The sequence below is a fragment of the Sminthopsis crassicaudata genome, chromosome 3, assembly GCF_048593235.1.
Source record: "Sminthopsis crassicaudata isolate SCR6 chromosome 3, ASM4859323v1, whole genome shotgun sequence".
NCBI lineage: Eukaryota > Metazoa > Chordata > Mammalia > Dasyuromorphia > Dasyuridae > Sminthopsis > Sminthopsis crassicaudata.
Genome location: NC_133619.1, coordinates 514,559,690 through 514,631,778, shown reverse-complemented (window position 1 = coordinate 514,631,778; position 72,089 = coordinate 514,559,690). Strand labels below are relative to the sequence as shown.

The 72,089-nt window shown below is 44.1% G+C and overlaps 1 protein-coding gene across 1 annotated transcript; it reads left to right on the top strand.

The window, feature by feature from the left end:
• The first annotated feature begins 12,853 nt into the window (after positions 1–12,853).
• Positions 12,854–69,232, top strand: WNT11 (Wnt family member 11). Its single transcript, XM_074304115.1, has 6 exons — positions 12,854–13,358; positions 19,114–19,329; positions 43,702–43,937; positions 49,969–50,246; positions 57,841–58,133; positions 67,893–69,232. Exons 2-6 carry the CDS (start codon positions 19,247–19,249, stop codon positions 68,065–68,067), a joined length of 1,065 nt encoding a protein of 354 aa, XP_074160216.1. The 5' UTR covers positions 12,854–13,358; positions 19,114–19,246; the 3' UTR covers positions 68,068–69,232.
• The last annotated feature ends 2,857 nt before the right edge of the window (positions 69,233–72,089 follow it).

The window sequence follows — 72,089 nt, the reverse complement described above, 5'->3', positions numbered from 1 at the left end:
TGTGTCTGAGAGGATTCTTTCACTCATTTGGTCCTTGGCTTTGTTCTATTTTTTTTTTCTATTCTAGATGAAGGGAGTAGAATTTCACCCCAAGACTTTCAAAGCTCTGGAGAGAATAAACCACAGAAAACCTAGAGTCAGATCTAGGATAAGTTTTGCGGCTAGTGTACTATTGATGCCCCAAGGAGCCATTTTAGAAGTGATATTCAAGCCCCTAGTATGGTGGAGGGCAGCCATGTCAAATCTACACTGTGCTGAGGGACAGGTCAGTTCTCCAAGAGCCTCCACAGCTGTGGATCTAAAGGAGTTGCAGGGCAGCCTTTGCTGACACAGGTGTTTCAGACTGGGAATGAGATAAATTGGAAGCAGAAGGAAGAGGAGGGAGGTCAGACAACACAACTCCCTCTCAGGCTCCTTGTATCATCCTCTCATGTGAGGAGACCCATTCTGCAGGTCTGGGTTGGATCTCCAGCAGCCACTGTCTGGTGGCTCCCGTGTATTCCAACAACACTGTAATTGGATGGACAAATTTCATGCAAGAACTTAGTTAACATTTAAGACTGTTGCTCTAGAGATTGGTTGTAGGGGAGAGTATGCCCTGGAGGGAATGTTTCTATATTTATTCTTGAGATAGCTTACTTTTATTTTATAGTTGAAGGAACAGAGGCTCCTAGAGTCTCCAAGAACATGGAGGAATTTCTAATTTGGAAATCTAGTCCCATTTATACCCGCACAGGAATTTCTCTGCAAAGTCCTCACCAGGGCCTCTCAGAGAAGGAGAACCTCCGCTGAGATGGTTCCAAGGACTGCCACCTAGGATTCCTCAGCAGGAATCAGTGTTTGTCTTCAGAACTCAGTATCTTTCTTTGTGAAATTAAGGAGTTGATTAACATGATCCCTGAGGCTCCTTTCTCAACTCCTGAAAACCCAGTCTCTCAGTTCCAGGTTGGGTACATCTCTCCCTCAAGGTTCTAGGGGACCCTGAAGGGTCTCTGGGTTCTATTCTCTTCTCTGCCGCAGGTTCAAGCTACCACAATCTGTTTTTCCCATCCAGAGGGCCCGGTGACTAGATCCCATCTAACTATTTAACCTCAGGTGACTTTTTATTTAAAAGGATGTTTATTTCAACTGTAAAATGAGAATAATAATTCCTGAATCTGTGGTGACTTACCTCAGAGATATTTTGACCCTCCAAGGAGATTGTACATATAGTGCTCTGCCTCCTTTACAGTCAGATCAGCTGCCAAAGCAATCTTCTGACCATGCTGCCCCTCCCCTATAAACTTCCAGTGGCTCCCTATTACCTCCAAGATCCAATATAAAATTCTGTTTGGTATTCAGAGCCCTTCCAAACCTGTTCACCCCACCCGGTGTTCACCCTTGCCCTTGCTTCCAGTCTTCTTATACCTAGTCTGTCATCTATAAACACCGGCCTGCTGACTGTTCCTGGAATGAAAAATTCTACCTCCCAACCTAAGCATTTTCACCAGATGTTTCCCATATCCTAAATGTTCTCTTCCTCATTTTCACCTTGCAGCTTCCTCAAGTCCCAGCTAAAGTCCTGCCTTCCATAAGAAGCCTTTCCCCATCCTTTTCAATCCTGTGCTTTCCCTCTGTGGGTTATTTCCTTTCTATCCTGTATATAAATTGTACATTATGCCATCAGACAGCAGGGACTGATATTTTGCCTCAGTACCTGAACAGAGTAGGTGCTTTTAATACTGGGCTAACGAACCCTTCTTGTGGCGATTTCAGTTCTTCCTTCTAGTCCTGGCTCCAGTGTTAGTCAGACCCCTTCCGGAGTGAATTCCTTGATGGAAAATAGTGGACTGAGGTGCTGTTAAAAGTGGGAATCAGGCCCAGAAGAGGGGAGAGGAACCTGGCTGGCTAATCTCATGGAAGGAGCCTGGGATTGTGCCTCAGAAATCACAGGAATTTACTTTTGCAGGGGATTAAGTCTTCAGCATCTGGGGAGTGGTCTGTTGGGGCAGCTCTGTGTCCCAGATTGTGGCGATGACGGAAGTGATTGTGCTATCGATATCCAAGCAGGCCCCATCTTCCCAGGCCAGACCTCTGTCTGCTCCACGAGCTAATGCTTCCCCGTGCTGGCTTTCACCCCCAACACACACACACACACACACACACACACTCTCTCTCTCTCTCTCTCTCTCTGCCTCTCTCTCTCTTTCTCTCTCTCACTCTCCTCTCTCTCTCTCTCTCTCTCTCTCTCTCTCTCTCTCTCTCATCTCTCTCTCTCTCTCTCTCTCTCTCTCTCTCTCTCTCTCTCTCTCTCTCTCTCTCTCTCTCTCTCTCTCTCTCTCTCTCTCTTTAATTCCCCCAATCTTCTGCTCATCAACAATCCAATTGCTCCAGCCTCCTTCCATCCTTCGACCATTCAGCCCAGCCCACCCATAAGTTCATAAAATCATCAGAGTAGAGCAAAGAGTGTCAAAGCTGAGAGAGTCCTTAGAACTTGTCAGAGCTTGAAGGGTCCTTGGAACAGCAGAGTGTGTCAGAGCTGGGAGGTCCCTTAGAGAATGAAATGGCAGCTGAGAGAGGGCTCAGGACACAGAATACCAGAGCTGGGAAGCTCCTTAGAACACAGAATGTCAGAGGTAGAAGGGACTGCGGAACACAGGTCAGAGCGGGGAGGACTTTAGAACACAGAATTGCCAGAGCTGGGAAGAGCCTTAGAGAACCTTTGGTCCAACTCTTCATTTTACAGTTGAAAAAACCAAGTCCCAGAAAAATACAGTGAGATGACTTTAATAGCAGAACTCCAAGCAGATCTTTTCAGATCATTGCCCTCCTCTACACTATGCTGTCAGGACCATTCAGAAGCTCAAATGATGGCCAGAGGATGAGCTATTCCTCTCAAAGTAGGAGTGGCTAAAGGAAAGTGCCCTGAAACTCTGAGAGGTCACAGAGGGAGTTAGTCAAAGAGCCAGGTCTCCTAATTTCATTTCATGGCCCTGACACTCTTTTAAAAATTTATCCCAAAAAGGTTAAAAAGAAACCTCCCCATTACATGGGGATTCAGGGATATTGTTTTATCCTGGCTTGTCTTGCTAGGGGTAGAGGCATTTTATAGTCATTTTTCAATGAAAATCCACCATTAGGTATCTGAGCTTCCCCCCCTACTATTGTGAATCAATAATGCATAAAAAATAAGAACAATCCACTGATAGTCCCTTCAGATTCTAGTCTGAGATGGAAGGGACTTTAGAATCAAGAACAGAGAAAATTACAATTGGAAGTCACTATCCATTCTCACCCTATCATTTTACAGGCAAAGAAATTGAGAGTCTGAAAAAGGAAAACAAACAAAACATTTTCTTCCCAAGGCTACCCAATACATTGCTGAGTAAATTGGGACTAGAATCCAAATCGCCTGACTTCTCGTCTGCACTAATCATTAAATCAATCAACAAGCATTTGCATAATGTTCCAAGCACAGAGCTAAGCACTAGGAGTACAAAAAAATCAAAGTGAAAACAGTCCTTTTCCTTTAAGGAACTTTTATTCTATTGGGGGAGGGTTCTTCACCTCAGTTTAATCACACAAATTTGGATAAACTCATTATGATTCAGACAGCCAAAGTTTATCATTGCTTTTTCTGTGGAAAAATAGTTTGTTAAACAAATGGGATAATCCAGGGAAAGATAATACATGTAAAGGACTTTACAAATCTTAGAGTGATATATAAATTTGGCAATTATTGTATTATTTTATGTATATTTAACCTACTTGAGGGAGTAATTGATATAATTGTGACATTCTTATTTTGAAGGTTTCTTCAAGTGGCTCTCAAAGAGTCACGGATTGCTTGGACATATTAGCTAAGAGTTAGCTAAGAGCTAAGAGTTAGCTAAGAGACAAGTTTAGCTGGATTTGTTTAAAGGTAAGGATGCTTTCGCAAAGAGGTCAAAGATAAAGGGAAAGAACTTATGTGTACAAAAATATTTATAGCAGCTCTTTTTGTGGGAGCAAAGTACTAAAATATTGAGTGGATGCCCATTTGTTGAGGAATAGATAAACAAATTGTGGTATATGGCCATGGTGGAATACTCTTGTGTTATGAAAATGAACAGGATGGTTTCAGAAAAACCTAGAAAGACTTAAATGAACGATGCAAAGTGAAGTGAGCAGAACCAGGAGAACATTGTCCACAACAACAGTGATCAGTCATGAAAGATTTAGCTACTTTGATCAATACAAAGATCCATAACAATTCTAAAATACACATGATGAAAAACTGTCCACCTTCAGAGAAAGAACTATTGAACTCTGAGTGCAGATTGAAGTATATTATTTCAATTTATTTTTCTTGCTTGGAGAGGAGGGCAACATAGTGAATAGGGAAATAGGTTTTGCATGACTTCACATATATAATAGATGTATTGCTTGCCTTCTCAATGGATGAGAAAGGCTGGGGAAGATAATTTGGAACTCAAAATACTAAAAATGAAATTAAAAATAAAAAAGTTGCATCATAAAATAATAAAGCTTCCTTTCTTAAGGACATTCCTTGATTTTCATTTATTCAGATGGATGTATTCTCCAAGTAACAATATTAAAAGACAATTGTCATGAAACCTATGTTCTGGGCATTTTGGGGAAGGTGAGAACCAGAGATGATGTACAGAGGTGAAAAATCTAAAAACACTTAAAGTGGTTATGATTGTTTGCTCAAAGAGGACAAAAATCACTACTTTTAGTCAAGGTACAATGTGTCCATCTGTGGCTGATGATATTAATATAAGCTCAGAAGGCTCATCCACAAGTCAGGCACAAACAGTCCCTGTGAACATTTGGAGTGAAGATGTCTCTAAGTTTATGCATTTCACATTAATAATAATAATAGGACAAAACAACAAAGAGTATACGAGGCAGTGCAGAGCTGTACATTAGATCTGGAAAGAACTTAGAACATAGAGCCAGGAAAAATCTTATTAAAGAATGGGATTTTATGTGTAAAAATGTTTTGCAGCCCTTTTTGCAGTGGAAAGGAACTGGAGATTGAGTGGATGCCCATCACTTGGAGAATGCCTGGATAAGTTATGGTATATGAATGTTATGGAATATTATTGTTCTGTAAGAAACAGTAATCCTGCTGATGATGTTGTACACAGCAACACCAGGATTATGTGATGATCAATTCTGATGGATGTGGCTCCCTTCAAGGTGATTCAGGCCAGTTCTAATAGTCTTGTGATGAAGAGAACCATCTGCACCTAGAGAGAGGGGACGGTGGGTACTGAATGGAAATCACAACATCGAATTCTCCCTCTTTTTGTTGTTTTTTCCTTGCTTTTTTCTCATTTTTTTCTTTTTTATATGCTTTCTATTGTGCAGTGTGATAAATGTAGAAATATGTATAGAAGAATTGCACATGTTTAATATATATTGGATAACTTGCTGTCTAGGGAGGGGATGGGAGAAGGAGGCAGAAAAATTTGGACCACAAGATTTTGCAAGGGTGAATGTTGAAAACTATCTTTGCATATATTTTGAAAATAAAAAACTTTTCTTTTCTTTCTTTTTCTTTTTTTTTTTTTTTTTTTTTTTTTTTTTGGCTGAGGCAATTAGGATTGAGTGACTTGCCCAAGATCACACAGCCAGGAAGTATCAAGTGTCTGAGATCAGATTCTCCTGACTTCAGGGCTGGTGCTCTATCCACTTTGCCACCTTTCTGCCCCATAAAAAGCTATTAAAAAAAAAAAGAGTGCAATGCTAAAGCTTCATTATCAGTGTGCTATGGTTAAAAGAACCCTAACTTTGAAATTCAAGTTCTTGGTTTCAGATCCTCTTCATCTATGAAAGGAGAGGTTGGTGATTTCTTTGGTTCTTATATGATCTTAGAATGTTAAGGCTTAGCTCCTTTTGTAGTGGCAAGGAATGGGAAACTGAGGGGATCACTTGAGGAATGACTGGATAAGTTATGGTATATGAATGATGTAATGGAAGATTATTGTTCTATAAGAAATGATGAGCAGGCTGATTTCAGAAAAGCCTGGAAAGACCTACATGAACTGATGCTGTGTAAAGTAAGCAGAACCAAGAGAACACCATACACAACAATATCAAGATTGTGTGATAATCAACCACAATAGACTTAGCTTATCTCCATAATCCAATACACAATAGATTGGAAAATGCCATCCTCATCCAGAGAGAGAACTATGGAGACTTAATGTGGATCTAAGCAGTGTATTTTCACATTTTTTTTGCTTGCTTATTGTTTGCTTTTTCTTGTGATTTTCCTCTTTTTGATCTGATTTTTCTTGTACAACATGACAAATATGGAAATTCGGTTTTAAGGACTGGGCATGGTTAACCGATATCAAATTGCTTGAGGGAGGGAGAAAAATTTGGAACACAAAATGTTACAAAAATGAATGTTGGAAACTACTTTCGTGTGTATTTGGAAAAATAAAATACTATTGAGGGTGGGAAAGAATGTTAAGGCTAAACATAGTTTAACATGGAATATTCAGACATAGAACGTTTGAACTAGAAAAGGTAATAGCAATTTATGCTTCTATTTAGTACTAGAAGCTTACAAAGCACTTTGCTCATATCACTTTGAAGAAGGTGGTCATGAATATGTTATCCCCATTTTACTGAGGAGAAAATTGGAACTTGGAGTGGGTAAGTCACATGCCTGTGGTCCACAGTTAGTGTTAGAGCCAGTATTTGAATTTAGGCTTCCTGACTCCTCCTCTTGTGTTTTGTTTGATGGCTTTTTGTTTTCCATTAGAAATCTGCTGTGTTTATCAAACCAGTTTGGCTACTAAATACCTTTTGAATTTGAAATCTCTTACTTTGAGGGTTGGAAGGGACCTCACTGGTTATTTAGACCAATCAAACTATACTCTAACAGGGACCCAGCTACACTTTCTCCAAGTGGTTTTTTTATCCTTAGTTTTAAGACCTCCTATTAGAGGGAACTCAGTGCCTCCCAGATGAGCCCATTACCCTTTTAGACAGCCTCTTTGGAAGTTTTTTCTTACATCAAGTTGAAATCTCACTCCCTTCAGCTTCCCCCCATGGATCCCAGTTCTGCCCTCTGGAGCCAAGCAGAACTAGTATTATTGACAGGTCCTAGACTTGTGGGTCTAGTGGATACTCCAGAAATAAAGAGGAAGGAAAGCTGAGAAATTTTGAGTATAAAATATAACAAATCAAGTAATAAATAAATTGCCCACAAGTTTTTTAAAATAATACATAATTTCATATTTAACACTGAAATATCACTGTCATTACCTTATGGAACTCTTATTATGGAGAACAGTTTGGGGAAATATTTTGTCCACATTTTTCATTTTATAGGTAAGGAAACTGAAGTTTTCCAAGGTCATATAGACAGCATTTCCCCTTTATTCCTTCCCTTCCTCCATTTCTTCATTCCCTTTCTCCATCTTCTGCTCTTTCTTCCTTTCACTCTTGTCTTTTGTCTCTCTCTTTTCCTTTTTCTCTTCCTTCTTCCTTTTTACCTTCTCCTCTCATTCTTTCCTTCCTCCCTCATATTGCTCCCTCTCCTTCATGACTTCCCTTCTTGTCCCCTTGCCTCTTTCTCCTCTCTCCCTCCTTCCCTCTCCCTTCTTTTATTTTGACCTTCTTTCCTTCCCTTTTTCTTACTCTCCCTTTCCTCCATTTCTCCCTTCCTTCTAAGACAGCTATAATTTGCCCCAATAGCCATCTAAGTCAACCAAGATCTGAACAAGATTCAGAGCAATTTAGAAAAGGGCTGGTCCAGTCTCTACTATCAGAACTCCTGTAAAGGGCAACCTCATGACCTCCATTGAAGACTCACTGCTTTTTCAGATGATTATGTTAGGAAATATTACACCAAGTCTAAACCTGCCTCCTGGTCTCCCTCAGACCTCCTCTAGCTCCAAGATGGTGAGGTTGCTGAGCAATAGGTGGGAAACAGAATCCAGGGTCCCCACTGGGGCCCTTGGCCTCTCCCAGCCAGCAAAGGGTGTGTTAGCCTGGGGCTTAGGGAGGGAAGGGTGGCTAGGAAGGTTTAATGTGATTGAATGGAAATCAGGTGGTGGGAATACGGGGACAGGAAACTGCCAGCACGTCAGGGCAATCAGATAACCCAAAATCACCGGCACCGGTAATTGAGAAGGAAAATATATTAATCTCCCAAGTGAGGTGGGAGGAGCTTCCCCCTCCTGTTCTTAGAACTAGACCGGGTTTTTGAACCTTGAATGTCAGAAGTGGAATGGAGCTTAGAATACAGAATACAACTGGAAGTGACCTTAAAACACAGAATAACAGAGTTGGATGGGGCTTTAGAACATAGAATGTTAGAGTTGAAAAAGCCCTCAGAACATAGACTATCAGAACTGGGAGGGGACTTAGAACAGGGAATGTAAGAGTTTGGAGGGTCCTTAGAACCCAGAATGTTAGAGCTGGGAGGGCCTTAGAACACTGAATGTCAGAGCTGGAAGGAACCTTAGAACATAGAATATCAGAGCTCAGAGGGAACCTTAGGACACAGAATGTCAGAAATGGGAGGGCCCTTAGAACATAGAATGTCAGAGCTGGGAGAGGCCTTAGAACACTGAATGTCAAAGCTGGGAGGGAACCTTAGAACACTGAATGTCAGAGCTAGTAGGGTCCTTAGAACACAGAATGTCAGAGCTGAGAGGGAACCTTAGAATATAGAATGTCAGAGCTGGGAGGGTCTTTAGAATACAGAATGTCAGATAGGAGAGCCCTTAATATAGGGAATGGCAGAGCTGGGAAGACCTTAGCACACAATGTTGTAACTGAGAGGGGAGGGTTAGAACATAGAGTATCAGAAGTGAGAGGACCCTTAGAGACTCATGCTACATTGTAGTTAAGAAAACGAGAACCAGATTTGGGAAAATTATTTAACCAAAGTCACAGGCAGGATCAACACCAAGTATCCTTGGAACATCTGCCTGCCTAGTCTTGATGAAGGCATCCTTCCTGCATACTTTGCAACAACAATAATAATATTTCCCCATTTCTCTAATACATTACTGTTTGCAAAGCCTGTTCTTCACAACAAACCTGAGAGAGAGTGCAAAAAGAAACATGGTTGGTTAATGCTCTCTGATCTTAAGATCTTAAAGTAACTGGAAGGTGGGAGGGGAAAGGGAAGAAAATAAAGTCTCTGTCTGTCTCTCCTCATTTGACTTTGTTCTTTCCCTCTCCCTTCTGTCTGTCTCTCTGTGTATGTCTCTGTCTCTGTCTGTCTGTCTGTCTTTCCTCCTTTCCCCATGTGCTTTTATTCTTTCCCTTTCTTCCTTTTTCTCTCTCCCCTTTCACCCTCTTCTCTTTCCCCACTCCTCCCTTTCTCTTCTTCTCTTTCTCAATTTCTGCCTCTCTCTTTTCTCTTTCATTCTTCCTCTTTCCTTCTTCTCAACCATCTCTGTCTGTATCTGCCATTCTCTCTGCTTGCCTCTTTCTCTCCATGATTCTTCTTTTTCTTCTTCTGTCTGTTTGTCTCTCTCTTATACACACACATATACAAATTCCTGAGCAATAAAGTCACCCAATTTGAGGGCATAGTAGAGGAAGTCCTGAGTGAAAACTGAAAAGAAATAAAAGGCTTCTCCTAGATACTCTACTTAAATAGGAATTCTGGGACAAGCCATGGAGGATGGTTCCAATAGGTGACGTCTGAGTTGCAATAAGACTTCAGGATGAAAAGCTGGGCCATGTTTGAGGAGGTCCCAAATGCTGCCTGGATAAGTTCTCAGTGTTCACACATAACTGCTCCCTTTCAAGGCTCTTCATAGCAATCAGATAACAAGACCAGGACCTTCAAATGATAGAGAACCAGTATACTCCCTCCAAAAAGATTCTGAAATTCTGTCTAGGGTCCTAAGTTCTATGGTGCTTAGTGGCTATGTAAGGTCCTTGATGATAACTATTTTTTTCTTTTGAATTCTCAAAGCCCAACCTAGTTTTCCTTTCATTTAGTAGGTAATTAATAAATGTGTGTTCATTGAGTGGAATTCCTTCATTTTAAGTTTCGAAGATTTTATGATTAAAAAAAAATCACAAAGCTGGAGGAATATTGGAAATTGTATCATCCATGTCTCTCTGAAGATAAAGACGTCTGCTGGGGAGATAATTCTGTATTTTTTCGTCAGGGCAACAGCCCCTTTCTTTTAGTTCCACTGTGCAAGGGATAGACTCCAGTTAGCCATTTTCTAAGCTCATGATGATGGATCTGTTTTCTTCTCAGTAAAATGAAACAAATAGCACGTTCAGAATTTGTGTTTCCGGGCGATTTGAGGAAAGCCTCTACAAAGAGTCCCGGAGCTGAAATCAGGAAAGCAGTGAGTTCAAATCTGCCCTCAGACATTTATTAGGCGAGAAACTGGGCAAACACTTAAGCTGTTTCAGCCTTAGTTTCCTTATCTGAAAAATGGGAATAATAATACTATTTTTCTCCCAGTATTGTTGTGAGGATTAAGTGAATATAGTAAAATACTTTAGTAACTTCAAGGCACTATATAAATGTTAGTTATTCCAATTTACTGTCTACTACCTTTTTCCCACTAGTGCTGCTGCTACATTACGGAACCCTATTGAAATGTAAGCCATTAGTAAGCAGCCCCAGCCCAGATTCTTTCAGTTCTCTCTCCCTCTCCCTCCCCCCATCCAGGGATTAAGAAGAGGTGCGGGCTCGGACGCCGAGGACAGAAAACCCCCGAACGGTCAGTGTCGTGGACCTTTCGCCTCCGCTCTGATTTTATCCAGAACTGAAGCATAGAGGGAGCCATTGGCGCAGAGACCCGGGTCCTCTGGGGGAGCTGGTGGATTCTCATTTTAAAATTTCGTTGGGATTTCGTTCTGAGCAAACATAACCTGCAGCTCCAAGCCCCTTTCCGTGCCAAAGGCAGTGGCATCCTGGATCAGCGGAATGCAGGACATCTCTTGATTTTCGTTAATCGCTTCATTTCTTTGGGGTTTTCGGGTTTCATAGATTTAATGCTCCCAAGGGACCTCAGAGGCTATCTGATCCACCCCTCCCCCATTTAACAGAGGAGAAGGCTAATGATTTACCGGGAGGCACAGAGATTGCAAGTCACAGAAGCAAGACTTGAATCCAGTTCTTCGGGTTTTTTTTTAAACGTCTCAGAGAGGCAGATTTGACCCCAGGTCTCTCTGACTGCTCCTGACCTCCGACCACGGACACTACCCACCGAGGAAATTGTGCGGTTCTTCTCAGCCTTATGTTCTCCCTTATATTCTGCCACCCAGCTATACCGGACCGCTTGCTGTTCTCACCCAGCCCTCCTTCTTCCGACTCCGTGACTTTGCAGCAATCGTTCCCCTTACCTGTATTGCTCACCATCTCCACCCTCACCTCCTTATTTCCCTAGCTTACTTTAAGGCTCAGTTCCAAGCCCACTTTCTTGGGGGAGTGGTAGGCTTTCCTGGTGCCCTTCCCCACCCCTTCCTCCCAAAGCACTATCTATAGACTCTGGAATTTTCTTGTATATACATCATTATTGCACGAAATCGCTCTCCGTTACAATATGAGCTTCCAAGGTCAGGAACCTTTTTTTTTTTTTTTTTTTTTTTTTTTTTTTAATATTTTTTTTTAAGTTTGTCTTTCCTCGTATTCTTAGAATTTAGGAAAGGATCCTGACAAATAAAAAGAACTTAATAAATGTTTATTGACAGAGAAAGGATCCTGGTTTTGACAATAACGAAAAGCATGGTCCTGGGCAAACTATTGACCATACCCCTCTGTAAAACAGGGAGACGATAATCATTCGGCTCCCCACCTCAGCATATTGTTGTGAGGAAAACTTTCTGCGTGATCTTGGATAAGTCACTTTTCTTTTTCCTTGCCCTTAGCACCCCCTTTCTCACCCTGCGGGATTTGGGCTGTGTGGTCTAAATGGTCCCTTCCAGCTTTAAAATGTTCTGATTCCGTGAAAAATTAAAGCGATCTCTGAATATTATTGAGATTTCTGCTAATTATTGCCGCTCCTCTCCCTCCACACACACACACACACACACACACAGACACAGACACACACACAGACACACACACACACACAGACACACACACACACAGACACACACACACAGACACACACACAGACAGACACACACACAGACAGACACACACAGACAGACACACACAGACACACACACAGACACAGACACACACACAGACACACACACAGACACACACACACACACAGACACACACACACACACAGACACACACACACAAACACACACACACACAGACACACACAGACACACACACACAGACACACACACACACAGACACACACACACAGACACACACACAGACAGACACACACAGACAGACACACACAGACACACACACAGACACACACACACACACACAGACACACACACAGACACACACACACAGACACACACACAGACACACACACACAGTCACACACACAGACACACACACAGACACACACACAGACACACACACACAGACACACACACAGACAGACACACACACAGAGACACACACACAGACAGACACACACAGACAGACACACACACAGACACAGACACACACAGACACAGACACACACAGACACAGACACACACACAGACACACACAGAGACACACACACACAGACACACACACACAGACACAGACACAGACACACACAGACAGACACACACACAGACACAGACACACACAGACACAGACACACACAGACACACACAGAGACACACACACAGACACACACACAGAGACACACACACACAGACACAGACACACACACACACACATACACACACTCACGCACACACACTCACGCACACCTCACCTATCTCCCCAGAGGCTTCCCTTAGGGATCAAACAGGCTGGAGCCCAGTCCGGGCCGGGAAGCCCGGGGCCCGCTTTGTTATGCTAATCCACTCTGACATCACCCGGCCGATCAAAGCTGCCAGGGCTTCTTATAAGCAGGTTCGTCGACGCTGTTGGGAAGCAGAGGCTGCAGGAGCAGGGCCAGGACGAGTGGGCGCGCAGTTTGGGGAGAGCGGCGACGAGCCCAGGCTGGGAGTAGGCGCAGCTGTGGTGACCCGCGCCCCCACTCCCACCCCTCTCCACCTCCGGCTAGCTCGCCGTTGGTTTCTAGAGTCGGACAGAGCGGTAATTCCCGCTACCTGAACCAAAGCTTCCTACTGCCCGCTCCCTTCCGCGCCCTGGGAGATGTCTACACCATAGGCTGGAGGCTCGGGCAGCGATAAGGAGACTTTTTGCCTCTGCCCTTGGAGGGGCGCTGCGGCAGAGGCGGGGGACAGCAGCCGTACTGTCTCGGGGCACAGAGCCGCTAACTCTGGGGACAAAGGTAAGCAGGAGTACTGAACTGAGGGGCTTGGGGGGCGCTTTGGAGGTTGCGTGAGTTCTGGAGTCTAGGGAGTCTGCTCCCAGGTCTGAAGTCTGTCTGGCCGGCATTTGAAAGTGCTATTTGTCCTTCTTCACAGTCCCCCTTCACCTACTGTGTGACCCTGCACCCCTTCTCCCAGCCGCCGGAACAGTAACGGCACCTCCCGGTCACTTACAAGGGGGAGACCCAGGCTGGGAAGGGGGTGACAACGGGGAGGAGAACCAGGCAGCTGGAGCTCCACGTACTGCGCCTCTGCCCCCTCCCCCCGAGCTCCTCCCAGCCCCATCGGTCGCAGGATCCGAGGGATGAGCTCACGCCAGAGCGATCCCGGGGGTGGGGGTGCGGTACTAGCCCGAAAAGTGCCAGCGCGCGCTGAGAAGTGGGCAGAGTCCTGTCCTGGTAACTCCCCAAACCCCTTCCTTCTCCCATCCCCTTTGAAAAGCTCCCCAACGCGAGCTAAGGGGAAAGGGAAGGAGCCCCTGTGGGGATGATACCAACCCATTGCTAAGACGCTTCAAAATAAGGGTCTGGAAGAAATGGAGAGGGAAGCTAACGGAGGAGGAGGAGGAGGTTGGGGAGAGTTTGTTTACAGACCTGATCTCTTAGCCCGGAGGAAGAGCTCGCGCCCGAAAACGAAAGGAGATCCAGGGAGGTCATAGAATTAGAGAAGTAGAAGCTCTTAGACCATGGATTAGATGTGGAACGAAAGATTCCTTAGAATGAAAGCCAGAGCTAGAAGGACCCTTAGAATGTTGAACGGCAAGATCTGGAAAGGACTGAAGAACACCGAAAGTCGGAGCTGTCAGAGACCTAGGACCAGCTAGATCACGTCAGAGCGAAGGGCCTTGGGACAGAATATTAGAGCTGGTTGGGAGGTTAGCTCATAGAATTTAAGGACGCTAAGGGGCTTCCAGTGTCAGTTTGGAAGACATTAGAACCGAGAAAGAATTGGAACGAATCTTAGAACACTGAATATGAGAGTAGAAAGGAATTGTAGAGATAGATGATCTAGTCCCTTTCGGAATGGTGATGGAGCATTCGAGTCTAGGGTCACAGAAGCCCCCTTCAAATTCTGACTTTGGACACGTAACTGCCTCCCTGAGCCTCAGTTTCCTCGTCCGTCAAGTGGAGGAGGGTGACTGGCTGCTCTTGAAGGGCCTTCTAAGCCTTTAGTCCAAGTCTTCATGATTCCTGATTTTACAGATGGGGAAGCAGATACATAGAAAGGGAAAGGGAACTGTTCCAAACTGCACGCAGGAAGGTCGGTGCCAAACGCGGACTCCAACCCGGACTTCCCTGCCGCCAGGCGCGGGAGGCTTTCGGTCTGCCCTCACGCACTAGTCTCTCCCGGGTCTCCCCCTGGGAGGTGGCGCTATGTGGGCGGTGGGCATTGGGAGCCGCCGAAGGGCGCCGCTGACTCAGTCCCAGCCAGGCTGCGACGCCGGGTCCCTCCTCCCCGAAAGTGTCCCGAAGGAGCGGGTCCGGGAGAGGAGCTGCCCAGGGGCCTCCCCTCCTCTCCACGAGGAGCCGGCTCTCTCCTCAGAGTACCGAGAACCTCCTGCCTTTTAATCCTTGGCCCGGAACGATGCTAAATTAAAAAGAGGTGGAAAACTAAAAACCTCTCCAGATCTCGCAGAGGCTTTTCCAGGCGGCCAACGGTTTCGGAGCCGCGGTAGGCGAGGGCAAAAGTTCTCTCTCGAGTTTGTACAAGATGCCTGCATGTGAGTGGAGGCCGGTCTTTGCAGAGGCGGCTCCCTTGGGAGCCGGACTGTGCGCAGAGCGCCCTGATTGAAGGTTGGGATAGTTAGCGCAGGAGTCTCGAGCCGCCACTGTGTGCTGAGGGCAGCGCCGTTTCCAGACCGCCTTAGGAGGGAATAGGGACCCCAGGTGCTCCGGTCTTCCTCCTTGCTCCTTCTTTGGCCTCGTCTCCCCTTCGAGCTGCACCTCTCTCCCCGAGGCTCCTGCAGCTTTCCGCTTCTCTGCCCCAAACTCAGACACCAGACCCTCGGAGCGGGGAGGGCCTTATCTCGTTAAAGTCTAGTGTCTTACAGAAGAGGGCATTGAGACGGCACTCGCCCAAGGTCACTAGTCGGTAGCAGGTCTGCCACCAGACCTGGGGTCTGCGGTCCCGGGGAGTTCCAGAAAGCCCTGTCGCCTCCCACTAACTACCAGAGTTCCCCTGTGGCTTGCTCTTTCCTAGTAGCAAAGGCTGGATCTTCTCACCGCGGGAGACGGAGGAAAAGATACTGGCAGGCGCCTGGGAGTGAGGGGCGAGAGCGGGCTGCGGAGGAGGAGGGAGGAATGGTGGGACAGGCCAGGGAGTCAGCGCTTTCCTTCTCTCCGGCGCAGAGGCATGGGGTTAAAAGTTGGCAGATCCCTCCCTCCCACCGTCATCCCAGCAGGGCCAAAGTAAGTGACGGGGTTGGTTGTGTGTGTAAAGAGAAAGAAAGGCTAATTCGATGGGAGAAGGCAGATAAGAGAAGCTCGGAAATAGCTTTGCCAGTCCCCCCCCCCCTTTTCTCCCCCGCAGGCAAGAGCCAAACCTTTCAAGTGCAGAGCTAGCTGAAGGGTCTTGGCTGCTGATAAAAGGGACAGAAATAACCCGAGGCCTGGGGGCACACTCCGAGAGGGCGAGATCCCAGGGAACACCTCCTTCACACTGGGGAGAAAGGGAACTCGCCTGGTCTCTACAAGAGCACTGGACATATCCTGTAGCTTTGATTCGAATCCTCTCTGCTAATTACTATCAGTGACTGCGGCGAAACTCCTTCCTTGCCCTCTCTGAGTCTTTCTAAAATAAGGGGAATAATCCCTGTCCGGCAGAACAGGCCTTTGTGAGATCCAGGGAGTTGGAGTGTGGAGAGAGAGAGAGAGAGAGAGAGAGAGAGAGAGAGAGAGAGAGAGAGAGAGAGAGAGAGAGAGAGAGAGAGAGAGAGAGAGAGAGAGAGAGAGAGAGAGAGAGAGAGAGAGAGAGAGAGAGAACACAAGAGAGAGAGACAGAGAGAGACAGAGAGAAACACAGAGAGAGAGACACACACACAGAGAGACAGAGACACAGAGAGAGACACAGAGAGAGAGACACACACACACAGAGACAGAGACACAGAGAGAGACACAGAGAGAGAGACACACACACACACACAGAGACAGAGAGAGAGAGAGAGAGAGAGAGAGAGAGAGAGAGAGAGAGAGAGAGAGCGCCCTATTTATAAAGGATGCTATTGTGCTGTAATAGGAACCCCTCCCCCCTTGGAAAGAGCACTGAATTTGGAGTCAGAAACCCTGAGTTCCAATCCTAGCTCGTTCACTGATTTCATGGTGTATCTTGGGCACGTTATTTTCTTCTCTAAACATCAGCATCCTCAGTTTGTAAAAAATAAGGGCTTTTGACTGATTCCTCCAACTCTAAAATTCTGGGGTCTGGATGAGACTAGAATAGAGAGAATTCTAGTGCACACCTCCTAGATAGGCTTGGCTCCTGAGGATGGATGCTATTTAGTTGGGGGCAGAAATGGGCTCCGAAGTCGGGAGACCTTCATTCTAGCACTCTATTCTGCCCCTGCCCTGCTGGATATCCTAGAGCTGAGACGCTGTTCTTCCTTCTCCTTCTCTTTATAAACAAACAAAACAAAAAACCAAGGAGGCTGGACTAGATTTTGTTTCTGATACCGCTTCCAGATCCATCATTCTTTCTAGCTCCCAAAATTGGGTTTGTCGTCCCTTCCCCAGAATCAAGCCCACCCTGTGTGATACCGTTTTCCATCAAGGATTGAAAGAGAACTTCCTAATAATTTTACTTAGACTGCACGATGGAGCGTGGGGGCGGCGGAGAGAACATAAATCTCCAGTCAGAACAGTCAGAACTCCTGTGCTCACCTCTCAGCTCTGCTCCATCATTAGCTTTTTGACCTTGGTCACTTCTGGACCTTAGTCTCCACCCGGGTGCGATGAAGGGATTGAGTTATGTTCTCTAAGCTCTTTTACAATTCTGATAGTCCATGCTTGATCTCTCACTCTTATAATTTACTATGGAGGAAGTTCAGATGGGGGAGTAGAAGAAATTTGTATTTATGAAGTGCCTGCTGAGGAACGGGCACCGTCCTGGGCGTGGGGGACCAGGAGACACAAACAAAACAGTCCCCGCGCAGATTCTTCCCAACCAAACCCGTAAATGCCCACCCCACCTCACACGCCCCTCCCCACCGGGACACACAAACGCCTTGAAAATCTACGAACTCCAGATCTGCCACACCCTGACCCCCGGGACAAAAGACTCCTGGGTCTGGATTGACCTCGCGTTGCAGTGTCGGCCCAGGTGTGGGTAAATGTGGAAGAGGCTGCCAGGCAGAGTTAATGAGGTGTGAAGGAAAGCATAGAGGGAGCCTGTATCAGCGGAGCAAGGGCACCGCCATTAGTCCACAGATGGATGCGCGTTTCATTTCTCCTTGAAAATTGTCATGGGGGGAGGAAGAGAAAAGAGGGATTAGCAGAAGATTTAGCTTGAGCTGGGTGAATTCGAGGTTTGTTTCTTTGCTATTTCGTCTACGTTCCCCTCTAGAGAGGAGGAGATGCGTGAATGTCGGTATACACAGCTTGTCCCTTTCTCCCCCTGACACGTGGACAAATAAATGCCCCTTTAAAGCATCCTCCTCTTCCTTTATCCAGTGGTGGCAGCAGCCCCGTGGGGGTGGGTAGGACTTGGGGGCATCATTCTCCATTAGATTTTTAGGGAGCCGAGACTCAGAACTAGTTGTGTGACCTTGAAAAAGTGTCTTCCTCTTCCTTAGTCTCACTTTTCTCCTTGATACAACGCGGGGATTGGGCTAACTAATCTCTCAGGTCCTTTTCTAACATCCCATGTTCTATGGCTCCTTTGATTTCTAACATACTGTTCTAAGATCCTTTCCAGCTCCAAATCCTATGATCTCATGTTCATGTCATCGTGTGCACAGTAAGTGATGGAATGGAGGTTAGAGTGAGTCAGTAGTCTCCCTCCCTCTCCGTCTTCCATAGGTTCAGTCATAGAATTTCAGCACTAAAAGGGACTTGAGAGATCAGGTCTAGTCTTCTCATTTTGTGGGAGAGAAAACAGACCCAGAAGACAATTTCTTCCTCAAGAGCACAGAGCAAGGGCATATTAGAGTTAGAATTCGAACCCACGTCTCTGGATTTCTAATGCAACAGTTTTCTCCCTATAGCACAGCTTCTCTTGCCTTTTATTTCTCTCACCCTTCCCTTCCTTTTTTCCTTTTTCTTCTCCTTTCACTGTTCTTTTCTTCCCCCCTCTCTTCTCTCTCCTCTCCCCCTTTTCTTCTCCCTTCTCCCCCTTTCTCTCTCCCTTTTCCCTGCCTCCCTCCCACATCTACACACACTTAGACACACACACACACACACACACACACACACACACACACACACACACTCGTACATAGAACGTTGTAAAAAACTGGATCGGTGAGGAAGGTTCACCATATGGAGAGTTAAATAGAAACACGCAATCAGTCGTATAATGCAAGACATAATTCAACCCATACGTGCACTGTCTTTGTTGGCTATAAAGGTTCTATCAGAAGTGGGGGGTTGCGGGGGGAGAAGACACACACCCCGCCGAGCCCTCCCCGTTCCCAATTCGCAGGCCCCTCCTTTGCGATTTGAATAACACACCCCCCTAGCCCCAAGCCCCGTTTTTAACACGGCTCTGATCTCTGCCTGCTAGGTTTTCTCGCGGACCAAAAAGGAGCTGCTTCAGAGCGGAGTATCCGAGCCGGAGGAAGGACCTCTGGGGAAAGCCTCCCTCTCTCCCTCCGGGGAGGAGTGCTTGACCCCGGGAGTACTGGGGGCCGTGGAAAATGAAGGCGAAGGTGCAGTTTCTCTGGACCGTTTTCCTGTCTCTGATTTTGCAGACCGGGCTTGGCTACGCGATTAAATGGCTGTGAGTATTCTTCAGCTTCCAATGGCCTGCCGGGCTTGGACAAACAGCAGTGCCTGGGGGTCGGCTAGGGAGGAAATATTTAATAGGAGCTAAGGAGGACGTGGTTAACTTATAGCTGTGACTGGGCGATCTCCATCACGCTTCACTTCGCCCTGCCACAGACTTCAGGCTCTTATTTACCTATTTAATTTTTTTAAACTTGATTAGAAAGAAAATAGAAGGAAATAGATATTTTATGTGTAGTGGGTTAAGAACTGGAGGCAGAATCAGCAAACAGGTACTAGCTTTTCTGCTAACTTGATTGCGTGATCTTGAACAAATCCTGTCCCATGGGCCTTAGTTTTCTGTATCTGTAAAAGGGAGCTAGACTATGTGACGGTTAAAGTCCCTGCGTCTGTGACATTCCATATTCTATATCTTAAAGGTTTTTCCAGTTCTGACATTCAGTTGTGCTGTGACTCTGTAATTTGAGTTTGGATCCTGGATCTGCCCCTGACTTACTGGAAAATGTCTTCCCCGCACTGAGCCTTAGCCTTTTCCTGTCTCCCTCAAGTCTCTTTCTAGGATGAAATGAAATAATAGCAGAGAGAATGTAACCCCCAAAATGCTATAAAAATTTAAGTTCTGCTTAACTTTGGGGGGTCACCTCATCGTGGTTCATCAGCGGCTAGGGAGATCAGGATTCCAGTCCCAGATCCACCCGGTGACCTTGGACAGAGGTAGTCATTTGATTGAGTTAATTGGAAATTTCCCAGGACCAGATCTGAGCCCAGCCACAGACTGATTTTAGTGACCTCTGGGAAGCTGGTTCACTTCTGAGCCTCAGTTTCCTTCTTTGCGAATTGAAGTTAATAACTTTTCCCTGTCTCTCTCAAGGGAGCATTAGGAGAAGGCACTGAATTAGTAGATAGGGAAGTGCTTTGTAATCTGTAAAGCACCGTAGCCTTATGGAGGATTAAAATTGTTATTGTCTCAAATTGGAGCCACCGATCTCTCTTGAAACCCCGGCTGCTTTGGATGCTTCCAAGAACTAAGGAGGTTGGAAGAAAGAGAGACACGCTCTGGGAGTACTTATAGGCAAACCACTGCCTTTGGGAGAGGGAAAAGAATGAGCCACAGGTCAGAGATTAAAATCATAAAATGTCAGAACTGCAGGAGCTTCAAGGGACCTTACTTAGACCATAGAGTGTCAGAGCTTCCAGGGGAATTAGGACTAGAACCAGAGAATGTTAGAAAATGCAGTGTAGAACGTCAGGACTCTCTGGGAGAAACTTTAGAATTGGAGTGCATCCCACTCATGGTAGAGATAAGAAAACGCGGATTAGTCCCCAGACAGTTGTAACAAAGGCATGCATCTTACTGATTGCATTTTTGGCAAACAAAATGGCAAGTTCATGATCTGCTCCTAACTGGAAGTGAGTTATTGGTTAATTAATGCTTTATTAAAAACCATCCACAACACTATCAGGTTTTTTGTTGTAAAGTGGAAAAATGGTCTTTGTGGTCTGTCTGCCTTGCACGAAGAGGATAATTCTCTTTATGATCTCTTTGTGACTCTAATGCATTCTGGGGGGAAAAAAAGTTAAATTATTATCATTGACTAAGGGTGTGGCACTCATCTATTGCTGGAATCTAAATCAGAGGATGCTGGCCAGGAAAGGGGCCTTCAGATCATCTTGTCAAGCTCCCTCTCTTTACAGGAGGCCCTTTAAGTTGAGGCCCAGAGAGGGAAAGGGGTTTCTGGAAGGTTGCACACACAGAGCCCCTAGCAGAGCTTGGACTGGGGGGATCCTGAGGAATTCCTCACTCCTGGAGGATCATGGAGAGAAGGGGAAAGAAGGAGAGGAGAATCTGCTAATATGGCAAATAACTAGATATGCCTTTTGGAATAGCTATAAAAGCACAATAATAGCACCCCTCACCCATGTTTTGCATCCTCACCCCTTTCATTCTCTGACAGTTTCCTGTTGATTCAAATGTTGCTATTCAAAAGTTCAAAGCTGCTATTATTATTATTATTGTTATTATTATTATTATTTTGATGGCTCTGTGATCTCATCCATGTGGGCACTCCCCAATTGGTGAGATTTTCAGCTCTTTCACATCTTAGCCTGTGGAATTCTTCTCCACGTCTTTCCATAAATCCTCCATAGAAAATCACAGAATGCACTGGAGTGCCCCATATGATCACAGGATTTAGAACTGAAAGGCACTTTAGCTATCACGTAGATCAAAGTTGCTTTACCAAGAATCCACACACTTTAAAAACAATTTTAAATGTATAAAATACATAGAACACAAAAGAAATATATTGAGATTGGTTATAAAATATATATATTTGAAATCTCAATATGGATTGTGTTCTATATATTTTATATATTTAAAATTGTTTTAAAGAAAAATATTCACAAAGGAAATATATTGAGATTGAGTTATCATATATATATATGTATATATTTTGAAATCTCAATATACTTTGTATTCTCTGTATTTTATAAATTTAAAAATTGTTTTTAAATATTTCAAATGATTAAATTATAAATAAACCTAAATAGAAAATTATTAACATTTACCAAATCAAATTTAAGATGGCTAAATTGAAGTTTTAAATGATTTAAAAATTATTATGAGGATTCATAGTTCACCAAACTTGCCAAGGTGGTTCATGGCCAATAAAGAGTTAAGAACCTCTGTTTTAGCTGAATCCCCTCATTTGGTTAAGTAAGACTGTGCCCAGAGAGGGATAGTGCCTAGTCTGAGATCACTTGCACACCAAATCTAGCGCCCTCCCCACCATGCCCCAACTTTTTTTTATTCCAAGTTTCTGTGGGAATACCCGTGAGCTCACGTTCCATGGGTTCCTCTCAGTTTTGTTGGTAAGGAGAAAGCCTGTCAGGCTGTGGTTCAGTTCCTCTTATTAGACACTATCCTGCCCCATTGTGGGGATCTTTGTAACCTTTGTCCCCTTCTCTGATATTCAGACTCCTAATGGCAAGTTCCCTACAGAAGTAGAACATGGCTCCACTGAGAAGACATTTTTTAATTTTTCTGGCTTATGACCAAAAACCAATCTTTATTGGCTAACCCTCAACGGTCCCCCTTGCCCCAATTACTTAGCTTGGCTGGCCCTTTGACTAGAAGCACAAAGTCCATCCCCATCCCACCCTGGAAGGCCAGCATGGTGACTGACTTGGCAGGGCTTGTGTTCCCTTGGCAGAGTCCAGCTCACTTCTGTGTTGGAAAGGGATAGAGGAAGGAGGACTTCAGTGATGGAGTTACTGCTATTATAATTACCTTTATTTATTACCAGTATTTTCAAGTATCTGAAGGGCCATCATATGGAAGAGTGATTGGATTTATTCTACTTGGACCCATAATGAAGGGAAATGAGAGTGACTCAGTAGATACAAGGATTAAACTGTGGTTTTACTGATATAGGGAAGTCCCTCTGCCAATGAAGGCCAATACATTCTCCGTACTTTATAGAAAATTGTCGAGTGGATGCTCAGCATCACACATACACAGTATATGACAAAGGCAGGTCCAGAACCAAGTCTTCCTCTTGCCCAATTCTCTGTTCATTACAACTTTTTAAATTCTATAGTAAGGAAAAAGTCCTACCAAAGAGATCAAATCCCAAGTGGAACAGTCTGACCTGGGCAGAGTGAGCTAGACATCACTCAGTGTATGCATCCAGAGGCTGGGTAACCATTTAATGGAGACATTATAGAGAGGATTCCCAATAATGTGCTGGGAATAATAATAAGCGCTGGGGAAAAGCTGCTGCCCAGGTCAGAACATTCCACTTGGGATTCGATCTCATTAGTAGGAATGTTTTCCCCAGCGCTTTTGGGTTTGCAAAGAACTTCCCCCGCAACCATCTTGTTAGCTTCAGGCACTGTATTATTATCATTGCTCATTTGACAGTTCAGGAAGACTGAAGCATTGTACAACCTGGAAGTGGTAGAGTCAGAAGCGATAAAAATTAAGTTATTATTGAATTCAGATAGGTTCTTTCCTCCTCTGGGACCCTGGGGTTCTCTGGACAGTCCTGAAAGGCAGGTAGGCTAAGTGTCCTTATCTCCATGTCACATAAAATTATCCAAGTAAAACACTCTGTAAACACCAGAGCTAATGGTGGACTCCTGACTCCAAATCCAGGACACATTCTATTGCACCAGCTGTTCTCAAAGTGAGCTGTGGGCCCCCAGGGATCCCCAGGACTCTTTCAGGGTGGCCCGGAGGCCAAAGTGAACGTTTATTCTAATGTGTAACTATTTGTACATAACTCATCTAAACAAAAGCTCTTTGGGAGGAGGTCCCTTAATAATTTTTCAAGACTAAACAGGGGTCTTGACACCTATGATTCAGAGAACTGCTGAACTTCAGCTGACGGACTCCTGCCTCACTGAGGAGCCTAAGGCTTTGTGTCCTAGAAAGGGAGTTATTGGTATCAACCACCGGGGAAAGGGGTTTGCTTTGGCTTTTGTTTGTTATTTAGGGCACTGGATGATCTCTTCCTGAAGGAAATTACTGACTCCAGCTGTGGTGACCTTAAAGTTAGAACACATAGGTTCAAATCCCATAACCCTGCTACTCAGGCACTGTTTGAACTAGAATCATTTCACATCTCTCTGTCTGTTTGTCTGTCTCTATCCTCATTCCCTCCTCTCTTTACTATCAACTCTCTTCTTTCTTCTCTTCTCTTTCTTCCTTCTCCCTCCCTCTCTCCTTTCATTTCTTTCCTAAGTAAACTTTATTTTTAACATTCATTTTAAAGACATTTAAGTTATAAATTCTCTCCTTCCTGTTAGCTCTTTCCCCCATCCATTGAGAAGTCAAGCAATATGATCATTTCACCTAATCCTCAGTTTCTTCCTCTAAAGAAGGAGGTTACACCAAATGAGAATTTTTAAGTCAGGTTCCATGCACCCCCCAGGGGTCCATGGATATATTACAGGTAGAATGTGAATTTTCTGCAGAAGGGAAAACAATTACCTTTATTTTCACTAACCTCTAGCTGAAATTTAGCATTTTAAAAAATTATGAATTTTTAAATTATAGTATTCCAAAAAAAAAGGAAATCACCAGATGACCAAAGGGGTCCTTGGTCCCAAAAAGGTTACAAATTCCTACTCTGAACTATTTATAATGCCTCTGATAGTTCTGGCATTTTATTTTCTAAGATCTTTTCTAGCTCTGACATTCCATGTTCTAAGGCACTCTCCCCCAGCTCTGACATTCCTTGTCCTAAGGCCCCTCCCAGCTTTGACATTCTGTGTTCTAAGGCCTTCCTAGGTCTTATATTCTCCGTTCTAAGGACCCTTCCAGCTCTGATATTGTGTTATAAGGTCCTTCTCAGTTCTGACATTTTAGGGTAAATGATTTATTCATAGTTCACATCTATCTTTCCATGCAAAGTTCTTTCCCAGACATCATTTCAGTTGATTCCACAGGATCTTCTGTCAGGAAGAAGTCAGGATAATCTCCATATTATAGATGAGAGGAGGTGATTTATTCAAGATTGCCCACATCTTAGACATTAGAGTAACTGGACTTAGAATAAGCCAAATCAATGCTACTAGCTTTCTCCTGTGCCTGGGGCTAGAGGTAAGGCAGTTTGCAGTGGTCAGTGTATAAAAAGCTTTGGACTTGGAATCAGAAGGTCTTGACACTTGCTATAAATTGGTATGCTCTTGGGTGAGCCAAACTCTCATTGGTAAAATCGGGCCAATAATACTTGTTCTATGTGTGGGGAGGGAGGACTAGCAACTCTGGTGAGGGGGCTTACTGAGTCTTTTCAGGGCTGCCCATCTACCTTTGGTGTCCACTTGCCACCCAGCACTCACCTGTGGCTGCAAAAAGCTGTAGGCTGGGCAGCAGCGGCTCGTGGGTAAGATCATCTCGGCAGATGGGTTAAACCAGGGTGAGGGTGACCAACGGGCCTCAATACATGTTGGTGAGTAAAGAGTAAACTCACCCAAGCACAGAAGACTTCCTCTACTGGAATGGGGAGAGGAGACGAGTTTGTTGCAACTTTAATGAAGGCAGCTGAAGGAGGCAGCCCCAAGGTCATCCTCTGCATCCTAAGCCATCACCTGTCACCCTGACTTTTGTCCTGAACTTCTGTGATCCTGGAAGAGAGAGTGAGACTGATGACTTGGGGCAACTCTGTCTCACCTAAATCCAATTCACACACAAATCAAGACAAAGCAGCAGTTTGTACCAGAACAAATCCAGCCCTGATTTTGGCACTGGAAGAACTGGTTTTGAATTCTACTTTCCTCTTTAATATCTTTGTGACCTTCTTTAGGCTTCAACTTCTCCATCTGTGAAATGGCATTGTTACCTAAAGAAAGACACTCAAGGAACGAGGGCCATTCTCCTTCTCTATCCCAACTCTTACCTGTACCATGAAGCATCAGTTTTAGGCGATGGCAATAGAAGCATCTCCTTCAGTTAGTTCTCCAAGAAACGAGGCGGCCTTGGATGAAAGGAAACAGTCTGGCAGGTAAACAAGATGGCCAAAGAAATGATGAGGAAAGGGGCACGTGCTGGGCGAACCACAACCAGATGTGGCCATTTCACCCTGAGCGCACACCTGCTGGAAACCTGGGAGCAGAGCCCACGCTTCCTGGCGCTTCCTCCCTCCTGGCTCGTCCTCCTGGGCCTGCTGCCCAACTCCGATCCATCCATCCAAGCGAGCCTCCCGGCAGCTTGTGGGGCCGTGGCTCAGACAAAGAGCCAGCGGCAGGCTGGGCTGGGAGGGAGAGGAGCGGCCTGCAGACAGTAAGAACAGCTGGCATTCAGAGAGTCAAGGACATGAATCTATGTTTGCCGAGCACTTATGCATGTTATATCACTGGGCACATGTTAGGATTACACCCTACAGGCACACACTATCCTGGGGCAGAGATTGCTTTATCCCTATTTGAGGAGGAGGAAATTGAGGCACAGTGAGATTAAGTGATGTGCCCAGGGTGTCTCTCTAAGTATCTGAGGCAGGTTCAGTCTGGCACTATCTGAGCCTCCTTTTCTCGCCTTTCACAATAATTGTGTACAGTGATATAGCACCTGAAAATTTCACAGTCACAGAATTTGATGCCTGGAAGGGACCCCCACTCGTGTTTTGCTATACTCATACACAAAAGGATTCCCCACACTAACAACAAATGGGTATTAAAAACACCCAAGGAGTGGAATCTATTCCACTTTTAGACAGCTCCAATTGCTAGAAAAGTCTTCCTGACCTCAAGTCTAAATCTGCTTTTCTGTGACTCCCCCTCACTGTTCCTAGATCCTGTCTGTCCCTAGGGGGGGCAGCAGACAGAAGAAACCAGGTTCATTTTCCACATGACAGCCCCTTAAACACCAGGATGTTCCTCCCTTGAGTCTCCTCTCCCCAAGACCGACTACCCTTAGTTCCTCCCACTGCTCTCCATAAAATATGGCTTAGCAGCCTTTGCTGTCCTGTACCCTTCATATGGGGTATTTTCTAAGCCTCTTTTAAAATAGAGTACCCAGAAATGAATGGAAAATTCCAGATGTGACCTATGACAGAGTACAGCCGAATTATTGCCTCCCAAATTCCAGAAGCAGCCTTTCAATGCAGGCTAAAATCACCCCTTCCCTTTTGATTACTGCATAAAACTGCCTCCATACATCAAGCCTCTAATCCATTAGGAATCTCAAACCTTTTCCAGGATAATTGCTATCTAACCCCACCTCCCTTGTTATCTATTTGTGGAGCTAATTTTTTGTATCCAGAGCAAGACTTTACATTTATCCCTATTAAATTTCATCTGATTAGATTCATCCTGATAGCCTAACATGTGGAGATCTTTTGGGATCTTTACTCTGTCACCCAGATTCCTGCTTCCTGTTATCTGTAAATTCATCGAGTATGCCTCCTATACTGTAAATCCAGCTCTCCAACTTGAGAGTCTCCAACTCTCCAAGTCACCAATTACGATATTAAACAATTAAAAATTAAGCACAGATCCCTGAGGTACATCCTTGGAGATTTCCTGCCATGCTGACATCAGACTATAAACTCACTGAGAGCAGGGATTGTCTTTTGCCTCTTTTGTATCCCCATAGCTCAGCGTAAAGCTTGGACCAGAGCAGGTTTATTATAATTTATTTATTATAAATAATAAATGTCTGTTGATTGATTGACATGAAACCATTAACTCTATGGCTTGGAAATGTAACAAGGTCTGAGTCTGTATCTAATCCACAGCTCTCCATCTTTTCTGCCAGAATAGTAAGAGACTTAGACAGGACCTGGAAGACTCCCCTTGAATCAAAAATCATCTGTCTTGGCAGAGTCTGAGCCAAAAATAAACAATTGAAGGAATTTGTCTTTTTTGCATTTCCAGTCATCTGATATCAATCATCAATTTGTAAGTGTGGATAAGCTTAAAATCACTGTTACCTCTCCCAGAGGCACTTGCCAACAATTGGTTAACTAACCATGTGTCAAAACCCCTGGCTCTAGTTCTGGCATTGCCATTCGTTTGCCCTGTGCTTTCATAGAGGATGAACTTCAGATTTCTTCTTTGTCAAATGAGAATCGTATTATTGAACATTAAGATTCTAAAACTCCAAGTCTTTAAATTGGAAGGAACCTGAGAATTCATCTCCAGGTTAATGCACACCTGTCCAAGAATCCCTATTAGTTACCAAAGCAGGCAGTCTTCCAGCTGGTACTTGGCTTCCCTCAGTGGGAGGCAGGGGGAAGACATGGGAATTATTGTTTCCAAAGGCAGCCCCTTCCAATTTGCATACCTCTGATGTAAGGAAGTTTTTCTGGACATTAAGGTTGAATTTGTTCTTTTGGAGATTTCCCTAGCTTTGCTTTCTAAGATTAAGCTGAATAATGCTAATTCCTCTTTCATATAGAAGCCCATTACTGGGAGGTAGCCCATAGACTATGTCACTCCCATAGACTGTCTACAATCCTTCAAACCTCGGGTGGAATTAACTGAAGGCTCACCATCATCCTAAGTTTAGTTTCCAAATTATTAATATTCTTCCATTGTGGTACCCAGGAATAAAAAACAATAATATAGATGTTGTCTGAGCAAGGCAGAGTATAGCCGGACATCAACTACCTAGTGCTGGGCATTATACTTTTTAATGCAGTCCAAGATTACATTAACTTTTTAAACTACTATATCATATTATTGACTTGTGGTCCATTAAAAGTTTCTGATCTTTTTTCATTGTTATCTAGCCTGTGCATCTTCCATAGTCTACTTGGAGCATCTTTTTGTTTTTTACCCAAGTATAAGGCTACATTTATCCTAATTAAGTTTCACATCATTAGATTCAGCCTTGTGTTCCAGCCTGCCAAGATATTTTTTGGATACTGATCCTGCCATCTGGTATTAGGGATAGTTGTGGTAGCCTCCCTCCCAAGTTTGTGTTATCTGCCTGTGTGATAAGCACGTCATCTATATCTTTATCCAAATCATTGACAAAAGTGCTTAACAACACATGGCCAAGTCTACACCCCTGGGGCCCTTTGCTAGTCCTCCTGTCGACTTTGAATTGTTAATGATTATCAAGAGCATTCATTTCCTTTGAAAGCTGGAAAACACTATGAACATGTGAGCAGTTAGTATCATCAAGAATAATAATAACTCCTAATTGTTTACCCTAGGCCATCTGGGGCCCAGTGGTGTAGCGGAAAAAAATTGGATTAGGCATTAGGATTCTCGGTTCTGCCAGTAATCTAGTATAGTATGAAAACCCTGAATTTTGGAATTAAAAGACCTGAATTCAAATCCCAGCTCAGCTAATGCATTATTTTGTGACCTTATTCCAGTCAATTCTCTTATCTAGACCTCCTTTTTAAAATGAAGGGGGGTCAACAGTGAAGATTCCTATAGTCCCTCCCAGCACCTAAAAAGGAAGGAAAAGCTTTGCATCCCGTTAATTAATATACTGTCACACATCAGGAAACAGAGCCGTGTGTTTGTGGGATCACCGTGATCCCTCTAAGATTTTCCTCCTCTCTTAGCTCAGATGATGGGTTAGTAAAACCACCTTTGCCATCTCCCCTCCTAAACAGGGTAATTTTACAATCTGGTGCCCCGATAAATGTGGGGCAAGAATTTGTTAGCATCAGTAGGGAAAACCAGGCAGTGGCAAGTATGCTTAGCTTACAGCTGGGAAATGGGTTGAAACCTGCCTTTAACTAGCTGGGTCAAAACCACTTCCTTTCCTGAACTTCACCTTCTTCCCCTGTAAAATGGGGGCAAGGATCCTCACAGTGGAGAAGCAGAATGTTGGCATATTGGACAATAGGTTAACTCTGGAGTCAGGCAAATCTGATTTCAAGTCCTACCTCCGAGGGATGCTGGCTAGGTGATCCTGATCAAATTGCTTAATTTCCCAGGATCTCCAAGCAGTGCTAGACTATAATTACAGACACGTTGCTGGTCTGCATCTGGGGAAGGATTTCCCACACCTGTCAGTTTCCTAGATCAGTGAAATCATAGATCTGGGTTTTAAAAAAAAATTATACACACACACACATACACACACACACACACACACACACACATATATATATATACACTCCACTCACTACAAGGAAAGAACTTTAGAAATCATAAAATGTAATGGAAAGGAAACATGTTATAATTTTTATTTCACAAATATTTATTAGAAACAGCTCGAGAATCTAAGCTAACTTCAATAATGATATGAGCTAGCATTTATATAACATTTGCAAAATGCCTTTTCAAATATCTCATTTAATTCTCACAATAACCTTGGAAAAGGGGTGCTATTATTGTACCCATTTTATAGATGAGAAAACTAAGACATAAGCAGGGTCACACAGCTAGTAATAGTCTGAGGCTAGATTTGAACTCAAGGCTTCCTACTTCTCTACTACTAATCTAGCTTAGAAGTACCCAAGGGGCATAATTTGGGGGAACTTGGGAAGACCTAATAGACAAAAAGTTGATCCCTGAGTTAGGAAGTCAGAAGTCAAATTCTGCCTCTGATCTCTATTGGCCATGTGACCTTGGCGAGCTCTTTAATCTGTCCACATTCTAGATAATTCTGTAAGATGCAAAGTGGAGGTAGTAATCTGCATTGGTCCTTGGGAACTCGCTATTTTGATGAAATCATAGTCCTGGTAAAATATCTACATCTTTACCTGTCTGTCTGTCTATCTATCTATCTATCTATCTATCTATCTATCTATCTATCTATCTATCTATCTATCTGCCTATCTATCTAATCTACCCACAGGCATATAGACAAGTTGATACTTAAGTAGTATTCTGCACAAGGTCCATACTAGGGGCACTGTGGGAGACTCATTGATGGAGAAGGCTGGAGTCAGGGTCCCTGCTTCAAGGAAGCTCCACAGTTTAGCCTTTAGAATAATTGTCATTATTACCAGAGCATGGTATCATTTAGCTATATTTTATTTATACAGAACATTTATACAGAACTTTATACAGAACATTTATACAGAACTTTATACAGAACATTTATACAGAACTTTAAGATTTACAAAGAACTTCCAAGTATGGGGTGGGCCAGTAGCCTGGAGTCAGGAAAACCTGTGTTCAAATTTGGCCCCAGATAGTGACTAGTTGTATAACACTGGGAAGTTACTTAATCTCTGTTTACCTTAATCCAATAGAAAAGAAAATGGCAAGCCACTCTAGTGTTTTTGCCAGAAAAACCTCAGGCACCGTATAGTGGTCTAATGAGGTCAGGAAAAGTTGTATACAATTGAATGGCAACTTTCTAAATATCTCTTTTATCATCAGAACAACCCTAGGAAGTAGGGAAAGGAAAAGCATTTCTTAAGCACATTATTAAACAATGTGTCAAGTGCTTTAAAAATATTATTTTATTTCATAACAACCCTCGAAGGTAGGTACAATTATGATTCCTACTTTATATTTGAGGAAACTGAGGCAGACAGAGTTTAAGATAAGATCACATAGCTAATAAATATCTGAGGTTGAATTTGAATTCGTCTTCTTGACCCTAGACCCAGCACTATAGCCATTTCATCACCTAGGGAGATGCTATTATTATCCCCCTTTTACAGATAAGGGAAATGAGGCTGATGGAGCCCCCTCATTGACTTAGAAGACTTAGATCCCTTTCCTGGCTCTTCCACGAATACTGACAGGGTAAGGGTTTCTCAAGTCCTTTTCCCCTCCCTGAGCTTGAGACTCCTTCCAAAGGGCTTGGAGCAGAGGGGCTCGGAAGGCCCCATCCTGCAGCCCCTTGTGGCTTGGAAGGGTTTGTCCTCTGCCTAGAGACAAGCCTCAGTACTGGTAAGGACAGGGGAGCCTCCCTGGGGAGGCAGGGAGACAGTGGCCCTGGGGGTCCCGTGTCTCCCAGATGTGTGAATGTGCCGATCTCTGGCTGTACTGCGTGTCTCTGTCTCTGCGTGTGTCCCTGATGAGATGTCCCGTGTCCCGTGTTTATGATGTGACATACGTGGTTGAGAAAATACCAGATCTCTAAAAATGTTTTTGGACAGATTGATAACTTCATGCTTTCCTGCCTCTGTTTCCCCTGTGTCTGTGAGTCTGGAGCTCTTAGGGAAGGAGCAGGGATGGTCTGTCACCCACGTCATCCTCTCCCCTTCAAACCTAGTTGGGAGCTTGGGAAAAAGTGGAGTTTTTCATAGAGCATCACAATCCCAAGACAAATGGCTGGGCTATCTGAATTATCCTGGAAATGAGGGGCATGGGCCTTCCTAGCATCCTCCTTAGGATTCCAGGAATCTCTCCTTAATTGAGTAGGTAACCACTCACAAACCACTTCCCCTTCTTCATAGTAAGGAGGCCTATGGGGGCTCAAAGGTTCCTGCCTAAGCTGGCTCTGCTGGCCAACTTTCCATTGGATCGTGGGGAAGACATTTCTCCTGCCTGGGCCCCAGCTTCCTCATCTGCAAAATCACTGAACTAACTAGTCTCTAAGACCTGTATTGTATTGCTGGATCAAAGGATTTGCACAGTTTTCTTGTCCTTTGGGCACAGTTCCAAATGGCTCTCCAAATTGGTTGGATCAGTTCACAACTCCAGCAACAGCACATTACTGCCCCAATTTTCCCCCATTCCTGCCAGCATTCATCCTCTCCCTTTTCTGTCACATTAGCCAATCAGAGAGGTGTGAGGTCGTACTTCAGAGATGTTTTCATTTGAATTTCCTAATCAATAGTGATTTAGAGCATTTTTTTCCTTATGACTATAAAATAGCTTTGATTTGTTCTTCTGACAAACAAAACTTTTAAAAAATTAAAGTAAGATTCTTATTTCTGTAGCACTTTCAGTTTTGCTAAGAGCCCTGTCTCCATTTAGCTCAGACTTCCCAATAACTCATTGAGGCAGGGACCACAAATAGTATTCCCATTTCACAGATAAGAAAACTAACGTAGATTAAACGAGGTACTGATAATGTTCCACCTGGATCCCTGTCTCTTCCGGGCCGCCCCCCCCACTCCAGTCCCCTCACCTACCCGTCCAGCAGCAGCTGTCAGCAGGCCTTCACAGAGCATGATTTCCAACCTGTCAGGCCCCTGCTGGTTTTTCCTTTACCTAACTGCATCCTGTCTCCTCCCCAGCACGTCACCCAGCCTCCACAGGCAGTGGGGGAGAGTGCAGGAGAGGCAGGCGCCCAGGGTCCGAGGCTGAAGCCCACCACTGATGATGCTCTTTGACCTGGCTCTGATCACAGTACCTCCTTCTAACTCTGTCTCCTCTTCTGTCAAATGAGGGTTAACCCAGCTGATCTCCGAGTCTCCCTCAGGTCCAGCGTTCTACTACTTTACAGACCAAAGGGAGCTGGTGTTGAGAGCAGGCCTTTTTTCCCCCTTTTTTGGCTGATCAGACCAAGTCTCTGAATAAACAGATTGCTGGCCAAGTTTGAGTCCCCCCGTGCTCACTTACCTTCTGCAAAACATTCCCTGGTCTGGGCTCTCTGCTGAAGTTCCCCACACTGACAGCAAGCCCTAAACACAACCGGAGGAAAGTATGATGCATGCATGGGACCAGGCCTGGGGAAGGGGAGGATTAATTTGCAAGTAGCCCAGAGCTATTTCACTAGAATATCCCACCATGCACCATAAGAAGGGGGAGGTCCGTGCCTGTGGCCTGGGCCCAGGATCACTCTCAGATGAGGAAGAGTGAGCATTTGGAAAGGAAGCGAACGTGGTGTAATGGATAGTTCCCAGGACTCAAGAGCCGAGAGATGCGGGTCTGAATCCTGTCTCTGATATTTGCTAACCGTGTGAGCACAAGCAGGACACCGGTCCTGTCTGAGCATTAATCCCCTCATCCGTAACATGGGGATCATGTACATTCTCTCCCCTACAGGCTTGTGTGTAAAGCTCTTTGTAAAATGGGAAGCATCATAAAAATATTAGCTTCTCTCACTGTGATGGCTTGCATTCCCACACAGACCCCTTCTCCTTTGCCTGGATTTCCGGCCTCTGGGGGAGCAGCCCAGAATCCCCAGTCTCCAGAGACCTAGGCTTAGGGTTGATAACATGAAGAAGCAACAAAATGCAGTGGTTTGAAACTCGGCTCTAATCCTTAAAGCCATCTGACATTTTTGCTCTTTGGGTCTCAGTTTTGGTCTCTGTGAAATGAGGGCTTGAATTAAAAGATATCTAAGATACCCATTCTCTGACATGATCAGTGTCTGCTTGAAAAGTCCTTGAGTTGGTCTTCAATTTTCCTCATCTACAAAACAGGGGTAACACCTGTACCATTTATCTCACAGGATTGTTCTGAAAACCAAATGAGATAAGGTATATGAAACCTTTTGCAAACCTTAATGTATCCAATAAACATCAGCTGTTATTATTACCATTATTAGAGATTTTTTAGTAGGAGAGTGGCAATGTATTAGGAACATCAAAGGCTATGGAGAAAGGATGATGTGGAGAGGAAAAGGTTAGGAGCAAGGGGACCAGTTAGTCCAGGTAAGAATCCAAGATGGCCAGAGCTAGGGGAGTGACTGGGTAAGAAAGAGAAGAAACATGGTGGAGGCAGAAACTACAAAGTTTGGCCCCTGATTCAATATGAGGAGGAAGGGAAGAGTCAAGGATGACTGTGAGATTGAAGAACTTGGGTGACTGAAAGGATTCTGCTATTTTAACAGAAATAGGTGCCTAAGTTTCAAACCTTCCTGAGATACTTAGTAGCTGTGTAGCCCTTGGCAAATCACTTAAGCCCTTTCAGCCTCAGTTTCCCTAACAATAAAATGGGAATAATAATAGCAGAGTTGTTACAAGGATCAAATGATATAAAAGTGCTTTGTAAAAATGCTATAATGTATATACATATATGCGTGCATAATGTATATGTCTACTATATGTATTTATAATGTGTGATCTATGGCATATACACAATCTATCTACACATATGTATGTAGATAGATATGTACATGTGTGTATACATGTGCTTATTCCTTTTCCTTCAAGTCTTTCAAAGTAGTTTGTCTTTACCATGTTTTTGACCTTATAAAAATGGCTCTCCTGTTGCTGCTCACTTAATCCTGCTTATATGAGAGACTCATCTCATACAAGTCTTCGAAGGTTTTTCTGACACTATTTGGGAATCACTTCCCAATAGCAAAAGGAGTTCAACAATAACACTATCTGCCCTGAGAAGAAGTGGGTTTCCTCATCATTGATGGGAGTTTGGAGGGCTGAGGGGATGGGGACAATCTCCAAGTCTGACATTTAATAGGCTGAACAGCCTGTGTCAGAGAGGATTTCTGAACTGGCTGGAAGGTTGGACTAAATCCTTTATAGCTCTAAGATTCTGATTGTACAGGGACTGAGCCCTCACATTGGAGGCCAGCCAGAAGTAAAGGCTGAAGGCTTCTTTGACCAGAAAAAGTCTTGAGTGGACGGGATCCAAGGTTGTGATCAGACAGCTTCTCACTCCAGCAGGTCAGAAGTTAGACAAGATAAACCCCAAGATTTCCCCTGCCTCTGATGGCTGGTGACAGTCACTGTCATCTCTGAGCCTCAATTTTCTTCTTCTCTAAAATGGGAGATTAGAAATTCCTGCCCTCCCTGTGTCATTGAAATGCTGTGAAGCTCAGATGAGATTTTAAAAAAGGAAAGTTCTTTGTTAACTGCTGTAACTGTGACAAAATCCCGGGCCATATGGTGACATATACTGTTATTACTAAAAGGCCAGGCTATAAAATTTGTATTTGTATCTCCAACTCCTAGCATGGTGCCTGGCATATAGCAGGTGCTCACTAAATACTTGACTGGTTAGTTTATGTAGGTGACTATCAGGGCTTCTTAAACTTTTTTTTACTTGCTGCCTCTTTGCTTGAGAACAACCCCAGAGATATATAGGTATATAAAACAGGCACTCAAATCAAACGTTTACTGATAATAAATCTTAGTTTCGTGGCACCCACCCACTTAACCTCTGCCTGCCTCCGTTTCTTCATCTCTAAAATGAGAATAACAACAGCACTTACCCACCTCCAAGGTTTTTGTGAGGCTCAAATGAGATAATAAGTACAAAGCACTTAGCACAATGTCTGACGCATAATAAGCATGATATAAATTTGTACATACGTTGTCTAGAAGCAATGGGGTGAAGGGGAGAGAACCCTGGCTTTGGAGCTACAAGACCTGAGCTGAAGGCAGTCAATCAACAAAGATTAATAAGTCCCTACTATGTGCCAGGCACTGTGTTAAGTGCTAGAGATACAAAGAAAGGGAAAAAATAGTTCCTGCCCTCAGGGAGTTCACAATCTAATGGGGGAGGAAAGTTTCAATCCTCAGACGTCCAATCATAGGATGATGGGTCCCAGACCAGAAGCCATGGAATCCAATCCTTCCGTATTACAGCGACCTGTTTGAGAGGCAGGATCTGAAACCCAATCAGAGCTCTTTACACTGATGTCATCCAATCCTTTCATCCTCCCTACTGGAATCCAGAGATTCTTTTACTGTCTCCCAGCTTGGGCTTCAGTACCATAAAGAACTCTGTCCATCCTGAAGCCCAGCCCGTTTTATCTTGGGATAACTCTAATTTTAAGGAAATTCTTCCTGATGTTAATAAAGACAGTTAAGGCTTTTTTGGTTTGCTTTGGTTTCCTCAGTTGTAAAGGATAACAGCCCTTACTTCTCTGAGTTGCTGAGAGATTGAAATGAGAGATCATATTTGTTAAGCACTTATCAGTGTTTGGCACATAGTAGGTGCTATACAAATTCTTATTCCCTTCTCCTTTCTGTGGTTTATTCCCCTCTTTCTGTGGTTTACAAAAGCACTTTCCTCACACTAACCTTGTGAGATGACCAGCACAAATATTATTATTAATAAATATTAATGTCTCTGCTGTACAAAGAAGGAATCTGGGGTCATATAGATCCCAAGGTCACCCAAATGCAAAGGTTTACAGCCAAACTTGACCCCAAGGCTCTGCTGCAGGACCAGCCCTGTTTGTATTGAGGCCGTCTCTTTGAAACTGAAATGAGAATTGCCTAAAACAGATTCCAGCTTCCTGTGGTATTCCAATCCAAAAACCCCTAAATATGGAATCGGGAGACCTGAATTCAATAGCAATTTCATCACTTTAGAGCTAGAAGTCATCAAGCTTTCCTGGCTCCTTTCTTGGGTGCTGGGTGGATAGAGTGTCAAACAGAGCTGTGTTAGAATCCTGCCTTAAACACTCACTAGCTGTGTGACTCTGGGCAAGTCACTCACTCTCCAAGCCTCAGTTTCCCCATCTGTAAAACAGGGATGATAATACCACCTTCCTCCTGTTGCTTATGAGGATCCAATGAGATGCTCTGAAAACTTGAAAGCACAGGACAAAGCTAGGCTGTTATTTTTGATAAAGAAACTGAGGCCCCAGGAAGTTCTTTGACAAGATTACACAAGTAGTAGTTAGTGGCAGAACTGAGATTTGACCCCAAATCCCCTGACTCAAAATCTTTTGTTCTTCTCTACTGTTATGAGCTGCCTCTGACCCTGTGCTGCAGTTCCCTGGTCCAATCAGTTAACCTTTCTTGGCCTCCAATTTCCCCATCTGTAAAATCAAGGCTTTGGACTAGATAATCCTTCTGGTCCTTCCAAATCCCATGATTCTTCTGGGCAGCGAGTCAGGGAATCCAGCCCTTGGCCCAGAGTGCCTTTCTTACTTCAACCTTTACTAATCTTTCAGCCCTGGCTGAAGATACAAGGCCCCAAACCATACTCTTTCCCCCTAGTCCCTAGCGTGACACCACCATCTCAGGGTGCCCTAAAACCAGCATTTTCTTCCTTCTCACTACCCCCAGATCTCCCAGAATCTCAGAGTTGGAGGGGACCTCGAGCATGAATCTCTTCTACATCATCCCCCGACAGATTGTCAGCTAGCTTTAGAGAGTCGGTCTTATTTAATGTTTAACCAAAAAGCATTTATGAAGTACCTACTATGTGTCAGGCACTAAGGATGTAAAGAAAGATAATCCTAGCTTGGAGGAGCTCATAATCCAAAGGAGACAACATGCAAACAACTGTAAGCTATAGACAGGAAAAATGAAAAATAATCAACAAATGGGAGGCATTTGAATTAAGAGAGTTTGGGAAAGTCTTCCTAAGGATGGGGGCTTTTAGTTTCTACTTGAACTTCTACTTCTACGCAAGGCAACCCATTTAATTATTAGATAGCTGATGTTTTTTATACCAAAGTAGATGGGGCAATTGGAAATAGTCTGTGGGTTGTATGTTGTACAAGTCTAGAACTAAATGTCCTTTAAGTTTCTCCTGTTTCTAACTACGCTTTTATGCAACTTCCAACTACCTCAGTTTTCTTTTTTGTCAAATGAAGATAATACATAGAATGGGTACATGACAGAGCACTCCATTCCATAAGCATATGTTTTCCAGGGAGCCTGGGGGTCCAACTCTATCCAATGAGGCATCTGGTTGTTCATTTTAAAGACACAGAAGCTATGGAGAAGTTAGGGACACCAGTCTAAAAGGGAATTTACCCAACTGTAAGTTTTCCAGCTCCATGTCTAGGTCTCTGGTTAAGTTAAGATTAAGGGTTAAGAACTAAAGAAACAATATGGCAGAAATAGGACTAAAGTGAACTCTCTTGCTTCCTGGCCATATTTGTAAAGCGTTTATCAATGTTTGACACATAGTAGGTGCTATACAAATTCTTATTTCCTTCTCCTTTCCCCTCTTTCTGTGGTTTACAAAAGTCCTTTCCTCACATTAACCTTGTGAGGTTCCTTCCCCTCTGTTTCCCTCTCTATAAATGAGGGTACTATCCTAGGTGATTTTAAGAGCCTTTCCAGCTATATCAATCTAAGAATTTAAATTGATTGCTCTCTGTGGACCTAAGTTTCTCCATCTGTAAATAGAGGGGTTGAAAGAGAAGATATCTGAATTCTTTTTTATTCATGTACGTTCTTTTCTAATGTCCCTCCCAAATGGGGCATTGTGTTCTCACATGGCTCCTAGTTCTAACATTCTTTATATTTTGGATATCTTCTAAAGACTCTCGCAGCTCCTCTCATACTTGATGTTCTAAGATGTCTTCTGGCACACTTTAAGGTCCCATCTAGCTCTTATACTCTATGTTCTAAGGTCTGGTCTACCCCAAGTGAAGGCTGAAGGTAGAAGAGATGATAGCCAAGGGCCTGGGGCAGGGAATCAGGGCTGTCCAAGATGCAGGCTGCCAACAATCAATGTGAGGAAGGATGGGGCAGCTCGATTTCATGGATGAAGCCAGAGCCCTTCAGCATAGGGCAGGGAAATCAATCCTAGACACACATAAATAAATACACCAGGAGGAGGCTAGCTGCATCCAAGGAGAGGGGATGCGGTAATTCAGTAATTAACGGTAATGACCGTTTCTAACTAAGTCCCACTCCAGGGAGTCAATCAGGGATTATAGGCGGGAGGCAGAAATTTACTGGTCTGGACAGCCTTTCTCAGCTTGACTCACTCAGTCAAATCCCTAATTGAAAACATTTTGGTTTATCTCTGGGGGAGGAGAGTCTGAGAACGGAAAAGAAAGCTCAGTGGTGCCCACAGCTCAGCTCCCCAAGTCTAAAGTGGCCTTAAAGGAAAGATAGGCAGGAGGTCAGCTTGCAGGCCCACATCCTTTGCTTATTCTCTCCCTTGCCCTGTTGCTGACCAACATGCTCGTTCCTTCTGTGGTCAGTCTCGCTATTCAATAGACAAACTTCCACTGGTCCCTTCCAGCCCCAAATCAAGGAGTGCATGATCTTTGTGACCAGAGAACTTCAGGCAGGAAGAGTTAATCCTTCTGCTACTGAGTGCCCCACAAAGCCCTTTTACTTCTGAAAGTCTGATTCTTGGGTTAAACTCAGTTGGAATTTCCAACAGAGAACATTCCCACTGTGGAACATGGGTTTACTTCGTAAGACCATAGTCTCATAAGCTTATTTCTGGAATACAGTCTAAGAATTTAAATTGATTCCTCTTTGTGGACCTCAGTTTCCCCATCTGTAAATGAAGGGGTTGGATGAGATAGTGTCTGAGTTCTTTTTTTAATGTAGTCATTTAATTCAACTTCCTTGTGTTACAGAGAAAGAAAATGAGACTTGGAGAAGCCACAAAATTAAATGCCCCACTCAATGGCACGTGGGTAGTAAGTGATAGAACCGTATTTGAATCTCATTCTTTTGGTTCCAAATCCAAATCTCTTTCTACTATAACGTGCTGGGGCACATGTGGTCTTCTGGGTCAGTCCATTCTGCTTGTGGATAATTTGACTCTTAGAACTATGTGAACCAAAGTCCCAGAAAGGGTATTGCATTGTTCTAATCTTTGGCTAAACAGAATGAGGAGCTCTAGCCTTAGAGTGGGTGCTCTACTCTGCCTCTTCTGCTTGGAAATATGATTTCTGAGAGTCTTAGTTTCCTTATTCCATACATATAAATTCCCTTGCATCTCATGTATACGTGCAAATTTTCTTGCGTCCCTCACATGCATATAAATTCCCTTGCATCACTTGCATGCATAAATTGACAAGATATAGGCAGGTTAAATTGAGGATAGTCTCAGAGAGAAGGAACTAAGATTAAGGAAAATTGGGAAAGTCTTCTTGTAGAAGTTGGAACTTGGTCAGAGATTTGAAGAAGTCAGGAAAACTAGAAGGCAAATATAAAGCGGAGCTCAAGGTATTCCCAGAACAAAGGAGAGCAGAGAAAAGCCCAGTCCAGAGATTAAAAGTTCCAGGAACAACAAAGAGATCGATACCACTGGATGGAGAAATATGTGAGTGAAGTATAAAAAGATTGGAAAGGTATAAGAGAAAAGGTTATGAAAGGCTTTGAAAGCCAGAGGATATTTGAGCTTCTGTTTACTTGAACCTAGAGAAAGTAGGAAACCTCTAGAGATGATTGAATAGAGGGTGACAAGATCAGTTTGACAACTCTGCCCCATGGACAGCTTTAAAAATTTGAAGGCAGTGACCATGACAATCTTCTCCCCTAAATCTGGTCCTCTTCAAGCCAGAATGACGTAGCTCTGTTTGTCCTGGTCAGGTCCCATCTGGCATGTTGTGGTTAGTTCTGGACTCCACTTAGAAAGACATTGACAGTGTATCCATTAGGAAGGACTCCAGAGTGATGAGGGAACCATAAATCAGAACATATGGGGATCCATTGAAGGGCTTGGAAAGGTTTAGCTTGGAAAAGAGAGCCAGGAATGACATGAATATTGTCTCTAGGAAAGTGAAGGGACATCCTGTAGGGGAGGGTTGACATTCTGACTCCAGACAGCAGAGCTAGGAGCAATGAGCAGAAGACAGATTTTAAATATACTCTAAGTACAATTTTAACTCTGAAAGTGGAATGGTTGGTTTAGTGAGTTTTCCCTCATTGGAGGTCTTCAGAGAAGCTGTTGAAGGAATTCTGGATCAAGGTCTGAAAAAGTTACCTCTGAGCTCCTTGCCAACCCTGCTTTTAATATTCCCAGGTTCTTTTATATGATTCTGTTTATGGCAGAGGTTCCTTTTCTTGACCCACTCCTCCTTCTCTGTCCCTCCTTCTCAGGATGCTTCTTAGTTTGCCAATGTTCTTTCAAAAAGATAGCCTTCAGATCACCTGGGTAGATAGGCGAGGCTGTCTTCCCAGCCACCAGACAATTCAAGCTTTCCTGGGGCCAGGGGTGGAGTAAGGATGTGAAGGGGAAGGAGTTGGAGAGAGGGGAAGGGGCACTGTAAAATATTCATCCTAACCATTAACCTTTCCCTTCAATCTTGAAGTTGTTTTTTTCCCCCTTTTCCTAGACTTTTTTTAAAATGCAAATATATCTGCCAGTTAGCACCAAATAGCAGAGCCGGAAAGGCCTTGAGCAGCATGTAGAATGCTAGAATAGAGAGCATAGAATGGCAGGGCTTGGAATACAGGTCAGAGCTAGAAGGAGCCTCAGAACACAAAATGTCAGAGCTGGGATGGGCCTTAGAACATGGAATGTCAGAACTGGGAGGGATCTTAAAATATGAAATTTAAGAGCTGTAAGGGGCCTTAGAACATGGAAAGTCAGAGTTGGAAGAGGCCTTAGAACATGGAAAGTCAGAGCTAAGAGGTAGAACAAAGAATGTGGAAATCATTCAATCCACTCTCCAGTTTGGCGGAAGATCAGGGGCAGGTAGTGGACTTGCTCAGCATTATAGAATGTACCAAAGAGACTGAGTGGAAATCAAACTCAAGTTCTCATCGGCTAAGTTTTCTCCCCTACATCAAACTTCAATAATTGCCTTAGGAATAACAAAAAGAGTGACAAGAATTATAATGACATTAGCTAATTTTGATGTTGTACTTTACAGTTTACAAAGTTCTTTCCAAATACTTCGTTTGATCCTCACAACAAGCCTGGAAGTTGTCTTATCATCCCCATTTTGCAGATGAGGAAATGAAGGTTTAGAATATAGACTGATTTATCCAGAAGCTAGCATCTAAAGAAGGATCTGAACCAAACCCCCAGACCTTCCTGACTTCAGACCCAACATATTTCTAAGGGGCTCTAAAGGTTAGAAAGTGCTTTCCTTCCAGCCCTGAGGGGTACATAAACTAATTTTCAAATGGAGAAACTTAGGTGGATCCTTCTCTCTGTTCCTGAGCTCCAGGTTTCAAACACGTCTATTGCCCACTTTGGGTCATGAATCACTTTATTGCCACTATTTAATTGGAGCTCCAAAATAGCCCTTTGCTGTAGATCACCATCATAAGAGAGTATAGTGTAAAAAGCCTGAAAATGGGGTCAGACTTTGGCCCTAGTTTTCCTTTTCTCTTCCACAAGATGAAAGGCTTAGACAAGAGGATGATCAGGTCCTAGATTCTTCAGTCTATTAGATTCTAGAATCTATTCTTGAGAATCTGCTGTTTTTCACTCATACCAAGTCACATTTTCCAAACGTATCCTTTAAATCTTAGGAGCCCAGCTCTAGAACTGGAAGCAATCTCAGAGACCAGCTGTCCAGATCCCAACCCTCAGAGCAACTTCTTATGAGCCAGGGGGCATCCTCTTTCACCCCTAGTATTCCTATGGCAGCTCCTAAGCCAGTAATGAGGAGTTTTTCTCTACCTGACTGAGCTATGTGCCCCATTCCCAGGTCCCTGATGCATCTTCTCTGTCTTGGTAAGAATGGTCAGAGCTTGCATTCTCCTGGCACTGCCTTCCAGGGCACGCATTGTTTCCATGCTGCCCTGAGATACCAAAAGAGGACTTTGATGGAGAATAAGAGCATCATTGTATATCCCCTATAGAATGTAAGCCTCCTGGGGGCAGGGCTCATTTCACTTTTGTTCAGCAGCTAACATAGTGCTGATGCATACCAGGGCTTACTGAATATTTTTGATGAATTATTATCCCCATTGGAACACAAAGCACAGTGTCAGAGCTAGAAGGGCCTTTCAGCACAGGACACAGACAAAGAGCTAGAAGGGAGTGTAAAACACAGAATTCCAGAACAGGAATAATCTGCATAGAACATCAGGGATGTAAGAGGAACTTAGAAGGTAGAATGTCTGAAATGGAGGGAACTTTCAGGATCACTCAATCTGGCATTCTTCACTTTGTGGAAACTGAGGCCCAGAGAGAGGAAGCCCCATAATGAAGTATTTTGGAGGGACACTTCCAGAGCCTAACAGTCTGTGATTTAGAGGTAGAGGCTCAGCCAAGACCAGAACCAGGACTCCCACACGAGGCTGCCTCTTTTCAGGCAGATGACTTCATTTGTCTCTCCTGCAGAGACTTGGAGTCTGGGTCTAGGTGGAGAGAAGTCCCCGTGGGAGGACTTTCTGACCCTCATTGGCTTTATTCCTCTTTGTTCTTTGTCTTGTTTCTCTTTTAACTTTCCTTCTGGGGCGCCTAGTGCCCTGTCCAAGACACCCTCGGTACTGGCCCTGAACCAGACTCAGCACTGCAAACAGCTGGAAGGACTGGTGTCCTCCCAGGTCCAGCTCTGCCGGAGCAATCTGGAGCTGATGCAAACCATCGTGCAGGCGGCCAGAGAGGCTATGAAGACCTGCCGGAAGGCCTTCTCAGACATGCGGTGGAACTGCTCCTCCATCGAGCGCGCCCCCAACTACCTGCTGGACTTGGAAAGAGGTAGGGAGGACTCAGAGGGGCTGGGGGAAGAAAGGAGGAGGGTGGCTGTGAGGGAGAAGACGGGCTCAGGAGCATCCATTGGAGGTGATGGGGAGAGGGGGCTACTCCTTAGGGAGCTAAGGACCTAGAATCAGTACAGTCTGGGCCAGGTTCTCAGTGCGTGTTAGTGGCAGAGTCCAGCGTGTCAGAACTGAGGGGATCCTCTAATACAGGGGTTCTTAGCCTTGGAGCCACAGACACCCCTGGGTCCCCCCAAAAAAGGTACGTAGATGGATTTCAAGGGGTCTGAGAACTTAGATGGGGAGTAAAAAATAGAGCTTTATTTTTGCTTCTGTTATCATGATTTGCATTTTGCTTTATGCATTTAAAACATGATTCTGAGGAAGGGTCTTATAGGTTTTACTAAGCTGCCAATAGGGGTCTGGACACAAACATGAATAAGAACTCCCTCTCTAAGAGAGCCCTCCTATTTTACAGATGATGAAACCGAGGACTAGAGAATGTAAATGACTTGCCCAAGGGGAATAACTGGGGTAACAAAACATAGGTCCATGAAAAAGGACAAATTGTAAAAATAATAATAATACGAATAGCTTTGGAGTCCATCAGGATCTTAGTGGAATATCCAAGGTCATGATAATGTAGAACAACCAGGCTTTAAACCCAGGTTCTCTTAATTCCAAATGCACTGCTCTCTCCAGGGTTTAGTAAAGGCTCAAAGAGTTCAAGATGTAGCCAGAACCATGAAAGGTCAATCTGGGAGGCTTCACATAGGAGGTATCATTAACAATGGCTCATCAGCTGGTGGATTGGGAGGACCATTTGGTTTTGGAATCGGAAGATTTAGACCTGCCACCGACTACTTCTTAAATAATTTAACATTTATATTTAACACGTAAAATTAAAATTTAACACATAAAATTAAATTCACATCTGACACATTTTCTCACTTTCTCACTCCCAACTCTCTACCCCCAAGCTAGCTTCCAATCTAGCTTCACTCCTTGTTGTTCCCCTGAAACTGTTCCCTGCAAGGTCACAAATCACCGTTTTTTTCAGTTCTCTTTGTCTTTGATCCCACTTCAGCTTTTGATACCATTAGTGCCTTCCTCCTTCTTCAGAGACACCAGACTTGCTATTTCTCCTTCTACCCTTCTGATCTCTTCTTCTCACTCCTTCACTGACTCCTCTTCTTTTTCCCATTCCCTTAATTCCCTTAAGTCCCCAATGATTTATTAAACATCTCCTTTTTTCTCTATTTTGGATCTCCCATGACTTAAGCTTCCATCTATAGGCAGGTGATTCCCAAACTGAAATCTCTATTCCTAAGCGCTCCTCTAAACTACAGATGAAATAAGATTTTATATATGTATATATGCATATAGGCAATTCTTTTAAAACTATAAAATGCTATTTAAATAGTAACAAAAAGCTATTATCATTTTAGTAATTATTACATTTATGTATTTGATTATGTAGTAATCAGAAACCATACGTTTAGATTAAATATACAAATATATTTATTTGATTATATACTAATCAAAAATCACAAAAATACTAAGATATAAAGTGGTTATTATTTCTTATAATAATTATATTTACATTAAATAGATAAATATTTATTTGATTTATAATAAATATATACATTACAAGTATATATTAAGATATAAAGCTATTATAATTCTTCATAATATATTTGTTAAATATGCAAATAGCTTTGATTATTCACTTTAAATATATATATTATGTTCATTAAAAGATAGAGCTATTATTATTGCTATTATTAGATCCCCTTCTCCAACTACCTATAAAATATCTTCATTTACACAGATCCTATGAGTATCTCAAACCTATTGTGAAGAGGCAGAGTTGGGCAGCTAGAGAATGCAGTGGCTATAGTGCCAGGCCTGGAGTCAAGTAGACCTAATTTCCTTAATTCAAATCTGGCCTTAGACACTCATTAGCTGTGTGACCTTGAGCGAGTCACTTAATCCCATCTGCCTCAGTTTCCTCATCTGTAAAATGAGCCATAGAAGGAAATGGCAGACCAGTCCAGTATCTCTGCCAAGTCAGGTCTCAGAGGGTTGGACATGACTGAAAAATGATACAAGAAGTATGGAAAAATCCTGACTGGGATCAAACCTATGGCACTGTGCTCCAAACTGAGCTGGTTAGCTTTCTCCCCAGTGTGTACTTTCTGCCAGCACGCCACTCCCACTGGCTAGATGCTAAGTTTTCAAAGGCAGAGAGTGTTATTTTGTGTCCCTTTGTATCCCTGGAACCTAGAACTTTGTGTCCCACAGAACCTAGTGCTCAGGGAGTGCTTAATAAATGCTGGCCAAGTGGCTGACTCCTGCCCTCTCTTGCTATCCCATAAATCACCTTCCCCCTTCATACCTATGAGTTCTTTCTCCATTACTTCTAAACGTGTTTAAGTTTCCACCATCTTTAAAAAAGCCTTTACTCGGCTGTCTGGTGCCGTCCCCTCCAACTCTCATCCCTTCTCTCTCTTCCCTTTCACCAAGAAAACGTCTAGAATGAGCCAGCTACCCTCCACACGGCTCCTCACTCAGTCCTTGGCAGTTCCACTTCTGCCCTTTCTGCTTGACTGAAACTTCTTTCTCCCAGGTGGCCAGTGAACTCTCCCCTGCTAACTCCAAGATCAGTCACACTTCTTTGATCTTTAAGCAGCTTTTGTCACTACCCCCTCCCTGGCTGGAGCTGAGACTTAATTGGGAAGGGAGAATAAAATGAGATAAAGCAGGAGCTGTAGAAGGCTTTAAAAGGAAAGAAACAAGAGTTTAAGCATTATGGAGTAGGCAAGATGAAGCCACTGCAAATTTTTTGAGGAGAAAAGTGTGACATGACAGGCTCTGTGCATAAGAAAACCTGGCTGGGGCAGCTAGATAGGTGCAGTAGGTAGAGTACCAGCCCTGAAGTCAGGAGGACCTGAGTTCAAATCTAGCCTCAGACACTTAACACTTCCTGGCTGTGTGACCCTGGACAAGTCACTTAACCCCAATTGCCTCAGCAAAATAAATAAACAAACAAACAAACAAATAAATAAATGGGGAAAGAAAGAAAGAAAGGAAGGAAGGAAGGAAGGAAGGAAGGAAGGAAGGAAGGAAGGAAGGAAGGAAGGAAGGAAGGAAGGAAGGAAGGAAGGAAGGAAGGAAGGAAGGAAGGAAGGAAGGAAGGAAGGAAGGAAGAAAGAAAGAAAGAAAGAAAGAAAGAAAGAAAGAAAGAAAGAAAGAAAGAAAGAAAGAAAGAAAGAAAGAAAGAAAGAAAGAAAGAAAGAAAGAAAGAAAGAAAGAAAGAAAGAAAGAAAGAAAGAAAGAAAGAAAGAAAGAAAAAGAAAGAAAACCTGGCTAGTTTAATATCCTAACATCCCAGGTAGGGGTGATGAACAATATCTATGAGACTAGAAAGGATGGGATCGATTCCAGAGATGTTTTACAGGGATCTCCAATATGGAACTAGAGAATCTTTCTGCCTTTGCCTTCCATGATACTGATTCTCTTCCTATTGGTCCAACTGTTCCTTGTTCATCTCCTTTGCTGGATCATCTTTCCTGCCCACTAAACATGGGTTTCAATTGTCTGTTGGGTGTCCTCTTCTCTCTCTCTACTTTGGTGATCTCATCAGCTCTCATGGCTTCCATTATCATCTCTGTGCAGATGACTACCAGCTCACGCTGCCCAGTTCTAACCTCTCCCTTAAACTCTGCTTCTGCATCCTGGTTGTCTGTTCAACAGCTCCACTTGGATGTCCCACGGACACCTGAAATTCTCATGTCCAGAGCAGAAATCATCATCCTTCCCCTCAAAATCCTCAATTCTTGAAAACTTCCTGATCTTTGTAAAAGGCATCAAAGGATCCCTCGACCATAGCTATAACTAGAAGAGATCTTAGAGGACATTTGAACCAATCCTCCACTTTATAGCTTGGGAAACTAAGATCCAGATGTCCTCCTGTCACTTAGATTGGATTAGACTCTTCCTTTCTAATCTCTAAATGAAGGAGGATCCCACATTTCCATCTCCAATCATGTTTTAAATCCTGGTGATTATACCTCCAATAAATTTTTTTCATTTTAAAAGGATATTTATTTGCAAAAAGAAGTGAGGGGTACATTCAAAAATATTGAGCTAGTATACACCATAAATGACCTCTTTGATGACCACCCATCAATGGCTAGACTATAATAATAGTCTGTGTGTATTTGTGTGCAAATGTACATGTGTGTATATATAATGTATGTGATTTATTTATTTTTAACATTCTTTTAAAAACATTTTTGAGTCCCATATTCTCTTCCTCCTTCCCATCCCCTCCTACATCTATTGAGAAAGCAAGCAATATGATATCAATTATACATGTGAAATCATGTGAAGCATATTTCCACATTAGCTATGCTGCAAAAAGCAAGAAAAATAAAATGGAAAAATTACAGTCATGTAATAGCCTTTTAATAGGCATCCCTGCAATGCACCCCCAGTGTCTCCCCTTCCAATCCAGTATCACACTTAGGAAAATAATCTTTCCAAGACATAAGTTTGGTCATATAACTTTTCTATTCAAACTGGGGCAACTAAGTTGGGGCAGTGAATAGAGCACCCTGCCTGGAGTCAGGAAGACCTGAATTGAAATCTGGGCTCAGATACTTACTAGTGGTGTGACCCTAGACAAGTCACTTGGCCCTGTTTGCCTCAACTTCCTTATTTGTAAAATGAACTGGAGAAGGAAATAACACACCATTCCAGTATATTTGCCAAGAAAATCCCAAATGCAGTCCGTGAAGGCATGACTGAAGTGACTGAACAACAGCAACAATATTCAAACTATTTCAGTGGTTCCCTTTTGCCTTTGGACAAAACACAAACTTTGTAGCTTGGCACTCTTAAGCCCTCCACAGTCTGACTTCAATCTACTTTTCCAACCTCATTTTGCATTATTCCTGTCCATATTCCAGCCAAACTGGGTTACTACTATCTGTTCTTGGAACTCAGCAAACCGTCTCCCAAGTATTTACATAAGCTATTCCCCTCCTTCCTAGAACATACTCCCTCATTTCTGACTTTGAGAATCTTTACTTTCTATCAAGGCTCATCTTGGGTGGTACTTCCTCCATGAAAATTTCCCTGATTCTCCCCCCTCCTATCTAGCAGTTCTCCCTCCATATCCTCTCCTCCCTTCCAGAGTTAGAGCTCTTTGTCTCTTCACACATTTCTAGGTCACTTTATCTGATCTCTCTTTTACCTTATTCCACCCCTGCCCTGTGTTATGGTTTCTTCTCTCTGTTGTGTCTCTTCAGTAGACTGTAAGCTTTTGGAAAGTAAAGACTAAAGCCTTACACATTTATAGGGGTGCTGATGTCCAGGCCTATGGTTCCTTGTTGTAGGAATTCCTACCTGTCTCCATTAACTTAGTCAGTCCCCTAGGTTAATTGACTCACCCAAGATCATCCAGTCAAGTCAAGTCAAGCAGAATTTAATGCACCAGACATTGTGCTAAGACTTAAGGATACAAATATATGTAAAAAGAAAAATACATGAAAGGAAGTGAAAAAGTTAAGTTGGACAGCACCTTGTTGGGGGGATGGTAGAAAAAGTCCTGAGGAGAGGAGGCTGGAGAGATAGGAAAATATAGATGGATGGGGGATTTTCCTTAAAATGGAGAGTTTGGGAGGGACCAGACAATCAGGAAGGAGCTTTGGGGCTGAGTGTACTTGTAGTAGGGAGTGAACTTCCAAGGTGAGGAGGCTTCCAGGGCATGGTAGAGAAATGCAGATCAGCCATGAGTAGAGCCTTAGAGCAAACAGTATTTGTGAGAGGCAGGCCTGGAAGCCAAGGTCTCCCGACACAAGGCAGCCCTGCTGGCCCGGTCACTGCCAGAGTCATCGAGGCTCTTCCTCCCTCCGTACCGCACCAGAGTCAGGCTCCGGGTGGGCGGGAGAAGGTGCAAAGCCCGTGATCTGGCCGGTCCCATGTGCCCCGGCTTGACCCTCACCCTTCCCCCTTCTGTCTTACAGGGACGAGGGAATCTGCCTTCGTGTATGCCCTCTCTGCCGCTGCCATCAGCCACACCATCGCCAGGGCCTGCACCACTGGGGACCTTCCTGGCTGCTCCTGTGGCCCCGTCCCAGGTGAGACACCTGGGCCCGGGTACCGATGGGGAGGATGTGCTGACAACCTCAACTACGGTCTCCTCATGGGGGCCAAATTTTCAGACGCTCCCATGAAGGTGAAAAAAACAGGATCCCAGGCCAATAAGCTGATGCACCTTCACAACAGCGAAGTAGGGAGACAGGTAACCAGCCCCTCCCCCTGCCCATCACCTCCCCCCTCCCTCCGTCTCTCCCCCCCCAGGGCGGGTGTCATGCTTGGGTACTGCTGCTGCTCACCTGCTGCTAGGGACCGGTTCTGGACCATGGGCCAGCAGTCAGCCTCTGGGGCAGGGACAGGGCGAGGGAGGCCCAGGGAGGGAGGAGGGGGCAGCCAGGGCCCACAGGAGAAAGCCAGGGGCTGCTCGGGGTCCCACTCTCATCCCCTGGAACCTGAGGGAGTTGGGATTAGGTTGCTCTCCTCTTCTGGCTCGTAGATTAGAGCTTCTCCACCTTTTTGGATATGAGGGGCCCTTCTTAGTATGAAGAAGCTTCACAGACTTCCCTGCCCACTCTAATGGCACTGTCAGTAGCAGCTGAGAATAGAGCTGGCACTCTTGCAGCAATTCGGGGTCCACAACATGGGGACCCCTGCTCCATGCGCTGTCATACCTTCCATGTCTTCTATTCTGTATTCTGAATGTGAGTTTAGAAAAGGTGGTTTCCGATCTGCCACTTAGCACCCGTTTGACCTCTGGTAAAATACTTAAACTGTCAGTCTCAGTTTTTTCACCTGTCAAATACGAGGGCCCAGGGGCTAACTATTTGACCTTGGAGGTCCCTTCTAGCTTGGTTTTAAGACCTAAATCCTAAATTGTAAAGGCTCTTTAAGGGCTGATACGCTGCATTCTTTGTGTGGCCAGCTAAGTGATCCAGTGGAGAGAGACATGGAGTCAGGAAGACCCGAGTTTTAATGTGGCCTCAACCACTTGTTAGCTCTATGATCCTGGGAAGGTCACTGAACCAGGTTTGCCTCAGTTTCCTCAATTGTAAAATGAGTTGGATCCACTCTGGTAGCTTTGCCAAGAAACCCCCAAATGGGGTCATGAAAAAGTAGACATTATTGAACAACAAAAACGTTCTTTGTTCTAAGGCCCCTCCCAGCTCTGACATCCTGTTTCCTAAGACCCCCCCCCCTCAGGTATAACATTCTGTGTTGTGGGGCCCCTCCTAGATCGGACTTTCTGCTCCAAGGTCCTTCCCAACTCTGACATCTTGTGTCCTAAGGTCCCTTGAGTTTTTAACATTCTATGTTCCAAGACCCCTCTCGGTTCTAAAATTCTATGTTCTAAAGTAATTTCCAGCTAATATTCTCTGTTCTAATGTTCCTTTCATCTCTGATATTCTATGTTCTAAACTCCTTTCTATCTCTGATGTTCTGGGTTCCGTTCTAAGCTCCCTTCCACCTTTAACATTTTATGCTTTATGAGGCTGTATTTCACCCAAGTCCAGAAGATCATGAATTCAATCTATTTGCCATTCAATCCGTTTACCATATCAGAACTGATTACACAGTCTAGGTATCTGAGAGCTGACCTTTTTGTCTGTCACTCTGGGGACTTCCTAAGCTGAGGAGATGGTCTAAGAGTGGAGGTGGGAGAACACTGACCAGGATCTGGGGAAACTTGTTTCTAGGCTATTGATTTGGGTGACTTCAGAGAAGTCACCCCATTTTTCTGGCTTCTTTCTGTAAAACAAAGAGGATGGACCAGATCAGGGGTCTTAGCCTTTTTTGTGCCATGGACCCCTTTGATATTCTGGTCACATCTATAGACTCCTCTTCAGAATCATGTTCTTGAATTTTAAAAATGCTAAAATTCTATTGGTGGAAAAAAATAAAGAGAACTTTTTTCCCATCTAAGTTCATGGAACCTGTGAAATTTAACTACAGATCTTGAGGGTCCATGGATCTCAAGTTAAGAACCCTGAGACAAGATGGTCTTTAATAAACCTTCAATAAATCTTGTGACTGAGAAATCTGCTGGTCTTTTTCTACAATTTGAAGTGTTTTTTTCAGTTTCTCACATTTACATCATGATTCTGATTTTCCAGAGTAATCTTGTGTCATTATCTCATTGGATCTTCACAATAGCCTAGGAATGTTAGTTTTTGATACCTCAGCTTTAAAGTTGGGATGTCCACCTATGAGGATGATGGACATCCTCCTCCTCTTTTACAGGAAGTGAGATTAAGACCTAGAGAGATGAACTAAGAGAGCATCAGAGCCAAGACCATTTGGCTCAAAGCTACCTCTGAAGCAAACTAGAATCATGATTCTGATGAAGACATTTAGGGAGGGGGATCTCTTACCTGAAGCAACATGTTTGGGTGGAAGGAAAGCTGAATTTGCAGCCCAAGAACAAGAATTGAAGCCCAGCTTTGGCCTTTTTACATGTGGTATTTCATATTTCAGGCTCTCAGTTTCCTCAACTATAAAACAAGAGAATTAACAAGACAGAATTTCAAGTCCCTTCTATTCTCAAATTTAAAAAGTAGAAAGGAGGACTCCATTATACTTTTAGACAGCTTTAAGTCCCAGCAAGTTCTTTCTTATACCAAATCTAATTTCTCCTCTTTATTACATCGTCATCATCATTATCATAGCTAGTATTTGTTTAGTACCTACTGTTTTAGGCATTTTACAAATCATTTGTTCCTCATAACAACTATGACAGTATCCCCATTTCACAGAGATCCCTCTCAAATTCTAAGCCCAGCATTCTATCCAACTGCACTGAGCTCATCCTTGGGCTAATTCTGCCTTTTAGGATAGAGCAAAGCAATTTAATCACTCTCATTGTGAAGAAGAGGAAGCTGAGACACAACGACTCAGTGAGCCTGTGACAGAGACAGGACTCAGATTTAATGCCTGGTGACCCATCAGCCCCTACAAGTACCCAGGCCTGAATCATCCCCTCTGGTCCCCTTTCCTCAAGCTTCGTTGAGCCCCAGATGTTGCTGGCCTTCCATGTTCAGTCTCATTATCCATCAATGAGAGTGGTAATTAGTCAGTCAACAAGCTTATCATAAGCATATAATATTCCTGGCCCAGGGGTAAACCCTGGGTTTATACTGAGTTTATTCTGAGTAGTTAAAGGAAGGTAAAAACATGGGGCATCCATCCCCTTCCCTTGCAGAGTCCCTGACTATTTATGACCTGTCTCCAGAGACAAGCTCAGCCAGCTAAAGGAAGGGTACTTGTACCTCCCAGATATTCTGATTTGGGGTCTCTGGGAAATTTCCCCACTCTGTAGATGTGGGGTAACTACTATGATTGCCATTGATGGACAATCTGAGTGGCTCCAGCTGAATGTGAGTTACTCGAGGGCAAAGGATTCCTTATTATTTTTGTGCACACACACCCTCCCTTGCCTCTAATCCCACCCCCAGTGCTTTTTTTTAACACTTAATAAATGCTTGTAGAATGAGAATAAGCTTAATTCCTCTGGTCAATAACCTCATCTGTAAAACTGGACTAATAATACTCTGCCTTTTTGATAGGACTACTCAAGGGAAAATGCTCTATAGGTCTTAAAGGGATATAAAAATTAGACAATAATAGGAACCTCATTGCATTTGAAATCAGAAGACCAAGTTTTAATCCTAGTTTTATTGTGTGGCCCTATGTGAAGTACTCCACCGCCCTGGGCTCAGCTTCTTTACTTTGATTGTGGTTTTCTAAGTCAATACGAGGTCCCTAGGGAGCCTCAGTGTGCAGCTTCATGTCCCTTCCCCCCCCCATTTCTATTTGAGATGGACACTACTGGGCTAGAAAATCATCCTAGGTTGTTTCATCATGTCATCACATGTCATGGGGCCCTTTCCCACTCACCCCTCTAAGCTCTACTTTATGAAGATGGGGGAATCATGTTGATTTCAGAAGAACTTTCCCTTTGTTTTAATTGTAAAATCCTTAGAATGTGAACATGATTAAGCAAGAAAGCATAAAATCTCATCAGTGCTGAAGCCTTAGAATATAAAATATTAAAGCTAGGATAGACCTGAGAACCTTTCAGAGCTGAGAGAGCGCATAGAACAGAGACTGTTAGAGCTCTGAAGAATATAATGACATAGAATGGTAGAACTAAGAGAGACCTTCAACAGAGAATGTCAGAGCTGAGAAAGGCCTTAGAACATAAAATGTCAGGAAGAGGGGCCTTAGAACACAGAGTGTCAGAGCCGGGAGGGCCCTTAGAACACAGAGTGTCAGAGCCGGGAGGGCCCCTAGAACACAGCATGTCAGAGCTGAGAGGGCTCTTAGAACATAGGATGTCAGAGCCAGGAAGGCTCTTAGAACACAGGATGTCAGAGCCGGGAGGGCCCTTAGAACACAGAGTGTCAGAGCTGGGAGGGAACTTAGAACACAGAATGTCAGAGCCAGGAGGGCCCTTAGAACACAGGATGCCAGAGCCGGGAGGGCCCTTAGAACACAGAGTGTCAGAGCTGGGAGGGAACTTAGAACACAGAATGTCAGAGCCAGGAGGGCCCTTAGAACACAGAGTGTCAGAGCCGGGAGGGCCCTTAGAACACAGGATGCCAGAGCCGGGAGGGCCCTTAGAACACAGAGTGTCAGAGCCGGGAGGGAACTTAGAACACAGAATGTCAGAGCCAGGAGGGCCCTTAGAACACAGAGTGTCAGAGCCGGGAGGGCCCTTAGAACACAGAGTGTCAGAGCCGGGAGGGCCCTTAGAACACAGAGTGTCAGAGCCGGGAGGGCCCTTAGAACACAGAGTGTCAGAGCCGGGAGGGCCCTTAGAACACTGAGTGTCAGAGCCGGGAGGGCCCCTAGAACACAGCATGTCAGAGCTGAGAGGGCTCTTAGAACATAGGATGTCAGAGCCAGGAAGGCTCTTAGAACACAGGATGCCAGAGCCGGGAGGGCCCTTAGAACACAGGATGCCAGAGCCGGGAGGGCCCTTAGAACACAGAGTGTCAGAGCTGGGAGGGAACTTAGAACACAGAATGTCAGAGCCAGGAGGGCCCTTAGAACACAGAGTGTCAGAGCCGGGAGGGCCCTTAGAACACAGAGTGTCAGAGCCGGGAGGGCCCTTAGAACACAGAGTGTCAGAGCCGGGAGGGCCCTTAGAACACAGAGTGTCAGAGCCGGGAGGGCCCTTGGAACACAGGATGTCAGAGCTGAGAGGGCTCTTAGAACATAGGATGTCAGAGCCAGGAAGGCTCTTAGAACACAGGATGCCAGAGCCGGGAGGGCCCCTAGAACACAGGATGCCAGAGCCGGGAGGGCCCCTAGAACACAGGATGTCAGAGCTGGGAGGGCCCTTGGAACACAGGATGTCAGAGCCGGGAGGGCCTTAGAACACAGGATGTCAGAGCTGGGAGGGCCCCTAGAACACAGAGTGTCAGAGCCGGGAGGGCCCCTAGAACACAGAGTGTCAGAGCCGGGAGGGCCTTAGAACACAGGATGTCAGAGCCGGGAGGGCCCCTAGAACCCAGGATGTCAGAGCCGGGAGGGCCCCTAGAACCCAGGATGTCAGAGCCGGGAGGGCCCCTAGAACCCAGGATGCCAGAGCCGGGAGGGCCCCTAGAACACAGGATGCCAGAGCCGGGAGGGCCCCTAGAACACAGGATGCCAGAGCCGGGAGGGCCCCTAGAACACAGGATGTCAGAGCCGGGAGGGCCCCTAGAACACAGGATGCCAGAGCCGGGAGGGCCCCTAGAACACAGGATGCCAGAGCCGGGAGGGGTCTTAGAACATAGGATGTCAGAGCCAGGATGAAATGTCAGAGCCGGGAGGGCCCTTAGAACACAGAATGTCAGAGCCGGGAGGGCCCTTAGAACCCAGGATGTCAGAGCCAGGAGGGCCTTTAGAACATGAAATGTCAGAGCTGGAAGGGCCCTTAGAACCCAGGATGTCAGAGCCAGGAGGGCCCTTAGAACATGAAATGTCAGAGCTGGAAGGGCCCTTAGAACCCAGGATGTCAGAGCCAGGAGGGCCCTTAGAACATGAAATGTCAGAGCTGGAAGGGCCCTTAGAACCCAGGATGTCAGAGCCGGGAGGGCCCTTAGAACAAGAAATGTCAGAGCCGGGAGGGCCCTTAGAACCCAGGATGTCAGAGCCGGGAGGGCCCTTAGAACAAGAAATGTCAGAGCCGGGAGGGCCCTTAGAATACAGGATGTCAGAGCCGGGAGGGCCCCTAGAACCCAGGATGTCAGAGCTGGGAGGGCTCTTAGAACACAGGATGTCAGAGCTGGAAGGCCCTTGAGATCTTCCGCTTGATGCTTTTAGTTTCTAGGCTCTAGGTGGTCCTGTGGTTAGAATGTTAGATCTGGAGTTTCATCTGGTTTCAGACAATGACTTGAATGTCTTGAATGACTCCTTTGTGTTTCAATTTCAACATTTCTGAAATAGTATAATGATGTCATCTATCTTCCCAGGTTGTCAAAAGGGTCAAATGAAATAATATGTGCAAAAACCTTCACAAATCTTAAAGCTTTATTGAAATGCTAGCCTTCATTATTAATACAGAAGGAGAAACTGAGGCTCAGGAAGTAGAAGTGAGTAAATAGTAAGTAGTAGCAGTAGTACTAGTAAATAGTTAAGTTGGATTAGACTCAGAATTGGTGGTGGAGCTGGGGTAGGTCTCTAGGACTCTAATCTAATGCTTTTCCCAACACCTCACAATTACAGTTCTTTAAACTGATAATAAAAATTTATACTATTTCATAAAATTTATAATTTACATTTACAATTTTTGTAAAATTAGTCAAAATGTATAATTTTTTGAAGAAAAACTTGTTCCCAATGTTTTCATGTACATGATCATCATGTCATAAGAGTACCAGAAATCAGAAAACTCTATTTTTAGACTTAGTTCTTCCACTAATAAATTCTGTGACCTGGGGAAAAAGCATTTCCCTTCTCCCGGCCTCAATTTCCTCAGTAATTTGAGGGCGTTGGACTAGACGGTCCCTCTGGGCCTGTGAGTCTATGATTCATTCTCCCTTCTCTCCTGTAGCCGCTCTGCAAGGCTGGAAGAGGCAGAGACAAATTCACCTTTATGGGCTGAGATGTGGAGGCTAGCTAGTGGAGCTGGGCTGTTTTCCTAGCAGGAAGACTCAGGGTGATGTAAAGCAAAAAGTTCTCTGCTGCCCACTGGGTGGTTTTGGGAGGATCACTCCCTTTTCCATGCCTCAGTTTCCCCATCCTCTCAATTGGACATGATGATCCTTTCCTCAGCCCCATGACAAGTTTGCTGGGAAGAACAAGAATTATAAAAATGAAAGGAGCTAGAGATGGACTTGAGATTTTCATTAACAGAGGGAACTCCTGGGTGAAGTAATCTCTCTCGTCATGCAGTTGGGACCTGTTCCACTACTAATAATCTCAGAGAGATAAACAGAAGGTCTAAATGATTTGCCCAGTCTAAATGATTCAGCCAGTGTCAGGGATAGGACTCGAATCCAGGCCTTTCTATAAACCTTAGGAACTGTAAAAATGGAAGCTGCTGATGTTATTGGGGTAGTGGAGGGGGCAGAAAAAGAGACACAAGCTAGGAACAAAAATACACACAATGCCTATAGTAATCTCTTTAATAAGTATGGGAGAGGAGGGGGAAGAGAGGAAACAAACAGTTACTAAAACCTACTATGAGCCAGGCACTAAGTGCTTTATCAACGGGGTCTCATTTGATTGAGGAGAGGCAGACTGACCCTATAAGGGGATACTCCTCTGTCATCTCTGTATCTAAAACACGGTCTCTTCCTCCCTACCTCCCACAGGCCCTGAGAGCATCCCTAGAGATGAAGTGTAAATGTCACGGGGTCTCTGGCTCTTGCTCCATCAAGACTTGCTGGAAGGGTCTACAGGAGCTTCGAGATGTGGCCCAGGACCTCAAGACCAAATACTTGTCAGCCACCAAGGTGGTGCACCGACCCATGGGCAACCGGAAACACCTGGTGCCCAAGGACCTGGACATTCGGCCTGTCCAGGACACAGAGCTTATCTACCTGCAGAGCTCCCCCGACTTCTGCATGAAGAACGAGAAAGTGGGATCCCATGGGACACAGGACAGGTAAGTCAGAGGCTGGGGATTGGCGTTATTGGAGAGTGCAGTTTTGTGTCCGGGGGGTCTTGACCCACTACCAGCCTGTGAGCTCTTGGAAGGCAAGGGACCTGTCTTATCTAAAATGGATTTCCCCTCAGTACCATGCTCTATACTCATAGGATCTTCAGTAATGAAAAGAATTGGTCTAGAGTAGAGTGAGCCTCCTCAGGAGAGAGGGAACTTTGCTTTGATGGAGGGCCTCCACTAGAACTACTTGACAAAGGGGATGATGGTGGAAGGGGCACCTGTTCAGGTACAGACTGGACTCAGTGGCCTTTGAATACTCTTTGTGTAACTTGGAGTGCTAGTCTAACTCAGACACTTCCTGCCTACATAACCTTGGGCCCGTGCCCTCTTCTCTTTGTATCTTATTTTCTTCATATATAGAATAGCAATAATAATATTTGCACTTTGTAAATTCATTCATCCATCCATGAAACTTTGACTATATCAATCTAGAAAAAAATAAGCATTTATTAAACAGTTACTATTTCAGGCCCTGTGCAAAGTCTCTGATTGCATGGGATTAGAAAGGAGTCAGAGGTGGAAGGCAGGAAGATCTGAAGGCAGTTTGGAGGTGTACTGGGACTACTCTGGAGAAGATAGTAAAGATACACAGAATACTCTGAGAGGTAAAGCAGCTCCAGTTGTACTTGGGAGGTAAACCATGAGCAGTTCTAGATGCGGAGGTGATGGTGCTGGCTACCCATCCACCGTAGCAGTGTTGTTCAGTGTCATCCCAGAACGTTAGTGCCACAAGGACTTTCAAACTCACTTTCAAACTGTTGTTGAATCTTAGAACCAGACAGATGGAAAGAGATCTCAGAAAAAGAGGGACATGGTAAAAAAAATGGAGTAGAGAAGGGATGATATTAGAGAAACCCAAGTTCAAATTCTTTTCAGAAACCTACTAGTTATGGAACTACAGGCAGATGTTTTAATCTATCTGACCCCCATTTTTCTCTTTTATAAAATAGGGATGGTAACAATATTTGCAATAAACTTATCACAGAAAGTTACTGTGAGGATCAAAAAATGCATTTAAGAAATAATACATATTAAGCCTTTGTAAACCTTAAGATGTTATATAAATATTAGCTATTTTTATTAAGTGCAATTAGCAAATTTGCTAGAATTTGAACTCAGATCTTCCCACACCAAACAGCGCTCTACCCACTATGACACAAATTCTAGTCATAAAAGATGGTATAGATAAAAATTTCCTAAAAGTTTCCCAAATCAAAAAATAATTGATGTTCCTGTTATATTTGGATTATCCTTACTACCTCTAGAAGTACTGGAAATCAATGTAGATGTTAAATGCAAAGGATATGTCATTAAGTAGATGGAGGCTCTGGATAAATCTGATTTTTATGGATCACCAGAAGCCAAAAGGACCTTGGAATACAGTAGTTAGGTCATATCCAAAGAGAACTCATAACATAGAACAGAAAATTGGAGAACCAGATAGGACTTTATGATATAAAAAATCAGAACTGAAAGAGATTGTAAGAAATAGAACCAAGAATATTAGAACTGAAAGGAACCCTAGAACATGGGTTCTTAGAGCTAACAAGATCCTGAGAGTATCGAGTATTATGGCTAAAACACAAAATAGCAAAATTTGAAAAGATTTCAAAACCCAAAGTTTTAGAGGTAGAAGGGGTCTTTAATTATCACTTGTTCTAACCATTTTTTATAGAGGAGGATATTGGGACCCAGAAGACTGGGAAAAACTCTTCAAGGCCAGAAATGAGTTTAGATCACATCTCCTTACTCCAGATTCAGTGTTCCTTCCTCTATCATATGCACAGAATGGGGATCCCCATTTAGTCCAATGCAGCTTCATTTATAGGGAAATTAAGACCTAGAATAGAAGCTACTATTCTGGGATCATCCATCAGTGGCAGAGCCCATGCCGGGACCTCATGTCCTGACTAGTTAGTCCAGGGATTGTTTAGGTATTTCCAATTATTTCTTATAGCTTGCAGTTTCTCCAAACACCAGATTCAAGATCCTCCAGAGTCTGGGTGTGTATAATGTTAGGGACAGTGAAGGGGTCAGCTTCTTTCCATCTTTAGGCCAGGACTTGGAGGACCCATCCATCATTTCCCTTTGATGGCTTCTTGAAAGTCTGCCTTGGATGTTCAAGATAATCTGATCTCACTTAGATGTGGGGGTTGGGGATGTGTAACAGGTGATGATAAGTGATTTTTAAAAGTTGGAGTTTCAGGAGACTTTAGCACTACAATAGCCAAGCTAGAGACCATTTAATCTGATTGTCCCCATTTTATAAATGGAAAACTTGAGGCACAGGTTACCCAGTAGGAAAGAGGCAGCAGACCTTCACTTCTTATTACTGAGATCTCAAGTGAAGTCTACATTTCTTTGAGCTTCAGTTTTCTTAGTCTATCAAGTGAATATTGAGTGATCAGAGATTTAGACCCAAATGAGGTCTTAGGGTCCATTTTATTTTCCTAAAGGGGAAACTGTGTCTCAGAGAGGTTAAGTGACTTATCTAAGCTCATCTAGGGAATAAGCCCCAAAAGTTCTCCAAGAATGAGTACAGTAATCTTTCATTCATATACTATTTGCCTTCCTATTGCCCTTCCAGCTCCGACACTCTGGAATTCTGCTGTTAACTCCCCTGGGTGGGCTGAGGCAAATCTTTTTCCCTTTGTGGAGGGTGGAGTGTCTCATTTTTCCTGCCTTCAAAATGAAGAGACTACATTTAGTGGTTTCTAAAGCTACTTTTCACTTGTGCCATATAATTTGATATGCCTGGAAGAATCGAATTATCTTATTTCACTACTTCAAAAATCCATAATTTGATCCATTGGGGACTTCTCCACATACAGAGCTTTCAATAATAATCACTAGCATTTATATATAACTTTAGGGTTTGCAAAGTACTTTACAAATACCATCTCTATCTTCACAACTGTAACACTGGGATTTAGCACTGTTTTTATCCTCCTTTTACAGATAAAGAAACTAAGGCAGGCAGTTGAAGTAACTTTTCCAAGATCATACAACTAGAAGCATAATTTGAATTCGGGTCTCCCTGTCTCTCTGGAGTCAGTGCTCTATGCACTGAACCATCCAGCTGCCTCTGTTTAGTATGGCCTTAGTAGACATTCTTCCTGAGTTTCTATGGCTAAAAAAAATTCATTCTCTTATGCCCAACTTCTAGTGGTTAGCTTCCCCACATTTAATTGGACAGTTACAAAATCTATCACCAGACCCATCTTGCCTAGATCTTTTTCACAGGAATTTCTCTCTAGCCCTTTCCCTGCCCCTCCCCATCCTGTAATTAGCCAACTGATTTTTTGGACCTAAGTGATGAACTTTTACATTTTGTACTAAGGCTGTTAAGTCTAAGAATGACCAAGAAACAACCTTTGAATTTAAAAGTTTCCCATTTCTTTCCCTTGCTCCCAAACCACCAGTTCCCCAGCAAGCTCCCCATCACCAGGGTCAAGATTCAGGTACGCTTCAACCCCTGGCTTTGCCAAGAAGCAAGTAGGGGGAAGCCTTCATAGTCCTCCCAGACTCCAAGCATTCCTAGCTTCCCTTAATGAGCTGTCAGAGATTTGTCATCCATTAATTTATCTAAACTCTTCTTGAACCTGTAACATATTTGAAGCCTGTACCAACATCCAGGGACTGAGTCCATACGTTTACTCCCCACAGGCTAAAGAATGATTGGTAGTTTTTAGTTAAGACCTAAAATGTGACTTCCTCCACGCTCACCGAACACAGGCTTTGAGAGCTGTAGGAGACCCTGGAGAACATCTGCTGCAACCCCCTCACTTGAGAGATGAGGAAACTGAGGCTAAATGAAGGGAAGGAACTTAATTAACCAAGATTTCAGAGCCAGTCAGGTGCAGATTCAGGGCAAGAACCCGGCTGTTCTGATTCCCAAACCAAGATGCTTTTTTTTTTTTAAACTACATAATGCTTTTTCTCTTAAAGTAGGGTTCTGTGGGAGAAACTGAGTGCAATTATCAGCGATACCTCTCCAAAGTCCTGACTTCCAGTTCTGAAACATTCGCCTCTGTTTTTATCTGAAGAAGCCTCAGTTTATGGAATCTCAGAATGTCAGAGTCGAGGAAAATGTTAGGGATAGGGACAAAGCCTGTGATTTCATTCGTTGTTATAGTTCAGTCATGTCCACCTCTCCATGACCCCATTGCAAAGATAGTGAAGTGGCTCATCCTTTCTTTCTCCAGCTTGTTTTACAGATGGGGAAACTGAGGCAAATAGGGTTCAGTGACTTGCCCAGGATCACACAGCCAGGACTGTGATTTGAATCTCCCTGACTCCAGGCCTGGCATTCTATCTATGGTACCAAAAACCTGGGCTACCTTATCTCCAAATCATAATCTAAAGAAGTGCTTGGAGCACTGGAAAGAGAGCAGTAAGGGCTTTTTGGAGTCACCTAATCAGTTTGTCAGAGGCAGAATTCTAAGGCAGCTCTTCCTGGCCCCAAAGCCTGCTTTCTGTCCACTACACCCCACTGGCTCTTGTTAGAGAGAAACAATTAACAATGTTAGAGCTGGGAAGATCATTAGAAATCAAGTTCAACCTCTTCATTTTACAGAGAAGGAAACTGAGGCTTCAAGAGGCTTGAAAGATGTCTCAGGGCTGCCATTTGACAAACAATTGCACCCCAACCTTACCATTCAATCCTCCTGATCAATTCCCTGCATTGTTTAATATTGGGAGAGTGGCCATGCACGAGAATGGGCAATAGACATGCTAAGAATTTAATAACAGAACTATCCAACAGTAGCGTACAATGACTTGGCCAATACTAAGTCCTCATTGCTAGTGGTCTTCCAGTGGAATCCTTTCAGAGGTTTTGTCAAGAAAAGCTTGAGAGAAAAGCTTCCCATTTGTGAAACTCCAACTGTGGTATGAGATGCAGTGAGAGTGCCTTATAGCTGGATGCCTTAATCCCAGCTCTTCCATGATGTGACTTTGAATAATTCACTTATCCCACTTTAAGCCTTGGTTTCCTTGTTGTAAAACAAAGATTAGACTGGATTATTTTGGGTCCCTTCCAGTTTTAACATTCTGTGTCTTAAGGCTCCATCCAGCTCTGACAGTATATGTTCTGAGGTCGCTGTAAGTACTGACATTCTGTGTTCTATGTTCTGAGCCCCCCTCTCAGTTCTGACATTCTGTATTCTAGGATGCTTTCCATATTTCTATTCCATGTTCTAAGAGCCCTCCCAACTCTGCCATTTTGTGTTGTAGGTCCTTTCCAACTCGGACATTCTCAGTTTAAAGTCCCTCTCAGCTCTGACATTCTGTGTCTGAGGTCCTTCCCAGATCTGTCCCTCTGTGTTCGAAGGGCCCTCTCAGTTCCGATAATCTGTGTTCTGAAGTCCCTCTCAGCTCTGACATTCTGGGTTCTAAGGTCCCTCTGACGTTCTATGACTATAGCCTCTGCAGCCTCCCCAAAGGCTGGCGGGCCTCTGGGAGGGCCAGTATTCCCATATGGACACCAGATTGCAAAGATCGGACAGGGGAGAGGGACGAGCCGCCAGGAGACTAAAAAGAATGTCAGTGCAGGAAATGCTGGCTTCAGGCAACCTCTGGTGCTGCACAGGCAGAGAGGGAAATGAGAAGAGGAGTAGGAGTGTGTCTGGATCGAGAAGAAGCCAGAAGGGAAATGGGTTAGGGTCCCCTGGGGAAATAAAGGCGCTCCTGGATCCCATTACCAGGCTGGAGGTGGGGGACCATGAAGGAGAGAGATCAGATTTCTCCCCTGCGCTCAGCTTCCTCTCCCCTTCCCCCTCAATCAGGTGCTGGGAATATGGACAGAATCAGACACTATCAGGGCGGGAAGTGACTTAAAAGACCTTTTGGTCCAAATTCCTCCTCCAGATACTGAGAGGAAAAAGGAACTTGTGCAGTGATTTGTTGTTAGATTGCTGAGGCCATAGGAAGGGTGTTGGACTTGAAGTGTCAGGAGGCTCACATCCAAATCCCTCCTCTGACACCTATTTATCCCCTATGTGACTTTGGAGAAAATCCCTTCCTCCTTTTGATCATGCTGTGGTGTCCTCCCCTGCTACATGATGGGGCAGGACCAGGTAACCCCCAAGGGATTCTAGCCCTAAACCCAAGGGTCTTTCCAGAGCACAGCTGCCTGAGCTACAGACAAACGACAAATGGGTCCTTGTCCAGCCCTAAGCCCTGTTTGACGGTGGATTCCCCCTCTCCAGGGCTTTGTGTAATGGGTGCAGCAGAAGGTTCTTGGCCACGTAGACCAGGCGTTGGGATTTATGCGATCATTCATGGGAATCACAGCAGAAACTGTAAAACACCCTGCACAGGTGAGGGACGCTGGATGGCTGATTTGAAAAACAATCGTGGAAATCTTAGTGTCAGATCTGCAGGAGACCTTAGAACATGGGACAGAAACAGTGTCTCTTTTCTCCAAGTTCCCACCCCACGCTCTCCAGTTCCATCATAATTTGGGCTTCCGGGGGTCAGCTCAGCTGCCCACTCTGGACCCGGCTGTTTTCCATCTCTCTTCGTTGAGGCTCTCCTGCCTATCAGTGGGGTGTTATGCTTGGCCAGAGACGTGAGAGCACAGGACGGGCAGGATTTGAAGGATGAGAGGGGAGGAAAGGCTGATAGGTGATGTGAAGTGAGAAGGCTGAACCAAGTCATTTCTTTCTTTCTTTTTTTTATTAAAGCATTTTATTTTTCAAAACATATGCAAGGACAATTCTTCCACAATAGCCCTTGCAAAACCTTGTTCCCAATTTTCCCCCCTTCTCCTACCCCTTGCTCTAGATGACAAGTAACCCATATATGTTAGACATGGTAAAAAATATATTTTAAATCCAATATAGGCATACATATTTATACCATTATCGTGCTGCATAAGAAAAATCAAATTAAACCAGTAGAAAAAGAAAAAGTGAAGCAAAATAAAATGCAGGCAAACAACCTAAGAAAGAGTGAGAATGCTATACTATGTTCCACACTCAGTTCCCACAGGCCTCTCTCTGGGTGTAGATGGCTCTCCTCATCACTGAACAAGTGGAACTGGTTTGAATCCTCAGATTGTTAAAGAGAGCCACGTCCGTCAGAATTGATCATTGTATAATCTTGTTGCCGTGCGTAATGATCTCCTGAGAACCAAGTCATTTCTAAGACGCCTTCTATCTCTGATGGTTTTGTTTCCTGAGATCCTGTCCAAACTTTCCATGTACTAATTGAGGAGCCTCTCCATCTCTGACATTGGATGTTCTGTGTTCTAAGATTCCTTCCATTCCCAACATCCTAGGAGCTTAAGGTTCTTTCTAGAACAGACATAATTCTTTCTACGTGTAACATTCTATGTTCTAATTCCACATGTTCCAGAATCCTTTTTAACTCCGACATTCTAAGGCACAATTCAACATTACCATTTTGGGCTCTGAAGCTCTCTTCCAGCTCAGACATACTTTTTCTAAAGCCCTTTCCTGCTCTAAGATTCTGCATTCCCGTGTTGTAGGCTCCAGAATCCTTTCCAGCTCTGATGTTCTACGTTCCAAAGCCCCTTCCAGATCCGACATTCTAGGCTCTGATGTTCCTTTTCAGATCAGATATTTTGTTTTCTCAAGGGTCATTCCAGCTCTAACCATTCTGTATTCCCGTGTTATAGGCTCTGGAATCATTTCCAGCTCTGATATTCTTTGTTCCAAAGTCCCTTCTGGATCCGACATTACTTGATACTTTCAACAAATTGGGGAGGGCAGCCAGGACAGGAATTTCCTTCCCACGTCACGGGACGAAGCCCAGTGAGGTACCATGACTTACGTACACTGACACCATGAGTTAATGGCAGAGTCCAGACTGACACTTGGATCCCTGTATTCTGTCCTATTAATTTTCCAGTGCACTGTGACAAGCGCTTGTAGCATTCACTACTATTTCTGCCATTTCTGTTCTTGGGAGCGTGGATGTTGGGGAGTGTGGGAAGAATTGTGGCCAAATGCCAAAACCTGCTCTCCCCCTCGACCCTTCTGCTGCCCAATGTTTAGTCTACTAGGCGAGGGGGAAAGTGTCATCCTTCTTTCTCCCAGCCCCCCTTTCTCTTGGCCTCGCTGCTCCAAGATCAGAATTTGCAAGACGTCCAAGATCAAATGCCAGCCTCTCGGGGCCTCCTGGGAGAGGGGGGCTTAGAAACCAGAGGATCCAGCACCATTCTGCCTTTCTCCCCCAGTTCCCTGTCCATCCCCTCCATGCCCAGGAAGAAATTCCAGAGCAGGAATGCTGTTGGCCCTGCAATGAGGGACGATGAGCTAGGCTGCCATCTTTCAGAATAAGAACAGGTCAAGCTCCCTCGTTGCCACAGACTCAGGATCTCCTCAGTCGAACTTTCCTAAACACTTGTCACCAAGGAGGTGCAGGTAAAAGGCCGAGGGCTCTGACAACCAATGAGCAAGACAAGCTCACCTTTTCCTTATCTGGAGAGTGGGACGAGGGGAGGGGGATTTATGGATCACCAGAGGCTCTTCTCCTCAGTCTCCAGCATGGCTCCTGCCTGTATCTTATTTCCAACTCGGACAGGCTTTCGGGCTTGATTTTATCCTTTCCCAACCTCAGGCTTGCAGCAGTTTGGCTGGCTCCTGGCGTGTAGAAAAGAATAAGGCTGGAAAGGTAGCTTGGAGCCAGGTTGTGAAGGACTTTCTATACCGAACAAAGAAGTTTATATTATATCCTAGAATAGGGGGCGACTGATGTTTATCTTGTAGGGGAGTGACGCGATCAGACCCCCACTTTTGGGGTGGCGTCCGGCCTCTGGTGTCATACTCTGAAGTAGAAATAGAATGGCATGAGTGAGTGAGTGAGTGAGTGAGACCTTAGGATTCAGAATTTCAGAGCTGAAGAAACACAGATGATCTAATCCAATAATCCATCTCATCTGATAGATGGGAAAAACGACCTTGTGTAAGATCACATAATAATAAAAGTTTCCTGGGTGATCCTGGACAACTCCTTGGCTGCCCTTAAACTAGAGAATCCCTGGGATCCTTGCCCTAATCAGGGACCATTTCTTTTAAATCAATTCACTAACAAGCAAGCATTTATTAAGTGCCTACTATGTACTGGGAACCTGAAGGCAAAATTGAAAGTCTTTGACCTTAAAGAGCTTCCATTCTACAGGGAGAGACAATATGTACACATATAAGTAGATACAACATATAGACTAATAGCTAATATTACTATAAATAAATAAATGTATTCATAATTTGAATTATAACTTGTAATTATCATCTCCATGCCAATGAGTCCCAAATCTGTAATCTGGCCCTGGAATTTTTATACTTACTAACTGCTTCTCCTGCATAAATAAATACCAGGCAATTTTAGGGAGTCCATCAATAAACATTAATTAAGCGTTTTCTATGTGCCTTGCATTGTGCTAAGTGCTGAGGATAAAAAGAAAGGTGAAAGACAGTCCCTGCCCTAGGAGCTCCCAATCTAGTAGAGGCCATGATACATAAGTAAGGAGGTTGTGATTTTTCTGTACAAAGTTGTACAGGGCAAATAGGAAGGCCCAGCAGGATTTCAGGACTCGAGGTGGATGCTTGTATGGGAGGCCATGGAGGCGCTGGGCCTCTGTTTGGGAGGGGCATCCTGGAGGCCCGGGCTGCGTCTCCTTCTCAGACAGGATTGGTTATCACTCACCGGGCCCCTCTGCTTCTCTCCCCTCAGACAGTGCAACAAGACGTCCAACGGTAGCGACAGCTGCGACCTCATGTGCTGCGGCCGGGGTTACAACCCTTACATGGACAAGGTGGTGGAAAGGTGTCACTGTAAATACCACTGGTGCTGCTACGTCACGTGCAAAAAGTGTGAGAGAATCGTGGAGCGGTACGTCTGCAAATGAAGCTGGCGCTGCCCGCCTGCCCGCCCAGGCCCTGGTCCTGGCAGCGGCTTTGGCCCTGGCGGCTCGGGGCAGGAGAGGTGCCGAGGGGCCCAGCTCTGGCTTCCCTCGTTCCTCGCCCCTCCCCTCAGACATCCTGCCAAGATCCCAGACTTCCATGAAAAAGGCAAAGGAGCTGACAGGTGGGGTGAGGGAGGGAGAATATCCCAAGAAGGACATCACAGGAAGGAAGCCAAACAGACCATTTCTTAAAAATTGTCATTAAGGGTACCTCCCATCTTTTATTTTTCCTTTCGTACCTTGAGGAAGATACCTGCCTGGAAGGGCCCTCAGAACCTTCTAAGTAGCCTTTGCTTACATGGTAGGAAGCAGGGGTAGGGAGAAAATAGAGACTCTTATTACCCTGGGGACAGGGGTCCACTCTGGCCATCCAGTTGTCTCCTAAGGGTGAGGGGTTGGGTGGAATGTCAATGTCATTGGCCACAAAGAGTACTAAGAGGGGCCACAGGGAGAAGGAGGAGGAAGAGGAAAAGAAAGAGGAGGAAGAGAAAACTGACTCAAATAATCCTAGAAGTGGAGTATCATCCCTCCCATCCTTGGGAGGGGGAGAAGAAGGGGGAAGCAAGGACATTCAGGGTCTGGCTGTGGAGGAAACTAAGGACACGGCAACACGGGGTCACTTGGAGCTCCAGCTTTCTGGAGGGAAGCCCATTCTTCCTTTTCATGGGTGTTTGCAGAAGATGAAGCCTGAAGTTATCCAAACAGAACCCGACTGCCTCTCCATCGCTGCTGTTAACAACAACAGAGGCTGAAGGACCCAGCTGTGTGCATGCAAAGGGTGGGGGAAGGCAGGACCCAAGGGAATGCTCCCTTATTCCAGAACCCTTCTCCTGCTCAAAAGGGAGGCTCAGTCCAGAACCAAGAAGTCCTATTTTGTCCAGGCCATTGAGCAAATGGACCCTTTCATGGGAAATACACATTTCCCCTCTTTTGGAATGCAGAATATACAGAAATATTTATAAAAGTATAGCTCATGTCATGGATTGCTTTCCCTCTGTTCCTCCTTACATATAAATATATAAATATATGAATATATGATCTATATATTTTAAACAGCGGTATGAAATAAATGCTGTGGTGGTATTCTAAAGCCTTCCAGACCCCATCATGCTCCTGTCTCTTGCCTCTTTCTAAGGTTTTGGTCCTCAGATTATATATAGGACCTCTAAGAAGTTGCTGGGGGGGGAGGGCTCTCTGGTAGCCTCAAAGGTTGACATCCTGACACTGGGTTAGATTGTTGGGCAAAAAGTCGGGATTTGAGTCTTGGTCCTGCTACTGCTACTTTATTACCAAGTCTCTTTGAGCAAGACCCCTGGTCTTTCTGAGCCTCAGGCTTCTTGAGACAGTTGGTTAAACTAGATGCCCCCAAGTACTTGCCAACTTTAAATCTACTATGATCTTTCCTAATTCATGTTTAATAAAAACACGCATTTTGCAATCAGGGTGTAGACTTGGCATTTCCTTGGTATACTGGAACTCAATGAGAGAACACTCTCACCAAGATGAAGGATCTTGGAGTCTTAAGAGAGGTTCTGGGGGCCCTTTAAGGTTAACTGGCTTCCCCAAGTTCTCACATCTAGTATTGTCAAGAGCAGACCTTGAACCCAACTCTTAACCAGCTTTCTGCCCACTAAGCCAAGCTACCTTGTTAGATTTTGTTCATTTTAAAGTCATAACTGGGAAGATCATTTATTTAAAAGTCTCAAGTGAGAAGAGAACAGATACAGAAAATGTTGAGGAGGTAAAATCAACAAAATATAAATGAGTAATGAAAAGGAGAAGTCAGAAGTCTCTAGGATTACGAACCTGGGTGAGGATGAAGCTGGGAAGTGATACCTCCCCAGAAACAGGGAGGTTTGAAGCATCTGTTGATGCCCAAGGCTCAAATTCTTCCCCATATACTTGACCAGCTGTGTGTTTATAGGTAAATCTCCAGGTTGAAAGGAACCTTTAAGGCCATTGCTTCCAACACTTCCCTGCACAAGAATTTGCCCCATAATTTACCTCTCCAAGATATCTTTAACTTAAAATTTCAGAGTCTTAGTTTCATATCTCTAAAATATAGATAATGATATAATATTTATACTACTTGAATCACATGGAGAGAGAACAAATATGGGTTATTATTATTCTTTCCAGTCTTGGGATTCTGGGACTTGCCCTAAACACACAGATGGGAAGTTCTAGAGCTGAGGCTTGTATCCAGGTCCAGATCTCCATCTGCTTTTCTGAGCCAGTGTCTGGAGAGCCAGATTAAGCGGATCCAGAACTTGTTTCACAAAGGCACGGACTCATCTTTCTTCCCACAGAATGCTGGGGAACCCTGGGGGGCTGGGAGGTCAGGACTTGCCACTGCCTCCTTGAGTGTTGTTATACAAGTCACTGTCTTCTGAACTTCAGCTTCCCCCTCTGTTAAAAAAAAGGCATTACATTTATCTGTGTCTATAATTCCTTCTATATTCCTTCTTCCCCTAATCCATGGGTAGTATAAGGCTTAAATGAGATAAGAGATATATAAAGAAAGCACTTGGCAAACCTTAAAGTGTTTTATAAATGCCAGTTATCATCATCATTATCATTATTATTGTTAATTAGTGTCTAGTGATGAATTCCTTCCCTGTGGCTTTTACTGAACTCCTTAAACAATGTCTATAGAGCAATATATGCTAGTAAATGTTTAACAAGCTGATTGGGGTGGGGAAAGGGGGAACATATGAATGCACATATGTTTTTAAGTGGAATATTCATTATTAACATTTTCTCCATCACTTTCTTTTGTCCAACTGGTCAGCAAAACAATAAACCAAGCCCTTATTTGTATTTATTTACTGATTTCTGGATCTTGCAAGCTGGTAAGAGCTGGCTTCAACACGCTCCTGAGCCAAATTTCTTTTTGTACAGAAGAGGAAACTTGGAAAAAAGCAATTTGACCAAGATCACATCACTAATAAGCTGAGATTTAAACACTGACTGAAAATCTGATATTTTTCGTATGGCATTCTGAAAGCATTTTCCTCTCCATAACTTTCAGGAATTAAATGTTAATCTCAGGGCTTTCAGACTCCTGGGCTGGCTCTCTATAACTCCATGTAACCCACTCTAAGGAGTTTAAAGTTTTCAAAATATTTTCTTCATAACCCTGGGCAGTGGGGAGCATAAGCACTTCCCTCTATCCCTAGTTCACAGAAGAGGAAATTGAAGCTCAGAGAGAGGCTAGGACAAGTCACAGCTAGCCAGCACAAGTTATTCTCCCCATTCCTTATAGATTTTCAGAATTGGATTTTGAGCTAAGTTCTTACTCCCAATTCCAGGCTCTTTTTACAACTTTATGGCTGCATTATGAAAATGAAGATAGCTGACACAAAACTTTAAGTTTTACCAAGTTCCTCGTAATATTATTTCATTTAAGCTTCACCATGACTCTCAGAGGTAAGTACCACAGCTAGTATCCTCCTTTTACATATGAGGAAACTGAAATTGAAAGAATTTGACTTGTCTAAGATCACAAAGCTAGAAAGTAACAGAGATTGAATATGAACCCCCAGTCTTCCTGGTTCCAAATCCAAGTGACCATAAGATTGTCAACTTAACATTTCCCTCATGAGGAAGTTATGGGGACAACAATAGTATTTTCCCTAACTCCACAACTTCACTATTCATGTCAATTCAATTTAATCATGTCTGTTTATCTATCTATCCATCTAACCATCTATCTATCCTTCAGTCCATTTATCTATCTTTATCCATCTCTCCATCTATCTCTCCATTCATCCATTCATCTATCTAGCAATCTATATCCATCCACCTAGTCATCCCTCTAGCTATTAATTAGGTGTTTATTATAAGTGGAGTATTATACTTCACACCAGAGGAGAGAGAATTCCTCCTTTCTTTCCAATTTCAGAAGAAGAGATGGTCTTCTCCCTTTACAGCATTAACCCATCATCTTACTCATTCCTTTTTGT

Excerpts from the sequence above, each read along its gene's own strand:
- WNT11 (XM_074304115.1), top strand. The coding sequence starts at position 19,247 with ATGAAGGCGAAGGTGCAGTTTCTCTGGACCGTTTTCCTGTCTCTGATT. Across the intron at positions 43,938-49,968 it reads CCTGCTGGACTTGGAAAGAG|GGACGAGGGAATCTGCCTTC; the intron begins GTAGGGAGGACT and ends TCTGTCTTACAG. Across the intron at positions 58,134-67,892 it reads TCCCATGGGACACAGGACAG|ACAGTGCAACAAGACGTCCA; the intron begins GTAAGTCAGAGG and ends CTCTCCCCTCAG.